General features: G+C 42.6%; 1 protein-coding gene across 2 annotated transcripts; it reads left to right on the forward strand.

Moving 5' to 3' along the window:
- Window positions 1-3,643: 3,643 nt before the first annotated feature.
- ubac1 (UBA domain containing 1) lies at window positions 3,644-33,085 on the forward strand. Of its 2 annotated transcripts, none has more exons than XM_041194259.1 (10): window positions 3,644-3,949; window positions 15,276-15,396; window positions 16,458-16,531; window positions 16,982-17,089; window positions 20,151-20,253; window positions 25,793-25,901; window positions 26,687-26,900; window positions 28,024-28,110; window positions 29,249-29,387; window positions 31,296-33,085. In XM_041194259.1, exons 1-10 carry the CDS (start codon window positions 3,812-3,814, stop codon window positions 31,409-31,411), a joined length of 1,209 nt encoding a protein of 402 aa, XP_041050193.1. In that variant the 5' UTR covers window positions 3,644-3,811; the 3' UTR covers window positions 31,412-33,085. The 2 variants fall into 2 exon arrangements, with proteins under 2 accessions (XP_041050193.1, XP_041050194.1); XM_041194260.1 differs by having other exon boundaries at window positions 3,659-3,949; window positions 20,157-20,253.
- Window positions 33,086-72,089: the final 39,004 nt, after the last annotated feature.

Genomic DNA, 72,089 nt, shown 5'->3' on the forward strand with positions numbered 1-72,089 from the left:
TGCAAGTCACTCAGTTCATGGGAACACCACTACCTGCACGTTTTCCTTGAAGCGACACGCCACCTTAACTTGGAAATACAGCAACATTGCTGGAACTCCCTATCCAATATCACACCAACTGCAATGCTTCAGGAAGGCAGCTCACTACTACTTTCACGAGGGCAACTAAAGACTGGTCATAAATGTTGGCCTTGCCAGTGATGCCCACATTCCATGAACGAATAAAAAAAAAGATAGCTCTACCAAGGAGCATAAGATCATGATGGGTTAAATAATCTCCTTCTGTGCAGTGTGTAGAGTGAGTTGTGGTTCAGTTGATGGCACTTTCTCCCCTGACTTGCAAGGCTGGAGGTTCAAGTCCCACTCCAGGACTTCAGCACAAAAATGTGGACTGATATTCTAGTACAGTACTAAGGAGTGCTACACTATTGGAGGTGCTATCTTGCAGATAGCAGATATCTATCTGCCAAAGATAGATATAAAACTGAGGCCCCATCTGCCCTTGGGTGGATATAAAAGACCCTATGATATATTTGCAGGACAAAAAGAGACTTTGTGCCACATGGAAATCAAGTATCCAACTGTTTATTTTGGTTTATATCCATACATACATACAGACACAAATGGTCACAAGAGAGGGCTATTAAACTCTTCCCTCCGTAACGAAAAAGTCACACAATGATCAAATTGTATACAACATATGTACTTTTATTATTTTTCAACAAATCCAACTTAACAATTGGTTTCCTATTCCTGACAGGATACCTCTTTTCTTGACCTAAACTTCCAGAACTTGGGGAAGGACCTTGACGCATTTTGGCCAGAGACAGAGGAGACATTTTCTCCAGCAAAGATTGATTTTGCCCTTGACTTTCAATTGAATCTTTCACTTCATTGGACATGTCTCTCTGACTCTGACTCAGATCTGAACTAGTTTCAGGCACATGTGTTGGTGTAATTATTGGTGCTCTACTCGTAACCCAATTATCCATTTCATCACACTCATTTAATTTTTCCCAACTCCCTTCTTCCTCATGAACCTCTGAAGGTAAAACACGATCTATATGTACAAACCTAACCTTTCCACTACCAAACATATTGACCAAATATGTACGAGGCCAACATATTTTCATGAATCTTCCTGGTAGCTGCTTCAACAACCAATGAAGATGTTCTTTCACTTTAGTTTTTGGTTCAACTTCAGACATCTTTCTCTTACTCTACCCCAATCATGATTCTCTGTCTGTCTGGACTGTTTCCCATCTACTGGCTGTGCTAAATATGACTTCAGCAATGAAAACCTTGTCCTAGGCTTCTATGAAACAATTCAGCTGGCATTCTGCAGTTAGCTGTGTGAGGTGTGTTATGATAAATAAACAAAAGAAAATGGCCAATTTGTGATTCAATGATAACTGACATTTTTTTTTTCAATTTGTACCTAGCCAATGCTTCACAAGAGCATCCTTCACAATTTGTACTGTGTTCTCTGCTGCTCCATTTGAAGCAGAATGATACGTTGGAACTCTGGTGTGTTTTACTCCATTCATTCTCATGAAATTTGAAAACTCTATTGAACAAAACTGAGGTCTGTTGTCAGGCACAATTTTCTCCAGGAACCCATAAGCAGCAAACAAACTATGCAACATATCTTTGTCAGTTTGCCAGTTCTTGTTCAATTCATCAGAAACCCCTCAACCTACTTTGAATGGCTATCTATCACAGTGAATATTGCCCTTCAAATTTGGCAAAATCTATGTGCAGCCTCTGCCATACTCTAGCTGGCTATTTCCATGGTTGCAAAGGTATCAATGGTGGCTTCTTTTCTACTGCATGACATACTCTACACTGTATCCTCCACGTCCTTATCTAAACCTGGCCACCAAAGATAGCTTCTCGCTAAACTCTGTCAAGATTATCTCTTAGTGTTGATCATGAAGATCACATAGCAACTGTGACCTGTGCCTTTCAGGACTCACAACTCTGCCTCCCCACATAGTACAATCTTTACTAACTGATAACTCATTCTTACACATAAAAATGACCTGATTTCTAAATCCATTATTTGTGTTGGCCATCCTAATATGATATTGCCATACACCTTTGCCAATGTGGTGTCCCTATGAGTTAATCTATCAACGTCATCTGCTAGGATTGGCAGCCCATCTACCTGTGTAAAGAAAAATGCATCTCACCTGTTGAGTTCTACCTCAGATGGGGATGGCATCAAGAGAAGGCATTGGCATTGTGATGATCTTCCGAATGTCTGTACTTAATGTTGTACTGATAAGCAGACAAAATCAAAGCCCATCCCTGCGTTTGGGCTGCAGATAAGCTGGAGACTTTGGATTCAAAATAGCTGTCAGTGGAATATGATAATTTTCAATTATGAAACCATGACCACACAAGTATTTATGAAATCATTTTACTCCAAAAATCAAAGACATGGCTTCGCACTCTATCCAAGCATAATTTTACTCATTGGTACTGAGGGTGCATGAGGCAAATGCAACGGCCTCTCCTCACCATTGTCCAGCACATGAGAATCCCAAAATAATAAAAAAAAACCTGGAAAAACTCAGCAGGTCTGGCAGCATATGCGGAGAGGAACACAATTAATGTTTCAAGTCTGAATGACTCTTCATCAGAACTAAGTAAAAATACAAAAGAGGTGAAATATAAGCTGGTTTAAGGGGGGAGTAGAAATGGATAGAGGCTCAGTGATAGGTGGAGATAGTCAAAAGATGTCATAGAATCCCATCCTCATTGCCAGACTGTGAAATCTTTACAGAACAAAAAGAGACTATGTGCCATATGGACGTCAACTGAAACGAAATAAAAGCAAAATACCGTGGTCACTAGAGATCTGAACTAGAAACAGAAAGCGCTGGAAAAACTCAGCTGTCTGGCAGCATCTGTAGAGAGAGAAACAGAGTTAACTTTTCGAGTCTAACCCAACTAAACTGGTTTATTTTGTTTTTGCTTTATATACATATATACACAAATAGCCGGAAGAGGGTTGTGTTGCAGATCACATGGCCATTATTTCCAAGAAGAGCAGGGGAATAATTCATTGTGCCATGCACAATATCTAATCTTAAATTAACAGCACAAAAAACAGATCATCTGGTCATTATTGCTGTTCTTGGGAGCTTGCTGTGCACAAATTGGTTGATGTATTCCCTACATTGCAACAATGACTACGCTTTAAAAAGTATTTGATTGGCCGTAAAGCACTTTGGCAGGCCCTGAGCTTGTAAAGGAAGTGCAAGTCTTTATGTCTATGATAAAAACAAAAAAACTGCGGATGCTGGAAATCCAAAACAAAAACAGAATTACCTGGAAAAACTCAGCAGGTCTGGCAGCATCGGCGGAGAAGAAAAGAGTTGACGTTTCGAGTCCTCATGACCCTTCGACAGCTTGTGGGGAAGGGATGTCTGGGGGTGAAGAGGTTTGATGTCGAAGGGTCATGAGGACTCGAAACGTCAACTCTTTTCTTCTCCGCCGATGCTGCCAGACCTGCTGAGTTTTTCCAGGTAATTCTGTTCTTTATGTCTATGAGTCAGCCCAAGCAGAAGCTGAAGGGTGGGAACTACAACAACCAGAATGCATTGTGCGCGCACATGTGCAGTCGGCTGATCTTCGTGGGGAGTGGGTGAAAGGTGAAAGGTCGCACTGGTTGGTGGGATCGAGCGGAGGGAAAAGCGAGTACGGGGGGGAGAGAGGCCTAGGCCCGGCGGGCTGACTGACTGACTGGCTGCCATGGTGGGCACTGAGAGGATTGAATAAGAGTTTAAAAAACCCCCAGGGGGCCATGTTTGTGCAGGAGGAGAAGATTTTCGCCGGGAAGGTGATAAGGCTCCATATCTGCACCATGGAGGGGGCCGAGTGGCTGGAGGAGGTGACCGAGGAGACCAGCATCGAGAAACTCAAGGAGCGCTGCTTGAAGCACGTAAGGCAGGCCCGGGGAGGCCGGAGATGGGAGGGTAGGGGAGGTTTGGAGGGGTGAAGAGGGGTTTGGAGGAGGATGGGCGAGGGGGGGTTTGGAGGGGGTGTTTGGAGGGACGGGGCCGCGGGGGGGGGGGGTGGTGTTTGGGGGGGCAGGGGGAGGTGTGTTTGGAGGTGGGGTGGGGGATGTGGTGTTTGGAGGGAAGGGGTTTGAGGTGAGGGGTCTGAGGGTGAAGGGCGTTTTGAGGGGCGTGGTCTGGGGGTGAAGGGCCTTTTGAGGGGCGTGGTCTGGTGGTGAAGGGGGTTTGGGGGAGGGATCTGGGGGTGAAGGGGAGTTTGGGGGGAGGGATCTGGAGGTGAAGGGGAGGGGGCTGGGTTTGGAGCATGGGGGTAAGGAGGGAGGTGGGATGAAGGGGGGTGTGAGGAGCGAGGGGATGGTGAAGGAGGTGTCTGATGTGAGGGGTGAATTGGGGTTTGGGGAGAGGGGTCTAGGGGTGTTGGGGGGAGTGGGGCTTGTGGGGAAGGGATGTCTGGGGGTGAAGAGGTTTGGGAGGGGAAGAGGGCTGGGTGGGGGTGAAGGGGTGGAGGGCTGGGGGTGAAGGGGGTTTGAGGGGAGGAGGGCTGGGGGTGAAGGGGGTTTGAGAGGAGGGGTCTTGGGGTGAAGGGCGAGGGTGGCTGGGGTTTTATGGGTTTGGGGGCTGGGGATTTGTCGGGAAGGGGTTTGGGAGCTGGGGGTGACGGGGAGTTTGGAGGTGGGGGAGCCTGAGGGTGAAGGAGGGGTTTTGGAGGAGGAGGACTGGGGGTGAAGGGGGGTTTGGGGGGAGGGGGCTGGGGGTGAAGGGGGGTTTGGGGGGAGGGGGCTGGGGGTGGGAGGTTGGGGGTGAAGGGGGGTTTGGGGGTGGGAGGTTGGGTGAAGCGGGGTTTGGAGGGAGGGAGGCTGGGGGTGAAGGGGGGTTTGGGGGTGGGAGGTTGGGGGTGAAGGGGGGTTTGGTGGTGGGAGGTTGGGGGTGAAGCGGGGTTTGGAGGGAGGGAGGCTGGGGGTGAAGGGGGGTTTGGGGGAGGGAGGCTGGGGGTGAAGGGGGGTTTGGGGGGTGGGAGGCTTGGGGCAAAGGAGGTTTGGGGGTGGAGGGAGGCTAGGAGGAGGGAGATTTGGGCAGTTTTAGGGGAGGGGATTTGAGAGTGAGGGGCTTATAGGGATGTGGTTTGATTGGGTTGGGAGGGATGAAGAAGGGGTGTGTGACCAAGGACTTTAGTTAGAAGATGGAGGGCATTTTGTGGGGGCATGGGGGGCTTAGCAAGGATGGGTGGGAAGGGATTTTCAAGGGGGGAGGAATTGGGAGGGGAGGGACTTAGGAGAATTGATCAGTGGAATAGAGGGTGTGGGGAGGGTTAGGGGTGGCAGGAGGTGGGGTTCAGTTGGTCGCACTCATGCCTCTGAACCCATTCCAGGGATTGGGCGCATAAAAATCAAGGCTGGCACTCCAGTACAGTACTGAGGGAGCACTACCGAGATGCCAGATGTACCATCTTCTGGATGACACGTTAAACTGAGATCCCATCTACCTGTTCAGGTGGATGTAAAAGGTCCCCTAGCACTTTATCGAAGCAGAGCAGGGGAGTTATCCCCAGTGTCCTGGCCATTGTTTATCCCTTAATCAACCTCAAAAGCAAGCTTGCCTGGTTATCATCACATTCATAAATGTTGGTGGAATAAAAATGTTAGTCTGTGTTGCTGACACAACCAAAGCAGAAGGCGTGATGAGATAGCGGGTGAGGAGTGGATTGGAGGACATGGGTGTGGCGGAAGGAAGGGCATCATGGAAGGAGGGAGGAGCTAGGGGAGTGGATTTGGAGGGGAGAGGTGGGAGGTATGGGCCGGGGCTGGATCCTGAGGAGAGCTGCCCCATCATCTCCCTGAGGTTGTACCGTATCTTTATAAACCCCCATGTATTGTGTAAGGCTGGCTTTCCTCAACCTTCCAGTTTCTATCCTGAAAACTATTTGTTATAATCTTTTCTTTAAAAAAAATTGCCTCACCTTTTCTTTTACTAATGCAATATTTTGCTGCAATTTACTCAGTATTGAAGGATTTAATTAACCCTTCTCTTTGGTTAGAATAAGCTTGAACAAGTTACAGCACGCGACGAGCATTAAATTATAGTTTAGCTCTTAAACTGGTGCATTTGAATCCATTTTAGTTATTTTAAGTAAAGCCTTACAATTCGCCATAGAGTTTGAAAGATCAGAGAAATGTGCCTCTGGCACCGTGTCTGGAGATTATAAACTTGCTGGTGTCACCAGTGTTCCAGTTATTTACAAACGAATGTAAATGCTGTAATAGGTTAGTTGGAATTGTTGGCATCCTTCCATCTCCAAGAGATGATGGACATGCAGCAAATAATCCATTTAGATGGGCTGTTTTCATTGGTGCACCATTGCTGATGGCTGTGAAGGCCAATCCTTGACATGCACCGCACATGAAGCTGTCAAGTGATGTGTCGGTTGTTTTTAGCACCTGTTGCCAAGCTGTTATAGCCACTGGTCATCATGGTGGTAGTGCTTCATTGGAAGTGTCAACATTTCCCTCTTTTGCCAGTTATTGACTCCCAGTTGCAATAGTCAATGTTTGGAGCTTTCAATTCATGCTTGCAAGCGTCCTTGAAACAGAGCCTTGGGTACTCCAGTGGTACCTCACTATACAGATTGTCCTTGAATATGTGACCATCTTCAATTCTGTGGAGGTGCCTTATCCACGAAACTGCCTCTGTTTGATTTGTGCCAACGCACTTGGGAGCTCTGCCTTTGAGAAGACTGCCACATCCGTGACTTTGTCCTGCCACGATATTCCCGTGTTGGAAATTATTGAGCCTCTTTCCCTGTTAACTGTAAGTTGTTCTTGTTTCACAGCCATGCTGCAAAATGCTGAGAATTCAGGTGTTATAAACCACCGCCATGGTTTCGCGAGTTAGCCGAAGGTGGTACAGCTTTCCCCATGAGTGTATCAAGTTCTGCAAGGGACAGATTGTCTGTGTTGCTGTGGACCTAAGGAAAGAGAATTTGCCAAACAATTCGTGGTGATTAGGGGCGGAGATGCAACAAGTTGCCCCATGACCATAATTATAGACATGGGAGAAACAGTCCATCAGTCTTTGTAGCTGAGTTGCCATGTGGAGCATCGTAAGCATTTAGGAGTTCCCTGATCAGGGCACAATGTGTTTTTGTCTGCTTTCAGTCTTGATAAATTGTTGAGTTTGCCATCTACCTACTGGACTACAAGGTTGTTTTCCCCTTTTGGATGGAATGAGTTGGGTGAATTATTGAGCTCATCCGTATATGCCCAGTGGTGTACTTAATATTTTTAATATTGTCAGCTTTGTTATTGTAAATAAAGATTTTACTATATTAGTTAGTAAGGACCTGAAGTGTCAGAAGCAAAAACAGAAAACACTGGAAAAACTCAGCATCTGATAGCATCTATGGAGAGAGAAACAGAGTTGATGTTGAGTCTGTGAGACTCTTCTAGCTTTGAAGAAGAGTCATGCAGACTCAAAACGTCAACTTTGTTTTTTTCTCCGCAGATGCTGTCAGACCTAATGAGTTTTTCCAGCATTTTCTGTTTTTGTTTCAGATTTCCAGCATCTGCAGTATTTTGCTTTTACCTGAAGTGTCAGTCTTAGCTGAGTGGTCAGAAGGTTGTGCTTCAAAGACTACCCCAGAAACTTGAGCGCACTTAATCTGTATTGACACTTCAGTACAAAACTAAGTGTTGCATTGTTGGAGGTGCTGTCTTTAAACTGAGATCCATCCACCTGTTCAGGTGCCTATGGCACTGTTCACATTGCACTGCGGCAGCTCAGCAAAGCTCCTTCAACAGCACCTTCCAAACCCATGATCCCTGCCACCTAGAAGAACAAGGCCAGCAGATGCATGGGAACACCACAATTCTTAAGTTCCCATCCAAGTCCCACACATCCTGACTTGAAACTACATCACTGTTCCTTCACTATCATTGGGACAAAATCCTGGAACTCCCTCCTGAACAGCACTATGGGTGTACCTACGACAGCAGTTCACGAAAGTGGCCAACCAGTCCCTTCTTGAGGGCAGTGGGGATAGGCAACAAATACTGGCCTATCCAGCAATGCTTGCACCTTATAAAAGAATTTTTAAAAAAGTCTCCTGACTAACAATCATCCTATAAGTGCAAAGCACCAGAAATCATTATCTCATTTCAATTTGTGGGACCTTACTATGTGCAAACTAACTTTTGAACTTGCTGCATTGCAACAGTGATTTCGATTTCAAATATCATTCTTTGTCTGTGCACTGCTTTGGGACATCCACAGGACATATAAAGGTGCTTTACAAATGCAAGCTCTTTTTTTCTTAAACTGAAGTGCAAATGGAAATACAGGAATTATCATAGGTCTATCCAAGAGAAATTTTGACTGAGCCAGAAATTTGTTAACTCAGATGTGCCTGAGCTAATTCAGCTATGAATGTAATTAGGACAACCTAGGTTCATTGTATAAGGATGTAATACCAAAGAGCAAAGCAAAGCTTCAGGCCTGATGTCTGCCCTTAAAGGGGAGATAGGATCAGTGATGAAATTATTTTTAGCGTGTTGTTTGCTTTTTTTGCTATTAAATTACAGAATGTTTATTCTCAGCAGTTTTTTTGTCCATGCTTCCAATGATCTCTTATTTCGGTGGTGAGATTGAAATGCTATCTTTTGACCGTTGGAAAATTCATTTTATGATTTGGATTCCTTGTTTTATTTGTGCCCTGGCAGTGAGTGTCATAAACATGCATGTGCACATGGTGCTGCAAACTGAAGTGTTAGAAACAACCTGTGTTCACAGTTTATCCAAAGTCATAGTGCTCCTCTTACTAATCATAATACATGCAAGCAGCTCTTGTAAAGAGTGAAGTGTAATATTTTAAGTGTGGTGTGTTTATATCAAGGATTTCTTTATAGATTTTGTATTGATCCACTAATTATGTATTTCTGTCAAAGGCTATGAAGGGCATCTCAATAGAATTTAACATGTAATTTGGAAGACTGGCAGAATTTTTGTACTTTATGCAGCACTGATCTTGTAGCCCAGAGGAGGGGTAGTCCACACTGCAAAAATATAAATCTTCTCCACATATGTGCATTTTTGTCATTCTCTGCAATATACGTTATTCTAAAATTGATTTTGATGGTCTTGGGATCCAAGATGTAGCTGCTTATGACAGTTCACTAGGTAAATGCATTGCTCAGTGTGTGACTAAACAATGTGGGAGAAATAATCTATTTCCTGATCCTGTCCTGAGGTGGCTGCAACAATTGCCTTCCATGTACTGGATTAAAAAGGAGAATTATCAGCCTGATTACTAATAGCCATCCAGAGAAATCTGAAGCTCTGATGGAGCGATGAGTGTGCAAGGGGCTGTGTGTGCTAGTGCCCCTTAATAAATACATATGTGAAGGCACAATCAAGCTCAGCTGTAATGCCATCTACAGTCAAATTGCCTGCCAATAAACAATAATAAATTGCTTGCATATGAAGAACCGTACCTGAGTTTTAGTCAGTACGTGGGGAAGAGAATAATAGGTTCTTGGGATTACTCAATGAAAGGATAAGCAGGACCTATAAGTTGCAGTATTGAGCTGCAAGTGTCATTTTTACTTATCAACAAATTATCTTAATTAGTGTATCCTATAAACAACTAAATATAGCTAATTCCAAGTCACCATAAGCACAGCAATAATTCGGGGTTGCGAACTAAGTAATAATGATTCATGGCCAGCCAAGGGTGAAACAAGAACACAAACACAGCCTGTGCATTGAAAATATCTCAATTCACTTTTACAGTTAGGAAAAACTAGTAGGTGCTGAAAGGGGAGGGAAAACTGAGGATTAAGGTAGCAGAGGGTGTCAGATGAAAAGAAGGGTTTAAGGAGTTTGGCAAAAGTTGGGAAGGAAGTGCAGGGGAGAGGAGCTTAATGACTGAGGTGCCATCAATGCTGGAGTGGGGGCACTAAGAGGAATGGGGGAACAAGTGGGGAGACGTAAGGCTGAAGATGATCATTGACTTTGGAAACATGGGTGCAAGTTTTGGTTGTCGACATCCTGGCTCAAAGTGGACCTTGGAGAGAATGGAACTGCACACTTTGCTTGTGAGGATGTGACCGCAGCATTTTATACCTTTTTTAATTAGAAATTTGAGGTGAGGTCATTGAGAAAAGAGTGCAGAAGAAGTTGAGCCTGTAAATGCTGAAGCTGTGGATTAGTACTTTGGCAGTGGTGCAAGAAAGTTATTTCAGTAACGGAGCAGATTTTACTCGGGGGAACCTGAGGTAGAGAGCACATCAAGGTTCCACATTCCCTAACTCAACAGCCAATGAGGTTGATGGAATCCATAGCTACCAGCTGGAGACAAAAAGGATGACTTTGGTTTAGTTAACGAGTTGGAAAATTGTTGAAATATTGCCATTCAGATCTTGATTTTGGACAGGCAGTTTGAGAGTGTTGCAAGTATTAGTTTGGTTATCCTTCAATCTCAGAACCTGGATTTTTCGCTGTCTCTGATTTGATGCTATACTTAATATTTTGAGGTTTGCTGCAATTCTTTAGCTGGGTGCTGTGATTTCTAGATGAATAGTTGGGATATCCATCCATCTTCCTTTATCTTTGGGTATGGTTGGATCTTACGAATGTACAAACAAGCAGCAGGAGTAGGCCATTCAGCCCCTCGAGTCTGCTCCGACATTTAATAAGATCACGGCTGATCTGATGGTAACCTGAAATCTGCATCCCACCTACCCCCGATGACCTATCACCCCCTTGCTTACCAAGAACCTATCCACCTCTGCCTTAAAAATATTCAAAGACTCTGCTTCCACCACCTTTTCAGGAAGAGAATTCCAAAGACTCACGACCCTCAGTGATAAAAATTTGCCTCATCTTTGTTTTAAATGGGCGAACCCTTATTTTTAAACATTGATCCCTGGTTCTAGATTCTCCCACAAGAGGAAACATCCTCTCCACATCCACCCTGTCAAGACCTTATGTGTTTCAATGAGGCCTTGCTGAACTTCAATAAATTAGCAGCTGTCCCATATTGCTATTTTTTCATTCCCCAGTGGTCTGTTTCATTTGTGTTGCTCACATTTTATTTTAAAGCAAAAGCTTATTACATCCTAACGGTGCAAACAGAACCAGACTTCTCTTTGGAGTGAAGTGCACTCTGCTCCAGTTTCAGGACCGTAGCTGGCTATTCTTGGCCAGGTGTTATTTTTTAAATTCGGGCTTTATCTTGTTGAATTGTGGCTTGGCATCTTTCTTGAACTCGGGAAAGCTGTGTAATGTATGATGAGCTAAAACATCTGCTAAGATGGCCAATCGGAAATGGTATTCTAAAAATTAGTTTCCTTTGTTTTTTAAAGAAGAAATGTCAGGGCTGAAATTCCAGGCCAAATTTCCTATGTCTGTTTGCTGTTATCCCCAGCAAAAACCTTGCTCTTTCCCACCTTTTTGTCCCTCGCCCTTTCCCACAATTTGGGCCGCATATTTCCCCGCCCCCACACACACACACACACACACACACACACACACACACACACACACACCCCCAACCCCCAGTCTAAAAGGCGCAGACCTGAATATATATGGCAATTGTTTTAGCCATTCATCACCACCTGCTCTGACTTGGCTATGTCAAACATTATTGGGCCCTGCTCTCCTCTGTCAAAATTACTTGTTACTTCAGGCTTGTCCTGGAATGCAAATATATAGAAATGATTATGTGAAACAGTGGGACAGAAGCGAGTGAATTAACAAAATAAGCCCCTAAGAGCTGTGTGGTTTAGAATGCAGTCCAAAGGTTGTGTTCAGACTATAAAACACGAACAGGAAAATGCCATCACCCATCAAGCTCGTTCCTTTGACAGACCATGTGCAATGCCCTTTATCAGGTTCTCTGCCCAACCCTTTTTTACACCCAAGGAAGAATGCTGTCAGATATCTTTCCCCTTGAAAAGATGGAAGACCTATCAAACCTTACACCTGGATCAAGTGCCTTCTATCAATATGAGTCTACCCCATGTATGAATTTATTTGTGCCATAGGATTTGCAAAGCTGTAAGCTATCACTTCTTTCCTCCACAAGTCATTGATGCCTTCCCTGAGGCAGAGGACTGAGGATGCCAGTCAGACTGGTCTGATGACCATTATTCACATAAGCGAGACTCCACTGCCATATATGATCCCGTCCTTGGTCACTCTCTAGCATGCACTTCCAGTAGGGGATGCTGGACGCTGGCTAACTTTTTAACCCTCCTGTCCCAGCAGTGTTGTGACTAATTATAGCATCTTACCACTCATCTGCTATAAGTGGTTAACTCAGCACAACCCAGTGATTGAACTTACTGCTGTATGTGGCTCAAAGATTATTTTCAGCAGTGATCTGGAAAATTTCACACTGTGATTTATGCTGAAATAGAAGGGCATTGCCAATTTTCCTTTTAAATCCACTTTGACTAAGAATGTGGTTGTTCTCTGCTTTGTGTTAAATGGAGGTACTCTGAGCTGAACGGCTTGCTGCAGATCAAATATATCTGCTTCTTGTTGAAGAAAAAAATTGAAGGTGGTTTGTGGTGTAGTGAGTTGGAGATTCCAGTTTGGTTGAAATGTGCTAGTTCAGAGGACCTGAAGCCCAACTGTTTAATCTGTATTAAAAACTCCTTGTGCTGGGTTTTTTTTTGTAAGTTAACTGCTATGAGAAATGGTAATTTTCATGTCATTACGGTGTAGTGCCAATCAGAGTTTGGGGCGTTGTCAGGAAAGACTAGAGAAGAGTAGGCTTTTAAGCAGTGAAAGAAGGCTGCTAATGTGGGACCTCCTAGAGATGCCTGAGATTGTACACTGCAGACAAACGTAAATCTGATGTACCTCTGCTAAACAGTGACAAGGACGAGAAGGTACTGGTGATGGCCACATAAAAGATTGATGTCAGAAAGTTCTTCACAGTGATAATGTGGACATCTGAAGGTGGTGAAAGCAGAGATGCTGTAATTTAAGAAATGGGTACTGTGGTTGGTAGGATGCTGTAGGCATCTTCACAGTGAATTAAAATGGACATTCCTCATCTGTATCAGTCTTGAGTTAAGGGATGTTGTAGATATTGATGTTGCCCTTTTGGACAGCCACCCGTCGTCTACACTCTAGGAACTTGAGCTCATCTAAAACTATGCTGATACCCTAACCCATCTCCAAGTCTTGTCACTGTGCTTAATGACCTACATTGACTTCCAGTCTCATCCTTGTGTTCTAATCCCTCCAGACTCTCACCCCTCCCTCTTATTTGCAACCTCCTTCAGCCCTTTCAACCCTCCAAGAACTCTGCATTCTTCCAACTCTGGTTACTTGTGTACCCCTCACTCCCTTCACCTCAACAATGCTGTCATGCTTTCAGCCGTCTAGACCATATGCTGTGCAGTCTCTTTCTTCATTTTAAGACATTCCTTAAAACTTATCTCTTGGACCAAGGTTCACCTTTCCTAATATCCCTTTCCTTGATTTGTGTTGATTTTTATCTGATTTTGTGAAAGGCCTTGGTGTGTTTTGCTACAGTTAGTACTACATAACTGTGAGCTGTGGTAGTACAGCTGGAACTTTAGTTCACGCTAATTCATATTATACCCGATGAGATCCTCTTTTTTTGCCACTGGGTGTCTGTGTTCCAAGCCCCAAAACTAACATCCCCTTCTGACAAAAGGCCTTCGACCCAAAACGTTAACTCTGTTTCTCTCTCCACTGATGCTGCCTGACCGGCTGAGTGTTTCCAGCATGTTCTGTTTTTATAACTAATATTCCTCACCTGGTTGAACATGAAAGGCTTCCTTCCGTGGTTAATAAATGGCCCAGTAGCACTTATTGTTTTGAAGCCTTACAGTCCATGGTGTTTGGAGCATGATATCCACTGTTTAAAGAAAAACTCAGCCAAGTGAAGAAACCTGAACATTAGGACTTAAACTGATTAACAGTATGTAATTAAACCCACCTGGGTGATGTTGCAGTAATTGCAAGTAGATCACATGTGTAACAGTAACAGTATTCTAACACCATCCCCACTGGGAGAAACTAAAAGTGCAGACGTGTACACACACGCACACATACATTCTGCACTTTTGTTCTTGAGGCTTTCCTAATGCTGGAAAGGCCCCATTTATTGTTGGATTTAATTATTTCTCAGTTGCTGGAGGAGCTGATGGTGGGCTATTTCCTTGAATCAATTCAGCACTGTGGTTCTGATGCTCCCATGAGGTTGTGGGAATTCCAGGATATCGATCCAACGACACCGAAGGAATGCCCAAGTCAGCTGCAGTGTGCTCCAGAGGGGTACTGGTGGGCATGATTGGTGTTGTCATGGGATTGCAACACCTGCCCTTTTAGGTGGTGGAGATCATGGGACAGGAGGCACAGTTATCTGGCATGTATGTAATTCTCTTACTGCTAGGACTTCAAAAGAATGAGTGTGTGTGAGAAATTTTCATAGTTTGCTCGAACTGTGCAAAAAAAGAAACACCCAGCAGTATAATTATAATCTTCATTCCAAACTTAGATTCTTTGGGTAGATAATTTGGAGTTCTTCAACACTAAATGATGTATATGATGACGCTATCACAGGGCATGGCAACAATGTAAGATGCTTCATTAAGAGAATTGGACATAACGTTATTGAATGGCTATGTGAGATTAATCATGAATAGCTGAGTGTGCAGACTTGTGAGATTCCAGCTGAGGCATTGGTATGATGCTCTTGAGGGAAAAAGAGGGAACAGAAGCAAGAGAGGAAGAACTTTGGGCTCTCAAGGAATTGAGGGATATGGGGTGGGGGTGAGAAAATGGAATGAAGCTGGAGATCAGCCATGATTAAAATGAATGGCGGAGCAGGCTCGAGGGGCCATATGGTCTATTCCTGCTCCTATTTTGTGTATTCTTGTGAAAGGTCTGGCTGGATGCCTGTACTCAACTGCCTTGCAGCGATTCCTGCAGGATGTGCACTGGTTCCCAATGTCTACAGATCTATACCCTGAAAATGAGTAGATGACTTTAGGAGGAGAGGAGAGTTAGGTGGTAAAGAGGGGAACTTTTGTGAGAAGCACATTAGAGTAACATTGAAGGTTTAAATATGATCTTGTGTTTCCCTTATCCCTGATGTTGGTACACTAACTGGTCCTAGCAGCAACACAGGTTATTGCTTCAGTATTACATAGGTAAATGGGTTGAATCCAGTACCCTTAAATCACTTCTTAACAACATATATGGTATGTCTTGCAGTGTGTACAAGGAGGATTAGAAGATCCGAAGACAGTAACACATCATAAACTCCTTCATGCTACTTCAGAGAGGGCGCTGTCAGACACGAAGACTGTCGTTGAGGAGAATCTCCAGGACAAAGGTGAGCACCAGAGCAATTGAATGGAGGGAGAGGGCGCCTGGAGAAAACATTTACCACATTTATGTTTCTGAAATTGTGCAGCCTCTGCTTCGGAAAAGGAGGAAGTTCATTTTTGAATGTGTGGCTCACTCTGTATTAGGCCTTATTCCTGCTACAACAAGCTGGAGAGTAACAGGTGGCTGGGAGTGTATTGCATGGAGAATAACAGATGGTTGTGGTGGGTAATGTGCTTCAGTGGTTTAGATCAACTAAGCAACTGATTCAGTCAACCAAAAGATGCTTGTAATGGTCTTTTATTTTTATATAATTTCATTGGGTTTGTCTTTTTAAGTAACTTTGAGTTTCAATATTCTGTTGCAGATATTGAGTTTTTGCCAGGCAGCTTCACGTGCTATTAGTATTGAGAACTTAGACGAACCATTGAGGTTGAAAGGAGCAGGAGAGGCGGCAAGGTGAAAGAAGTGGTGGTGAATTACTGAGTTATGATTTTTATCTTAGTGAAGCTCTCTGCATTCTTGTGTTAGGGAAGAATTCGCTTGGGATTCTCGCTCACCAATACCTGGTGTGGGCAACTGCAAGAGTAGTTGTGTGGTCAGTTGTGTTGAGAATAGAATCCGGGTTGGTTGTAAAACCCTTTGTGGTAGCGTGAATAAAAGTCACTAGGACAAAGTAAAGGTGGAAAACCAACGTATTTACAGCATTGTGTCCTAGCAGGGCATTCACAAGAGGGAAAAATTTAAAAGATAGTAATCTGAATAATGCAGCAAAGAAGCATGTTATAATTGGACTTTTAGCATCCAGGGCAGCAATTTTTGAAACTAAGACCAATATCTCGAAGTAAAATATTGATCCCAGAAAGTGTCCAGTGGAAATATTAACATAATGAGGATGTTTACTATGCTGTGGAAAATTCCTGTGGCTGAACTGAGTAATGTTTTTAAATTAACCCGGAAACATCATTTTGTATAATCCAAGTGGTGAGATGACTGAGTAATGTCTTCAGTTAATCTGCTGATGTTCCAACCACATGTCCAAATTGTCCCTTGCCTTTTTTATTCCAGATGTTTTATTGTTAATTAAAAAGCGAGCACCTGCGGCTCCTCCCAAGCTGGCTGATGTGTCTGCTGAAGAAAAGGTAAGCCCCTCTTCTACTTTCTTGTTGAAACCTATCTAATACCACCTTTTTGTGTTGAAACAGCCAATGTAGGAAACTTCCTGTATTAACTCTGGCTGCTTGTATTTCAGAAGTAACTGGGACATTGCAAGTGCATTTTATTACGATTGTCTCAATTTGCCCTTTTTGATGTTACTCTGTTAAGTTGGGAAGGTGCTGAATCTGAAGCACTTCTGTATAGCTGTCAACCATTTCCTGTGGAAGGGCAAGTTTTCGGGGGGTGGCAGGCACACGTGCTAAATGATCGATAACTGTTTCTCTTGTCTTCAGCCCAGGCTGGTATTGGTTGTCTGGTTACTTCAACCAGGTGTTGAGTGCTGTATGGCTGGCTGCCTGCCTGCACTACATGCTCACTTTTCATAATGTACAACCATCACATTTAATAAATATTTTCCTTTCCCTTTCTGCCAGAAGAAACAAGAGCAAAAGGCTCCAGATAAAGAGGCCATCATGAAGGTGACAGCTCAACTCGTTGCTCGGCAAGCCGATCGGATGGTTACCCAGCACAACTTGCGAGATGTATGTGTCTCATTTTATTTACATCACTTGTTGAAAAATGTTTTTAAAACTTAACACCTTTCAGAACATATCGAAAATTTAAAAGCCTTACTCATACTTGGACTTCTGATGGACTTTTCTCATGATTTCCTGTACAGTGCCACCACTCAGGATTGTTTGACTGGAGTATGACATGTTTACATTGGCAGCTTCCAATATAAATCTGGAGATAGGATTTTATAATGGCAATATAAAGTTGCTGGAATGCATTGCCTAATGAAATGGAGATTGAATTCTTTCTGCACATCATGGCCCAATTATCTTCACTGGCAGAATCGGCAGTTGGTTGAGGTGCTCACAGGTGAGCAATGAGGATGCTGTACTAAACACTGACCACAGCAGAAGCCATTCAGTCAAATCAATCACCCTTTTCAACTAAGGACTACATTTGGTCCTGGCTCCCCATATGCAGTGCTACAGGAGATCTACCAAATGAAAACCTCAACAGTGAATGTGAAACCGGAGAAATGCTGTGCCTGTCAGCAGCATGCTTGTTATCAAAAGTATTTACAAAGTTAATTTTTGGATGTAAATAACTTCTGTGCTGATAGAAGCTGAAGCTCTGTTTAAATTGGTGAGATGAGCCTCCTCTCGCAAAGTAAAACTGCAAAATTGAGTATATTCAGCCATTTGTACACTAGTTGCAGCATGGCTAAATGACTGAGCAAACAATACCAAAATCATCAGCTATCGGATCTACTAAAGCACCTTCTGACTCTGATCAGTGTGTCACACAGACAGGCACTATGCTTTGTTCCAAGCAATGCATTCATTGTACTGATATTTAATGCCCAGATATTTCCATGAGATGAAGGCTAGAATCAATAGAGTGTAGACGAGATGGAGAATATTGATGGATGTTCAGTTGCAGTGTTAGAGACATTGACATAAAATAACTAAATGAAGAATAGATCTTACAAGAGGCTGTGAGTAATTGACAACCGATTGCAAAATAGAATATCTGTATTCGCTAATTGTATTTCTAAACTGTGTTCATCCAAAACGCCATTTACTGCAGTACTTATTAGTTTAATATTTTTCTTTTCAGTTCAGTGGCAATATTACATAACTCCAAACCTGTAAGGTGTAAATTTGTTCCTGTGTTAGCACTATTTTGTTGTGGGGCAGAATGCTTTAAGTTGTAATTTGTGACTCAGCCAATGCATGCCTTTTGAGGAGCAGGTCATTATCTTTCTAGGTTCAAGCAATTGCGGATAAGGTATTGAGCTTCACTTATGTGGTTCTGCTTCATCCTAATGCCTCAGGTTGCCTTCACTGTCTTTGCAACTACTGTAGAAACATAGCCTCATTTTCAATTTGCAGCGGGAATCAGTTGAGGGCTACCTGACTTCCCTGTCTTGTACCCCCCAACCCCTGAGCTCTGCACCTGGATCAGGGACCAGTAACTGTTTGTTTAAAATAGACAAAGTTTGGAATCCCAGGCACTTGGAGAATAAAGCCACAAAATTCTGCAGTTTTAAACAAACAAAATAAACTTTACTATACAAAGTCAGAAAAGTAAACAATCTAAAATATTCTGTCTTATACTATTACATTTATAATTATCATGAGGTAAGCTTGAATTAACAGACGAACTGTGGTTGAACACACTGCACGCTTAATGGCAAATGCCACCAAGACACATCCCATTGATGATTCAGTGATCGGTATGAGTCACAAAATCCTGTTAAAATTCTGTCTCCCTCACAAGGTATTTCAACTCTTAACTTTTGAAGATCTAGCCTCTGAATTCCTTCAAAAGCTGCTCCGACTCGGATTGCCTCAGCAAATGATCACCTCCCAATGGTTTAGTCTCTTCTGTTGAAAATGCGTTTCATATGATTCGCAAAGCTGCACTCCCACCTCTAATCACTGACACAATTCCAACTCTTTTGCAGCCCATTGGTTCATTAGGGGTGGCAATGCCCCTGGGTTTCTCTGAACCCCAGTCTCCCGGCTGCACCATACTGTAAATGGCTGTCAGGGTTTCTTGAACCTTGACCCTCTCCAGCACTGAGCTAGTGACTTTCTGCTACCTTCTCAGCTCCTCATGACCGCTGAGTCCTGGCTGCCAGAGCCTGCTATCAGCTCCCAGGACTTCTCTATGAGCTGCAAACCACATGAAGTTCAAACAGCTGCACCAATGACTCCCAGGGATTCTTCAAGCCCTAACTGCCTGGAGCCTTTAAAACAGCGGCAGCCTTTCAGTATAGTCTTTTTCTCTGCTGCAGAACCCCTGATAAATTGAAACCTGAGAACCTTCTTAAGCTCCACCCATCTCCATGACTATGTAGCCTTTTAGGGATCACTGAATGCTTTTAAGCTAATTTAGCTCTTAACTCTCAAAACAAAACCTCTCTCTGGACTGCACTTCTTTGCAAGCAGAGTGGACATCACATCTTCAGCTTCTCTAGTTAAGTAAGACTAGCTGCTGTTTTATGGCTCTTACCTTTCTAGCTGTTAATCCCTTAAGTCAACATGGCCCCAACCTTTTACATGTAATAGACTCCAAGCTGCTTTAGTTGCATTTATCCCATTTTCTACAGTTAAACTTTAATCTTTCCAGAATTAAACATTACCTTTAAAATATTAATATGAACCATAAACTAGATATTCATCACAAAATTTAACTCCTGGTTCTTACCTGCATGCCCCAGATCTGTTGCCAACTTAAAACTGGCAGGGAGTAGCAGGTGGGGAACAGAGTGGCCAGAGGCTGCTGAAGGAGCAGTCAATTAAGATCGAGCCAGTTTTGGGCAGATCAACAGGTTGAAATTAAGTCATCAGGAAGGGAGCATGGCAGCAGCAGGTGAGTCTTCAACCTGATTTTTTAACTGCCTTGCTGCCCAGTTTCTACCAGCAAGTTTCAAATCACCCCTCGAGATTATTGAATATTAACTGCAGGAGTGAGTTACTGGCTGACGGGGTGTTGGGGCGGTGGGGGGGTGGATGTATGGGGGAAGTGGGTGATAGCGGTAATTCATCAAGTGAGAATAATTTGTAACTGACATGTAATTTCTAGTTTCAGACGGAACTCAGGAAAATCCTTGTTTCCCTAATAGAAGTGGCACAGAAGCTGCTAGCTTTAAATCCAGATGCTGTTGAACTATTTAAAAAGGCAAATGGTAAGGACACTAATCTGCTGCTAGAGGAGCCAAAACAGCTTTTATGTCTGACTCTGCTTTAAATTGCTATCCATGTATCGCTATAGCTACCCTCGAGTGAATGACTATATTTTAAACAAAAACAGAATTACCTGGAAAAATTCAGCAGGTCTGGCAGCATCGGCGGAGAAGAAAAGAGTTGACGTTTCGAGTCCTCATGACCCTTCGACAGAACTTGAGTTCGAGTCCAAGAAAGAGTTGAAATATAAGCTGGTTTAAGGTGTGTGTGTGTGTGTGTGTGTGTGTGTGTGTGTGTGTGTGTGTGTGTGTGTGTGTGTGTGTGTGTGTGTGTGTGTGTGTGTGTGTGTGTGTGTGTGTGTGTGTGTGTGTGTGTGTGTGTGTGTGTGTGTGTGTGTGTGTGTGTGTGTGTGTGTGTGTGTGTGTGTGTGTGTGTGTGTGTGTGTGTGTGGGGGGGGCGGGGTGGGGGGCGGAGAGAGAGAGAGAAGTGGAGGGGGTTGGTGTGGTTGTAGGGACAAACAAGCAGTGATAGAAGCAGATCATCAAAAGATGTCACCAACAACAGAACAAAAGAACACATAGGTGTTAAAGTTGGTGATATTATCTAAACGAATGTGCTAATTAAGAATGGATGGTAGGGCACTCAAGGTATAGCTCTAGTGGGGGTTGGGAGAGCATAAAAGATTTAAAAATATTTAAAAATAATGGAAATAGGTGGGAAAAGAAAAATCTATATATTTTATTGGAAAAAAACAAAAGGAAGGGGGAAACAGAAAGGGGGTGGGGATGGAGGAGGGAGCTCAAGACCTAAAGTTGTTGAATTCAATATTCAGTCCGGAAGGCTGTAAAGTGCCTAGTCGGAAGATGAGGTGTTGTTCCTCCAGTTTGCGTTGGGCTTCACTGGAACAATGCAGCAAGCCAAGGACAGACATGTGGGCAAGAGAGCAGGGTGGAGTGTTAAAATGGCAAGCGACAGGGAGGTTTGGGTCATTCTTGTGGACAGACCGCAGGTGTTCTGCAAAGCGGTCGCCCAGCTTACGTTTGGTCTCTCCAATGTAGAGGAGACCACATTGGGAGCAATGAATGCAGTAGACTAAGTTGGGGGAAATGCAAGTGAAATGCTGCTTGACTTGAAAGGAGTGTTTGGGCCCTTGGACGGTGAGGAGAGAGGAAGTGAAGGGGCAGGTGTTGCATCTTTTGTGTGGGCATGGGGTGGTGCCATAGGAGGGGGTTGAGGAGTAGGGGGTGATGGAGGAGTGGACCAGGGTGTCCCGGAAGGAGCGATCCCTACGGAATGCCGATAGGGGGGGTGAAGGGAAGATGTGTTTGGTGGTGGCATCATGCTGGAGTTGGCGGAAATGGCGGAGGATGATCCTTTGAATGCGGAGGCTGGTGGGATGATAAGTGAGGACAAGGGGGACCCTATCATGTTTCTGGGAGGGAGGAGAAGGCGTGAGGGCAGATGCGCGGGAGATGGGCCGGACACGGTTGAGGGCCCTGTCAACGACCGTGGGTGGAAAACCTTGGTTAAGAAAGAAGGAGGACATGTCAGAGGAACTGTTTTTGAAGGTAGCATTATTGGAACAGATGCGACGGAGGTGAAGGAACTGAGAGAATGGGATGGAGTCCTTAAAGGAAGCGGGGTGTGAGGAGCTGTAGTCGAGGTAGCTGTGGGACTCGGTGGGTTTGTAATGGATGATGGTGGACAGTCTATCACCAGAGATTGAGACAGAGAGGTCAAGGAAGAGAAGGGAAGTGTCAGAGATGGACCACGTGAAAATGATGGAAGGGTGGAGATTGGAAGCAAAATTAATAAATTTTTCCAAGTCCCGACGAGAGCATGAAGCAGCACCGAAGTAATCATCGATATACCCGAGAAAGAGTTGTGGAAGGGGGCCGGAGTAGGACTGGAACAAGGAATGTTCCACATACCCCATAAAGAGACAGGCATAGCTGGGGCCCATGCGGGTACCCATAGCCACACCTTTAATTTGGAGGAAGTGAGAGGAGTTGAAGGAGAAATTGTTCAGTGTGAGAACAAGTTCAGCCAGACGGAGGAGAGTAGTGGTGGATGGGGATTGTTCAGGCCTCTGAGGAAGAAGCTAAGGGCCCTCAGACCATCCTGGTGGGGGATGGAGGTGTAGAGGGATTGGACGTCCATGGTGAAGAGGAAGCGGTTGGGGCCAGGGAACTGGAAATTGTTGATGTGACGTAAGGTGTCAGAGGAATCACGGATGTAGGTGGGAAGGGACTGGCCAAGGGGAGAGAGAAGGGAGTCAAGATAACGAGAAATGAGTTCTGTGGGGCAGGAGCAAGCTGAGATGATCGGTCTACCGGGGCAGTTCTGTTTGTGGATTTTGGGTAGGAGATAGAAGCGGGCCGTCCGAGGTTGGGCGACTATCAGGTTGGAAGCTGTGGGAGGAAGATCCCCAGAAGAGATGAGGTCAGTGACAGTCCTGGAAACAATGGCTTGATGTTCAGTGGTGGGGTCATGGTCCAGGGAGAGATAGGAGGAAGTGTCTGCGAGTTGACGCTCAGCCTCCGCGAGGTAGAGGTCAGTGCACCAGACAACAACAGCACCACCCTTGTCAGTGGGTTTGATGACAATGTCAGGGTTGGACCTGAGAGAATGGAGTGCAGTAAGTTCAGAGAGAGAGAGATTAGAACTATATTTTAAATTGTTTATATGCACCCTTGTTGCCTCTGATTAAGTGCAGATTGGGAAGGGCCATGGTTTGTGTTTAGTTAGCCAGTTTGAGTAGGGTCGTGGCGGAACAATGCAATCAGCCTCAGATCCTTAGGGCCTGGAGCGAGAATATTGACCAGCAACAGCTGCTGGAAGGAGGAGTCACTAAGCTTGGGAGAAAGAATGAGATGCAAACTGGAGACAAAAGCTGAATCTGATGTAAGATTAAAGGTGAAAAATTATTCCAAAGGGTAAGCATAGTCATCCGAATTGTGACAGAATTAAGTAACTTGTAAGGAGAGATATTTGTGCTCTTCTGGCATTTGTTACCCTCCATTCTTGCCCCTTTAAAAATGTTGATGAGTGACAGCACGTTACATAGAACAGAGAATTTCTTAGAATATACAATTAAAGGGACCATGGAAAATAGGGTCATCAGACTCTAGGTTGATTTTGTGGGGCTTTGAGGGTCCCTGAGATCGTAGGATTTGTGTACGTATTTGTGTATGCTGGCTTGCTATCGATGTTGTTATAAACTGACTAAAAATATTTACTGTAATAATAGCGTGGTTTGCTTCCAGCTGTCTGGTACTGTCTTTTAGAACCTATAGCCACGGGGGTCTTTGTGAATGTGAATTTTTGCAGGGCTCTTGGATAGTGTCAGTGTTTACAGTTCTCGCCCACAACTAAAAGTTTGAAAACCATTGCTGGAGAGTTGCCTTATGAACTGAAAGTGTTGCCCAAAGCACTGTGTCCCCCAGTCATGTTAGTACAATGGGAATGTAACACAAAATGTCTGTTCCCAGGCTGTCTGTGTAATAGATGCACTCAAAACAAATGAGAGAAGGTTGACCCAGGAACTGTAGAGGTGTCAGCCTTTATGAAATACAACTCTGAGCAGTTCTGATTGATCCTCTCCCTTTTTAACCTTTATTGATGTAGCAAAAGCAATCACAGCTGTTTAAGAATGTGTAGAAAGTTCTTTACGTTTTTTACAAAATATTTATCCTGATTATCATTTGTGCTGATTATTTGAGTGCTTGTACTGTAGAACTATGCAGTATTGCAATTATTGATGCACTAACCTGTTTTAACAGATTTCAGTATTTTAACAGATTTTAAGCTGTCAAGTGGAGTGTATTTATGGTTTACATTTATGTAATGCCTTTAAGATGGAAAATGTCGGAAAGTGCTTTACCAAGGGTGTGAGAAGGCAAAATGGGTTTTAAAATAGAGAAATGTAAACTGAGCCAATTTGGAGAGCTCATAATTTCCACTACCATCAATATTGCCACTGAATTGTTCCACTTAAATCTAAGCTAGGCCAGAGTGTAATGGGTCAATTGACAGGAAGAGATGGTTTAACTGAGTAATGGCTGCTTTAAATATAGGAGTACGTGTATTTTTATCAACTCGTACTTGGGGAATGCCATTGAAATTGACAGAAATTGTTCTTGATTTGTCACTGTGGTAGGATGGGTAAATCTATGAAAACGAATAGCCTGTCCATTCTTCCAGACAGAAAGTTAGACTTTCCTGACTCATCTGTTGATGAAAAAGTAATAATTTTTGGAGTAAAGCAAAATACCATGGATGCTGGAGTTCTGAAATAAAAACAGAAAGTGCTGGAAAACTCAGCAGGTCTGGTAGCATCAGTGGAGAGAGAAACAGAGTTAACATTTTGAGTCCAATATGACTTCTTGAAGGAGAGTCATCTTGGACTCAACGTTGGGCTATAACTTCCGAGCTCCCCAGCGTCATATGATGGGGGGGAAGAGTACCCCAAAGATGCACCGGGAAATCCGCTTCGGAATTTCGCAGATCAGGTTTGCACGGCAATTGCCCAGAAATACAACACTTCCCTTGGGCAGTTGCCTTTCACTGGGAACCATCTGAAAATGCGATTTTAAATTGCAAACTATGGATGGTTCTGACTGGGTTACACCAATAGTTACCCAGAAAAGGTTAGAAGGATTAAAACAATTTCTAACTTCTGGGTAACTATTGTACAGGCCACCCCCCACGCCCCATAGGGCCCTTATTTTTTTCATTCCCCCAGGTGACTCCCCTTCCCCACCCCCACACTCCCTTGGCGGGCCCAACTCTCACCCCCACCCCAGGCTTAATCCAATCCAAGGCCCGGCCTCCTAACCCCCGATTTCCCCCTCAGCCTGAGCTCCAATTTTCTGTCTCCCCGTCCCCCGCCTGCCGTACCTGACCTCTGAATTTTTTTTCCACCCCTTCCCCACCCCCAAATCCTATCCATTTCCCTTAGAAACTTACCTTCTCCCTGGCCTGTCAAGGACCTTTGAATTTCAATTGGCTTTTCAACTTACATGGTTTACAACAGCTAGTGCCGTAAGAAAGGGGGTGTGGCCTCCTTCACTTAGACTCTGCTTGACTTTGACGCGGGGCCCCGGGGATGCACTGCACTGCCTGAATCTCGCTCAGCCCGAGTCAGAAGGTCGGGCAAGATAGCATCAAAAAAAGATTGAGGTAAGTAATTGGGCACGGAGTGGCAATCCAACCTTGATTGCCACTCCGAGGAAGTTCAGGTCCATTAACTCTGCTCTTCTCTTCACAGATGCTGCCAGACCTGCTGAGTTTCCAGGTAATTTCCAAAATAATTTTTGGAGCTGAAATTGCTGATACCCAGTGGAATAATTGCAGATAAGATGTTTATTCAAATAAAGGGTTCCGTTTTCAACAGGCTTGGCATGTCTGTGTCTTCCTTGCATTGAGACTATTGATGAATTTTTTTAACACCTGACTGAGAATGCATCTATCGTTTCACAATTGTTTCAGAATAAATATTTAGATGCAAGCATTGCTAATGGATTTTTTCCCCTTTGCTAGCAATGTTGGATGAGGATGAGGAGGACCGAGTAGATGAGGCAGCACTACGCCAGCTGACTGAGATGGGCTTCCCCGAGAGTCGAGCAGTGAAAGCACTACGGCTGAATCAGTGAGTCTGTCTTGGGAATCTTTTTGTAAACTGATATATTTAGGTGGAGATTTCCATGTTGGATATTTACGGTTATATAGAGTGTTTGCCTTTTTGGGAGTTTGTGCCACACACCTTACAATAATTTGGATTGCACAATTCTGCCCCTTTTTGGTAGCACCAAGTATGGGGGGGGTTGACAAGCTAGGATCTTTCAATTGGAAGTGAGGAAGGGATTGTGATTGAGTTAAGTAGGGAAGCTCCTATATTTTATTTACACTGTCATAAGGCACTTAAAAGAGAAGAAAGGTCTAGGTGGACTATTTATTTAAAGGATGTTCCCCTCTATACCATCCCATCCACTAAGGAAAAAAATAGCCTGGTTGCAAATCTTTTATTTAAAAAAAACATGTCAAATTTATCCCAGTATGGTGACAGTAGACCTCCCTGCTTGGTGAACTTGATTCTAAGTCAAAGTGAGATTGGTCACTATCTTGAGACTGGAATAAAGGCAAATATTCAAGTGGCTAAAGATTAATTACTGCATCTAAAAGGTGAATGTACCTTATGGTACTTAAAGCAATGCTATTTGAATGTATGTATGAGAGTGTAGAAACTTGGTTGTATTTCCAGACTCAACTCCCTTCTAAATCTTTAAATTTTATTTAGGTTCTGGTCAGTGCAGGACTGTTACCAATTGCAATGCTGTGGTGGAAATGAACTACAGAGCGCAGTGCTAACCTATACAGCTGTACCAATATTTGTTGTCAGGTTCCAATTTGCTGATTTTCCTCTTCTACCTACAGTATGTCTGTGACCCAGGCCATGGAGTGGCTGATTGAACACGCGGAGGACCCTACAATTGACGCTCCACTACCTGGGGATGGGACAGCTGGGGGGTCGGGAGCAGCTGCAAGGGACGCAAAGCCAGAAGCTGTCAATGAAATTGCCAAACAGGACGAGTTGACTGACATCTTTAAGAAAATTAGGCGGAAACGGGAATTCAGACCAGAACCCAGAGTGAGCAGAATGGATTTACTTCAATGCATGGGGCATGAATAAAATTTTCCTGATACCTGAATTGGGCCTTTCATGTAATTTGAGATGCTTTCTGATGCTTGGCACAGTACCATATTTATTCATAATTGAAAGTTGTTGTGTAGTACTTTCCCAGAAAAGCAATAAATTATTACTAAGTTATGAAAAGCATGGCACTGAGAACTGCTGTTTTTCACTTCAAAATCTCCCATTTTCCCCCCTATTGATTACACCCTTAGTGTGAGAAACCTGTTATTACACCAGTACTGTGTGATCAAACCAACCAGTTGATGGTTTGTCATCCTGACTTCAGTCAACGTGCACATGCCTGTGTAAGCCATTGTACCTGTTATAATGCAGAGGTGTTGTGCAAGCAATGGCCAAAAATGCCAATGAGAGCAAGTCAAAACAGTATTAAAGGGCACTTTTCCCTAACCTTACTAGACTTCTCTGTTTTAGAGAATGGGGTGAAGTGGCAGGGAGTAAGATGCAACAAAAGTGACAGTAGCATAGTTGATGAAGAACTTGAAATCGAAGGTTCTGGCATTCCAACACTTTGCTGTAATTTTGCTGGCAAAATTAGGAAGCCCGAGTTGTCTGCCACACGCATGCTGGCTGCTTTGTGGTAGGCCGAAGGTGTGAGATACAAGTCTACGGATGTTATCGCTACACAGGAACTGCTGCTCTAAATAACCCTACGGACCTTTCCTCAGCCTGCTGTAGTATGAATGTTACGTGCACTGGTCTCTAAGCATATCTTATGCATGGGGAGGGCTGAGGGAAGGTTAACAGATGATGCTGAATCTTGTTAACAAGCAGCAGTGGGTCAGGGCTGAATTGCTCTGGTTACTGTGTGTTGTGACATTGTATATTCAAAAAGAACCTGTTCATGATTTTGCTACATGTAGTAAGCAGAGTATTTTGTTCCTAAGATCGGCCTTCTATGTTAAGGGGCACTGAATGCAAACTAAGCTGATTCCAGACAGACTGTATGTGCTTTTGTAAGTAACATGGAATTTCCAAAAGTCATTAGTTTAATTGTATAGTAGTGCCAAGACAAGTGATCTGCGATAGTTGAATTGTTGCCGATTGGTTTTTATTATAGGCTATGATTGCTCTGATGGAAATGGGATTCGATGAAAAGGAAGTAATAGACGCTTTGAGAGTCAACAATAACCAACAAGATGCTGCTGTAAGTACACTTTGGAGAAAACGAAAGCTATTTAAACCAGATCTGTATATGTTGTGCTGAAGTTCAATATTCTTGATTTAGTTACTGGATTCATAATCTGCTTCACTGAGTTTATCTGGACCATGCACAGAGGTATATAGTTTGTATATGTGGGAGGGGAAGGTAGGATTTTTGTGCAAAATATAAGGCACTGGTGATTGAAATTACGAGGGGGGAATGAGTCAGCATGGGAAATTGTATTGTCACCTTCTCTAAGGAATACACTCATTTGCCCTTGGCCTTGTTCTACTCTCGTCTATCCTGACCTCCTGTAACAAGTGTTATTTCTGGATGTTCCCTTTTGAAATTCTCAGTACTTTTACTAAAATAGAAGATAAATGTAGAATAAAAATAATAAGGGTAACAAGTGCTGGTTGATGCACATTGTCAAAGCACATTGCGTTTGAAAAACCCCATGTGGCTTCCTTAGTGGTTTAGTGGGCACTGGTCCATGTGATAAAGCCATGCAGGCCAAAAGGAACTCCATCCCAGCAAGTGTTGATAGCCTCAGAGGAGGAAATTGAGTTGGCAAGGATTGGTGAAAGTATAGGTGGTCCATTAAAAATGAATTACTTTCTTGTGGCGTTTCAACCCTTGTACTGCTGCTGAGAGCAGTGTTTACACAGAGTAAAAACTTCCTTTGCCTCTAAGATTTAAATTAGGATGCTGTGATATTTCTCCTCCCCACCCCACAAAGCCAAAGTGGTTATAATGTTTTGATGTGATTATCACCAGTCTTTAAAGAGCCCTAATTAAGAAATGGTTAGCTGAACTGTGAAATTATTTGGATATGTCACCTAAATCTCCCTGTCACACAGCATTACTGTGCCAGAATAATACTTTTACTTCCACTCCGAGCCTCCCAGTTATTTGTGATTGAACAGCCACAAAAAGGGTTGCTGGGACAAAGAATTTGAAGAGGATTGCTCTCGCTAGCGTGCTGAGATTGTTTTATTGATGCTGTAAACAAAACAACCCCTGAAACAACAATGTGGCTGTAACCATATTCTCAACCTCATTGCGTTGTAACACTGATCTTTGGAAAACCAGTTTGATCTAGCAAATTGCTGAACAGTCATGAGCAATTTTTATTTTTCAGTGTGAATGGCTGCTGGGTGATCGAAAGCCCTCCCCTGAAGAGTTAGATAAGGGCATCGACACTGAAAGTCCATTATTTCAGGCCATTCTGGACAACCCTGTTGTACAGCTGGGACTGATTAACCCTAAAACACTGCTTGGTAAGTTTTCTTAATGCTTTGATCTATCAAGTGAGGCTAAGAGTCACACTTTTTTTTTATATTGCTTTTTGTAACTTCTCTCTTCAGGCCTCTTCTCTTGAAGTCATTAGCTTCTTCCTGAGATTGTTTTCAAAGCTGCTTCTGCTCTCCAGTTCTCCTAAGTGCACAATCTTCACATGTAGAAGATATAATAACTGCTGATCCTGTCCTACTGATGCACACAGGATGCTGAGTAAAAGTCAGCAGCAGAACCTTGCCTGATTTTCCACTCAGTTACCTAGGACATTATTAGCATACCTGTGCTATCTTGGAGAGAGAGAAGCAGAGTTAATGTTTCAGGTCAGTGACCTTTCGGCAGTTTTCTTCACAGATGCTGCCAGACCTTCTGACTATTTCCAGCTTTCTTTCAGGGATTCATCAGTTGTTTACTGAGTGGAGCCTTGTGTTTATTGCAAAAGCATGGGTGTCTTGCTGTGTATTGAAGCATAAGATTCTCGTCTGAGCTCAGATGTTCAATGTGCACTTTAAATATCCCTCAAAGGTCGCATTCTCATGTTACACTTAATATATTATCACTGCTGCTAACCATGGATGTTAGGACAGTCTGTGGCAATGGATGCCTGTGCTATTGTAACACTGCTTAATTCATTGAGCTGGCAGAGTACTGATACTTTTGAGCGATTAAAAACCTCAGTGCAGAAAACTGCCTTAGGTGGGTCCAAAAATAACTTTCCCTGTGGACATCTACTTGTGTACAGTAAAACAATGGCTGCATTGGACCTGCTGATTCTCTATATAAGCTGTTGTTGACTGACTGACCGACCTTTGGAAAAGTCCACCTTGTTTTTGCCATATTTAATAGATGAGAAAAACACACCAAGCATACAGGAACATAATTTTTGAGATGTATTTTTAAAAAAAAAATGTAAAAATCTATTGCTGCTTTTGCCTTTCAATCTGGACAGTGGGAGAGTCAGGCCTGTGGACTTCCATAGTGTTGTTGACAGTGATACTCCATAAACACTCCCTCAAAATATGTCTCAAGAAAGCTTTGATCTCCCTTCCTTTTCCCTTCTCCTCAACCCTCCCCATCCAAGATACTGTGTATCTTGAAAGCTGGCAGAGGTTGACAACCAACAATGTGTCTTCTGAGTCTGGTCTTCTGAGCAGAAGTGCAATGCCTAAAAGTCCCTCTATCTCCAGAATAGGTAGGAGAATGATCTCAGCCATTCTCTTTCCTTTAGCACTATCATTCATGCAAAACTCTAATCTTGTTTATACTACAATCAAAGGCTTCTATTTTGTTGGAGTGAGTTTATTTTTGCTCTACATGTCACCGGTTCTGTTTCTCGTGGTATTTGATTTGTTCTGTGAATAGTTTCTGCCCTTCACCCACCAATCCGAATGTGATTCTGGTGAATGAGCTTCGCTCACATTTTTGCATCTCGAGTTTCTGAGGAAGTCTGATTGTCTTCCAGCAGCATAATTCTAATGAAGCAGCGACCATTTCCAGGGACAGCATATCATTTAGTTTCTTCTCAGCAGAAGTTATTTCAAAATTACATTCACCTGTTTAGAGCTGAGTAATGCAAAAAGAATATACGTCTTTATGAATCTTAAATTTGCTGTATTTTAGTAAATTATGTAGATTGTACAGTATTAATTTGGTTGTGAATTGCAAAATACCTGATCACACAAGAATTCATTTTTTAAAAAGTGTAAAAATTCATTTGGTGGTTCGAACGTAGGTCATGGTTTTCAATCAAAATTTCTTTTTTTAAGGAAAGGTTTTCTTCTATGCAATTGTCTGCTGTAGAATGTCACTTCTGTTGTTATTGTGCTGCTCTGCAATTCACTTTTCTCTGATCACTCCCCACCACTCCCACCAAATGTGTTCCCCTCTTGCAGCATTTGAAGATATGCTGGAAAACCCCTTGAACAGCACTCAGTGGATGAACGATCCTGAGACGGGCCCTGTGATGTTGCAGATTTCTAGAATCTTCCAGACTCTTAATCGCACGTAGGGCAACTGCTTCGCTCTGACAGAGGTGCTTCCGGCTGCTCATCTGCAGAACAGGGTGCCATTTCCTGAGAAGAGCGTTTGTGGATTATTCACTAGTGGACCCTGTTTGTACTCGATTATGGGTAGCTTGCAACTACATCCACTTAACTACTGTTGCCTTTGGATCTAGTGCTTAACCAGCCTTGATTTAAGGTTTTTAATTTAAAGTAAATGCTGTTAGTAAATTGCACAGTTTGACACACAAAAGAGAACACTTATAAAAAGAAAAAAGGAATCCCGCTTTGCTGGGAGGGAAAGACAGCAATTGTGTCTTATGGCATTTGGGCTTTTGTTTTGAGAACAGCCAAAGAATAAAGGGTAAAAGATGTGGCGCCCACTAATTAACTGTTTACTATTATTTGACTGTGTCTCAATTTTGGAACCCTGTACTTCTTTTCAAAAAAAGGAGACAATGACATTTTGGTAGACAAGTGAACTGTGCTGTTCCTTCATATGCACCAACAAACTTGCAAGAACTTTTAATATGAGGAACAGTAACACTCTTGGTTATCAAGTTAGTTGTCCTCCTATAAAAGCCTTAAAATTAGCAGCTATGTTGTGAAAAAGGCAGTTCTGCAATGGAGCAGTGATTGCAAATAAATGATAATACTTTAGGTAAATAAGGCTACCTTTTCACGTCACTACGCAAGTTTGGGTTCTGTTTGCTGCACCCTACAACATCAGTGTAAAAGACTTGGTGCCAAATGGGTCTGTTTAATATGCAGAATGCTCCTGTTGATTGCTTTTATTAAAAAAAGCTTTCTCACAGTATTGAAAAGCAATGTTTCTTTTGCAGTTTTGGAGTGAAGCCACTTTTCTCACTATAATATCTTGGTGCTCATTACCACTGTGTATAAAGAATCCATAAATGTTGATTTTATAGAATGGTCTATTTGCAGATCTTGTATAGATAAATTTTTACTTGTGACAACCCAGATGTTCTATGTACCAGCCTGTACTCTGCGAAATGAGGGGAAAATGAAAACCCAGAGACATTGTGGGATGAAGAATTTGTCCACTTCCACCGGAATCGATCATTGCCCTTAGCAAATTAAGAAGTTTTACTTTACTGCAATGGGTGAGATACTGAAATTGGCCTCACAGGTTTGAATACTGGTGGAGTGCTCCGTGTATTAAAAGGAAGTGATTTGGTTGTTGAGATTTGTCTTTCAGTGACAGAGTATCTAAAAGCAGCAACATTTTAATAAATGTAATTGAGACTCTGTCAAAATAAAGAAACCCGGAGGAAGAAGTGCTTTGGCCTTTGTACAGCGGAATCGTAAGCTCGTCGTTCTTGCAAGAGTTGACGATGCCGCTACATGTGGAGACGAAAGCAATTCTTCCCCTATGGTGCTGGCATGTGTTTTATAAGTGTTCTCCTTTCTTAAAAGAATTGTACTGAAACCATCAGGGGCTGACTATTTTAAAGGCTGCTGCCTACTTCACTGTAATCGAAGCATCTGGTGAAAGACTTTCGTGGGTTTGTACTAGCGTGTGAGACTAGCAATGCTTTAAAAGACAAGGCCAAGCGGTGTGAAGGTTTTTTTGAGTATTTATTTTAGCTAAAAGAATTGTCAAAAGTTTTGCATTAAACTGAGAGATGCCAGGCTTGAGACTAGCTGGCTGCTTTTTGAAATTTGGTTGACTTGCTTTTAATTTCTGACTCTTTGTTTCTTTTGAAAGGATCATTATCCTCACTGTCTGTTCTGAACAAACCAGCTAGCCTGCTTCCAAATTGGTTCCAACTAGGTTTGATTACCCAGGAGATGACTATCATTGCCTGAAGTGCAGTTTTAAAATGATGCATAGAATTATTAACTAGAGTTGTGCAATGTGGAAAAAAAATTGCTGGTGTGATCTCAGGAACTGAAATATCATTGTTTGCTGAACTGCTTCTTGATGTCACAAATTGAAATTATTTTCTGCATTCCATTGTTATCAACTTAATTCTAGTTATGCCCCAGATTTCAAATTTCCTTCTCCTTCCCTCGAGGAGATGTCGATTCTTTGCTTGGGGCATTCACCAAGGGTGCCTGGTTCCCTTGTGTACCTCACCAAATTGACAATCCTTCATGTATGAGCCCAAACAAGGGGTGTCAGCAGGCAGTTTGGGTGCTGCGTTGGTGGTGGAGAGGGGTTTCACAGCCATGCCTTCAGACGTCACTCGTTTCTCACTTGATCAACCTCCTGAACCATTGCAGGAGTTCACCTTAAACTGTTTGTTTGAGTGTTTTTGTATACGTGCACATTTTCTTTAAGTAGGCTGAGCCATACAGGTCAAGCAGGAGCATGGTGCAATCCACGATTTATGCTCAGTTTTTTTTTCCCCTGACAGGAGCTGCCTGGCTCCTTGCAGTCGGTTGATCATGGGAAATCAAATTTTTGTTCTACCACTCCACAGTGTCTGCATGGTTATGGTAATCTGCTGTGTCTCCACTCCAAAGTTAATCTTTTGAATACTCAGGAAAAATACTGCAGTCCTTTCACGATTCCACAAGTAATATCCATTAGTGGTGTTTGGAATAGATTGTCAGATGATTTTATTTTTCTTATTCCCTTTCCTGTCATCTGCATTCAACAGGTGAGTTATAAATAGCAAACTTCATTCTGGCAGAGGTGTGTGTATGAGTATTTGAAATTCGGTCTCTAATTGAGAATCACATGTTCCACAGTTGTGTCCGCTTGGGTTTGGGTAATCTGGCATCTTTTAGTCATGTACAAGTTGGAAAAACCGTCCCTTCTACAACACAGTCTATTGTAATCTGCCTCTTGGCAGGGCTAAATGATAAATTCCTGTTGTGTGCATGTTACTACTAAAGTCATTGTGTAAGGACTTGGAAACCACTTGTCCCATCTTGCGTGACCTATTCCGTGAGTATGTAGAGTTGGATAATATGACATCTTCTGTTTATTCAACTGGGAAACAGCCTGGCATGTTGAAATAAATTAAGCAGTTTGAACTTTGCAATGTCACTCTTCCCCTCTCACCAAGTGATTGTTTAGTGAAAAGTATCATCTATAGCAATATATGGGCTTTCAAATTGAGTGCCATCAAATAAAATCTTTTGTTTTTGATTGGCAGTTATATGAGTATTTTAAAACGTTAATGATTCTCACTTTCTAACCTCTCCTCACCCCTGTTCTGGCTTATGGCTGCCCAATGCAGATTTTAAACTACTGGAAGTTGCTGCCAGGAGCTAAGTGCAGATTCCATTTGCTGCAGGAACAAAGCCTTTTTAACCATTATAAATAAAAGAGAGGGAAGATGCTGCAGATGCACAGCAGGCAAACCCACATGTGAAAGGCAGGCTAACTTAGAACATCAACCTTTTGCTTTCTTTCAGGCAGTGATGCACTAATTATGCGTTTCCAGTTTTCATTTGATTTCCAGAATTCTTAGTTTTATTTCTATTCAGAAGTACCTTTGTCAAAGGTGGGTGGGTGAAAGGAAAGAAGATAAGTTTTGTTTTATTGTTTGAATTCAGTTAAATGTACCTGACCTTCCACTGGTAGATTTTTTTTAAAATTCTTTGGTGTCAGCAGCAAGGTCAGCATTTGTTACCCATCCTTAATTACCGTAGAACTGAGGGCAGTTTTCAGAGGGCAGTTAAAAGCTAGTCACATTGCTGTGGGTCTGGAGTCGCATGTAGACCGGATGAGGTACGGACTGCAGATTTCCTTCCCTAAAGGACATTAGTGAACCAGATGAATTTTTACAAAAATCCATGATAGTTTCATGGTCATCATTACTGAGACTGGCTTTCAATTCCAGGTCTTTTTATTAAGTGAATTTAAATTCCACCAGTACTGTGGTGGGATTTGAACCCATGTCTCCAGAGCATTAGCTTGGGTCCCTGGGTTGCTAGTCCAGCGACATTACCAATATCCTACCACCAGCTTCAACTGTATTGCAGATCAAGGATTTTCTGATACTACCAGACTGCAGAATGGATTCAGGTACTCTCGGCCAGCAGTCCGTTCTTACAAGGTCACTTTTATCATTTAATCCAGCAGTAAAAGTTGAGTTGCGTGACTAGCTAGACACAGGCTAGTCTGAGATTGCAGCTCAGCAGGACTAATCAAAAAGAAGTCGCACTTCTTAAGATATAGTGCATATTGGTTGTTTTCATGTTGATTTTTATGTTGTATTAAATTTAAAAGCTAGGGTGACCATCCTGCTGAAGCTGGTCTCTTGTTGATTTGAGGAATTTTCCGTTTGAACAGAACCATTTTGCATCAGGTCTTGGATAAGCCGCAGTTTACTGTAGTTCAACATTGGAAAGACAGAAATGACTGTCTTTGTCCCCTGCTAAGATTTCCACTCCATTTGCATCAACACCATCCTCACTCCCCACCGCAGACCAGGGCTTTCACAACCTTTGATGTACTGTTAACCCCAAATCTGAGCTTTTAAAGCTACATCTTATCCATGACCAAAACCAGTTGCTTCCTCCACAGCAACATTGCCCTCCACTGCCCCTCCATGTCTTTGTTACCTCTAAACTTGTCTCTAACCAGTCAAACGCTCTCTTCGCTGACCTCCTCTTTAATCAAAACTGTAGTACTTACCCTGACCCATCCACCCATCATCCCTCACCAAATCTACACCAGCTAACCATATATTCAATTCACAATCCCATTACGTCAATAAATTTTTCTCTAAATTTTCCTTTGGCTGTTTCTTGAACCTGCTCCTAAGTAATCCACTGGTCTGACTCTGGTTTCGTGGGCACATAATAAAAAAAAAATCTTTAAAACCCATTTATTTACTCTAGCTTTCAGTCACTTGCCTGGATTTATTAGTGCCTCAGCGACAGTTTTCATGCCTTTTGGCAAAAACATCTAAGGATTTTCTTAAAGACCGGCAGGTTGGGCAGCAGCTCTGGAGAGAGGAACAGAGCTGACGTTTCAATACCAGCTCTAACTAAAAAAAACCTACTTCTGGGGTGTTAACTTATCCTCTTCACAGATGTTGACTGATCAGCTGACTGAGAAAATGTTGTCCACAACTGAAGGATTTGCTTATGATAAGTTTGAGGGTTCTAGCCTCAGCTTGTATGCCATTCAAATTTGCCTGCTTCAATTTCCAGAAGTTTGGCCAGTTCTCAGATGTGTTGGTCTGAATGTTGATTTGACATTTTTTCTTGGAGAGAAGGAAGGGATGTCTGACTCATGATGTGAAGGAGGATGTTGGAATGCAAAGAAAGGTTAATTTTAGCTTGGTTGCAGCATCCTGTGCTCAATCTAAGCTAGTGAAAAATTAGCTTTTCCCGAAATAAAGAACTTGATGCCTGACCACTTCCTTGGGACACCTTCACAGCTAATTAATGACTTCTAAACTGAAGTCACTTTTTTATTGTGTGATTGGGGAATTAATGTTGATTTGGGAACAGGGAGAGCTCCCCCTACTCCTCTTTGGAATTGCTTACATTCAACTAAACAGGCAGACAATGTTTCAGTTCAACATATTTCTGAAAGAAGGTACCTCCAAACAATGCAGTGTTCCTTCAGTACTGCACTGAAATATCAGCTTTGATTATGTGCTGAAATCCTAATGTGGACTTGAACGTGCAACCCTTTGATCAAGAAGTGCAAGTTCTACTGCTGAGTCAATATTTTGTAATTGATACCCTCTCTTTTCATTTAAACCCCAAGCATAATTGAATTAGTCCACCGTTAACGGAGATTTTTCTTTTATCCAGTTGGTGGATCAGTTGAAGTCTCTGCTTGTTTAGTTGTACTTTTAATTTGTTTTCATCTCAGCTGAAAATATTTTAAAGAATTGATCACGATAGATGTGAATGAGAGGGGCTATTCAGCCCATCCATAAAAACCTACATTACTGCCCCCCACACACGCGCGTGCGCCGCACACACACACACACACACACACACACACACACACAAACAAATCAGAACATTGATTTTTTTTTGTAAAATTAGTTTGTACCCTCAGCAAAAATTAGTTTGTTCCCCTCAACAAAATCTTCTCTTTCGCTCACACTTGGGAAAATTTATTTTGAGTACCTTGGTATTTTGTTTCAGCCTGATTTGCTGGAAAATGACTTTTGGAATGGCAGGTGCTATTTGCAGTGTTGGTTCTGATATATAGTGGCAAGCGATTTTAATTGAGGAGCGGTACTTAATACAGCTTAATGCCTACATTAAGGCTTAATGATATATTTTCAATGGAATGGCCTTCAGCCAAAGCTTAGAGTCTTGCTGGCTAATGCAATCTCAATGTCCAGGAGTATTTAAAAATTGTGCTAGTGTTGCACTTATCCAGTGACAGAGACAAAGTGTGGAAAGTCTAACTGCAGCACTGAGGGGTGGAACAGCTGGAAAGATACTTGGACAAATGAATCAACGTAAGCGGATCTGTACTGTTGGGCAAAATAGACTGACTAGCAAAGCTCAAATATTACACTGGTCGGTGGTCAAATGTGCTGCCCTTTGTGATTTTTTTCATGGATACTTTATTGAGCAGCCTTTCTAATTATGGTGGCATTTGCTGGGTGCTTTCTAAAAATGGAAGTAGGGTTTATTCATGCATTCACTCTCTTTCCTCTTGTCTCACCTCTCACTCATTCACAACATTTCTTGTCCTTTCTCTGTCTTATTGGATCCACAGTGATCAGCATTTGTCTGATCTTGTTCCTTCAAAGCTTCAATCATGTCATCCTGCATACTTCCTCTTCTCCCTGTCACCTTGCAAAGACGCAGCACACCATCTCCAACTTTAATGTATCTTTTCCCAGGAACAGAAATGTGTAGCTTTTCACATTCCTCCTACCATTTGCAGGCTTTTGAAATCCACGTTTATTGTCTAGCCACTACTTGTTAATTCACTTGATCTTCCTCTTGCACTTGCTTCAACCTGGATGATAGGCCTCAGCCCTTCAATTAGATTTCACATTTTTCTTTGAACACTTCTGTACATTTATTTAAACTACTTCATGTTTCTGTGACCCAGCTAACAAAATGGTTATCAATTAGTCAAATGCTGATCTTCGAGATATGCAGCTCTTTAAATGCAATTGTTTTCATTTTTTAACCAAAAAAGCTAGATTAATTGAATGGCATCCCAAAAGCAAGTTTATATCCCCTGTTCTGTTAGGTTTGTGTATCATTGACATTAGCTAGGGTGCGCATTGGCATATTGTTTTGCTTTGCTGGTGACTCACATTAGAGAAGTTAAACTGAGGCCCTGTCTGTCATCGCAAGTAAAAAAAAAACCCATGGTGCTATTTTGAAGGAATGTTAGTGAGTTCTCCCTGGTACCCTGGCTAATAATTATACCACAATCAGCATCATTGTTTAAAAAAAAAACAAATGGATTGTGTGGTCATTATTGTGCCTTTTGTGCACAAACTGACTGCCACTTTTCCTACAACAATGACTATACTTCAAAAGTACCAACTGCCTGTAAAGTGCTCTGGGATGCCCTGAAATTCAGATGCCTTGTGTAAATGCAAGTTCAGTTTACTAAGTTTTAACATTATTTTTAAATTAATGCCGCTTTACCCAGGCCTGTGCTTTAGGAAATTCATATTTCCAGTGTGCTAGTGTTTATGACTCAGCTACCATGTTAGTGGCATTTTGAGGTCAGCACTCAAACCCCAGGTGCTACATGATAATCCTCTGCTGCTGCAGATAGTCATAAACCTCTTGATTTATGGATCACAGGTTGACTAAAAGTGCTTTTTTACTCAATTTTGCCCAGCAATTAGTCAAGCCCACCTTGTTACAGGATATCCTCAAAACCCCAGAAAGGAATGGTTAATTTTCCCCATTATTTGTTTCCAAGTCCCCACGGTAACTGAGCCGATCAAGGAATTTGGAATTTGAATTGTGTTTGTAGTTTACTGAACCACTATGGAACTTTATACTTTGGGGTTCTTCAGTAGGGTCTTAAAACATGAAGGGATGAGGTATAAATTCTAAATGCAGCTTTTAGCCAATTTGTCTGGATTATGAAGTTTCAAGCTGTTCTGAGTCCATTGAAAATGATCTAATATTGGGATTTTTGTTTGAAAATTTCTCTAAATTGGTATAAAATGTGGAAATGGCAGATGAGTGAGAATAATACATTCTGAACCAAGTTTTATTCTAAATCTTGTAAGCCAATATATCTCTGTGATGGTGAATCTTCCACTGTTTGTTTTAAAATGAAGATTATCTGCATACAAAATGAGAACGGTTTATACTTGTAAGCAGGTGTTTGAAGAGACCTGTCGGCAGAATGTTGGTCAAAGCACTTGTTTGAAAGAAAGTGATTTAATCACCCATGCAGACCAGAAGGTCTTGGATTTGATCCCTGGTTTGTGTTACAGTTAGCTGCACTCAGGTGGGCTGGAAGTGGGGAGTCTGCGTTATATTTGACCTGCTTCTCCAGGACAGAGGAAAGTGGGACTGGATTTCTGCCCCTTCTCATCACTATTAAGCAACCTTTGTTGTAAAAGAAACATGAAGAAGAAATATTTACTGAGGGTGGTATTGAATTTGGCTGTGATGCCTCCCAGGATTAGAAAGCCTGCTGACACCTGTCAAAGCTCATGATAAAGAGAATCACCTCAGTGAGGTTCTAGAGATCTGGAAGGCAGGCCCAGGAGGGGAGGAAAGTGAAAGCAAATGACATTAGTTAATCTCGATAATGTTTTTAAAAATGCAGATTCAGAAAGATGAATGTGCAATGGGGTTCCTTTCTCTAAACTTTCACCTGAGAATGGGCAAGTTTCAGGTATTGGTATTAGAGCGTACTTTCTCATTAGTTCTGGGAAACAGTTTTGCAAATATGTTAAGAATTTTGCAAGTCTGATAGTTGGCTCTTTTTTATGTATCCTTTTAAAGCCTGAGCCTAGTATTCTCACTGACTCCTAATTCACATTGATTGGCGCTCAGGTACAGAGCTACTCTGTCTCCGTATCTCCATTACTGCTGTAGGAACATGGCACAAGCACACTGAGCCACATGGCCTCTTGTGTAGCATAATTCTATGCAGCTCAGTTTCTTGAGTAGTTAGTAATCTCCTGTTTTAGGTGGTGACTAACAGTGTTGGCAAAGAACAATGGACAGGAGATGGCATCTACTCAACATTGTTCTTGCCTGTGAGATTGGCTTCTTGACTCATCAGCTAGATAGCGGAGAATAAAAATAGATAATTGAGCACTCAGTTGGAGGGGGAAAGATGGCCGGTATTTTATCACGCTAAAAAGATTTATTGCACTTGAGCACGTGGGTTTGAAGCCCAGTGCTTGGCTGTGATGTTATGCAGTCACCACTCCAAGCATTCTGAAATTATTCTTCATTAACCGGAGAAAACCAATCTATTTGCTCTGTTACACAACATTCCCTGATTAAATTGATGTCAGAAATCACAGGTTTTAAAGCTGGCCTCTGTCATTTTCTTAAGGGATTGGTGAGTGGAAAGGGTTTTGGGGGGAAAGGGGCATTTTTTTTTTACTCAAACTACTGAGTTTATTAAGTCGAATTGCTTAACACAAAAAACAAATTACTCTGGATGCTGGAAATCTGAAATAAATACAACAATGCTGGAAATGCTCAGCAGGTCAGGCAGTGCCTGTGGAGACACATTTTTAAAAAAAATGAACTGCATGTGAACATTGTGATCTTGCATTAATTGTATGTGCTTTGGTGTCGGGACATTTAAAGCCAAGGCAGACTGATAAGGCCACTGAGATAAATCACTGGACATGTGTGAGTGAAACCAGTCAGATAGTTCAAAATGGCTACCTCAGATCGCTCTATATTACTTAGCATGTTTCAATAATTCAGGACTATTTCTAAGGTACTACCTATGAAAACCTTGCATGTAAATGCTAGCGGTGACACTATTGTTTGAAAACCAGTAGTTTCCAGTACAATTGTATGTAGCCAAGCATCTGACTGCTTTTGTGAACCAAGTTGTGATTAAAACATCACTTGCTTTCTGCTCCTGGGGGTTTTGGGGCATTAGAACAAATACCTGTGTATGGCCTTTGAATCTAGCAGATTTCCATGAGAAATTTTACTTGAGTAGCCATCAATTTATTCCTCTAATAACTTATAAAAAGTAGCCAGTGGTGTCCAGTTATCCTTCTGTATTAGTCATAGTTTTGCCGCCGATATTTTAAATGGAAAGCAACCTTAGTTTTCAAGTGAGTGAAGACTGTTTGACTTTGCCTGTGGAAGTGTGCATTGATTCAGATTTTGTTTCCAATTGAAAAGGTGTCAGGATATATGACAATCTTTACTTTCAAAGTGATGCCTCCAGCTGCCTATCTGATTGATTTAAGGCAGAAGAGCCATATTCTCGCACTAAATGCAGGGGGGCACAAATGTGTTTAATTTCAACCACTTCTAAATCTGAGTTCTTTCTCTCTGACTCAGCTGAATATTTAGATGTCACCTGCATCTCTCTCATCTTTTAACTGGAGTTGGTACATGTGAAGAATATAATTGTGCTTGTTGATTTAATGAAAAACGATTGTCAGAGAGCTTTCCTCGCATTTGTGTCCCAACCACTAGTGACTTTTTTGTGCGTTAAGCGCACAATTGCATTGATCACACCACAGGACTGGTTTTATTTGCATTATGCATATTCTGTTTTGAACCTCTATGGGGAATTAAGATTCAGACTTTTATACTCTGGTTTTGGATACGGGGCACACCAAGCCCTTGTGGTTCCTTGTTTATCGCAATCTTCGGATGTGTGTTGCTTTTGCATATTGTTCCCATGTTCCTTTCCCACGCAGTAATTGATGCTTTCTGGTACTCATCTGTATCATATATTTCATTCTGCAAGTATATATATTTATTTCTGCAAGAATATACCAAGGGTGCTGTTAGCACCACTGTTTGTTTAATTTGCTGAGAGCGGTAGTATTCTCATCTGTGTGACATTGTATATGTGAAGGCAAAAAAACAGGATGCATTTTCAGTCATCACTTAGAAAAGGTGTTTGTACTTGAATGGGTTTGTTAGTCTGATGCCTTGAACTGAAAATTTATTTCATTTTCCCTCTATTACTGTAATTGTGGTGTTTTCTTCATTTCATTTGCACATTTCTGGAAGAGATGAGGTTGCACCTTTTCCTGTCCTTCCACCACCCACTTTTTATATTGTGCTTGAAACTGCCACTCCCTCAAATAATGAACTTGATCACTAAGGAAACTGAGCAATGAATGTACCAGCAGTTTGAGACATGATCACCTGTTGCCGTGCATTGTACACTAGATAGTTGGAGGTTAGGGATATCCTATTTCAACTGTGATGCCTTTTCAATCTCGTTACTGTTTAGGTTTGTAACAAGTTATATCAAAGGTCACGTCAAATGGTTCTGTGATGATGGAGGGGTTGGGAGGAGTCAGGGAAAAGAGTGGCAGCAGGTTAAAATGAGACGTGATGTTTCCATGTTACACTGGAGTGAAACAGTAGCTTGGATAACTCTCAAGTGTAATAAACTGGTGTGCAGAGCTTATAGCCAGCTGTGATATTTGTAACGTTGAATTCTGCTGCCCTCCTGTCCCTGCTGGGTTTTGATATGTAATGTAACACTCTTGTGTAATAACCAGGTTCTGATACCTGTCACGTTTAAGTTCCATACATCAGCTCTCCCAGTGACCATTGATCTAACAAAGGACAATAATGAGAAGTGAAACAATCGAAGTAGATATATCTACCTGCATTCTCACTAAATTGCTTTTTGGGTTTTTTTAAATTATTCATTCTTTGGACGTGAATAATGCTGATGGGGCTTATAATATTCCTTCCTTGAGTTCATGGTCAGTGACATTAGGGGGATTTTGTGAATCAAATAGCAGATGCCTTGGGTAGCTTCTCACTGTGCTGCTAAAGCTCGAGTTGGCATCAGCTGCTCACTCACTAACCCTTGTGCTGCTTTGCTGTAACCAAGGTAATCAATCACGGCACTGAGATTTGTCTGAGGGTCGAGTTCCTCAACCCGAGGTGTCTCTGCCTCTTTTCCTAGGAGACATAGAGCAACCTTTTTTTAGTCATCACCCCCAGACCATGACCAAGAAAGCTGGCAAGTGTCCACATGTGGACAATACCTGGCAAAGGAGGGTGGCTGAGATCTGTTCAGCCTCTTCCTTGTGCCTTCCTTTCTCGGGCTCTGCTGCCACCTGAGAGCTCCAGTTCAATCCCCTTCCAGCCCCCAACATCTGTTCCACAGCAGCCCGGTGACTGACAGCTGCAAGTCCCTTTTAACTAAAGGTGACAGATTTCCTTCTTATTAACTGGAGCATTCAAATTCCAAATGAATTTTAAATGGAATAAGAAAGCAGTCACTTGTGAATGATGTATTAGTGAAATCATGTCCCTTTTAGGCAAGAGCTTCATGTCAAAGTGACCGTTGTTTAGAATCATGCCCTGACCCACTTTAATTGGCGAGAGTAAACAAAATGCTATTGTAAGGAAAATGAGGTTGATTTGAAACTTTTTTTTAAGCTATTCATTTGTGGTGCACTTGTCTTCAGGTTTTTGGCACATGTGTCATACAGACCTTTATAATTTTAAAAGAAGTTGGCAAATCAAAACATTGCCTCTCGGGTATTTATTTATACTTTCCCCTTGAGAGTGACTTGTTGTTCAAAGTGAAACTCTTATAGAGAAGGGTACAGTGCATTTAATCCGATTCCCATGGTTCATGTCACCTGAGTATATCATCCTTTTACACTGCCACTTTTCAAGATTCAGAGCATCAGCTCCAGGTTACATAGATCCTGTGAGAGTTAGTTTAACTCGTCGTAGAGCCAGGTTGGTGTTTAATGTTGGAGCCTTTCCAGGTAGGGAAGGTGCTGCAGCTTTTGGGAGCTGACAGTACAAATTCCCTACAAAATTGCTTTATGATTTATGATCTTAGGTTGTTGATAAACAGAACCAGAAGATCCAGCATTGATAATATGCCATTCCCCCTGACTTTATATTGTGTGTTATGGGGAGTTACCTAAAGACTGGTAAATGTACCATGCAGAATGCAGTCACTCAGCTGCTTGGTTTCACAGATTCTTGTCCAAGTTCCCTGCAGACAGCTAAGGCTGGGGAAAAGAAAGTTTTGGTTGGGGTGACTAGTAGAGGGGTAAAGAAAATGCTATTGTAGCCATGGTGATCATGATTTGTATAATATCATTCAACTGGAGATCAAAAATGGGAGTTAACCTAGTTTTAGATTTATCACTATCCCCCCGTTCTCACCACCACCACACCTCACCCTCCCACATCCAGGTTTTTAGAAGAGCTGTTGATCCAACTGCTTCTCAAACAACACCCCCCCCCCCAACCAAAGTCATTCCCTCTCTCTCTTTCCCCTCGTCTCTCTCTCTCCTTCCCCTCCTTTCTCCTTCCCCTCCTTTCTCCTTCCCCTCCTGTAAGATTGGAAAGCACAATGTGCTAAATGGCCACTTCCTGTGCTATATGGTTGTCCAACAGCCTTACTGGATAATAGAAATGTGACGTCCGTTTTTAAGAAGAGAATGCAGCGTGGGCCATGAAGAAACACTGAGTTGGCTCATTGTATTGTGTACTCGCTGGCTCAGACCATTTACAATGCTGTCGCAGGGGACCCAGGAGAAGGGGTGTCTCTGTTGTCATTGGGTCAAGGAGACTGCACTGGAATAGTTGGGTTTGTTGAGATTTGATGGCACTGCATTAATAACGGGGGGATAGTGGTAAATCTAAATATGAAAATGTCTTGAGACATTCCAGCTGAGAACCCTACAGCTACTGAATGCAGTCTGTGGCTACTAACTGCAATATTTTATAATTTTACCTAAAGAAGTATGATAAGCAATGTAGACTGCAGCATTGCAACAATCCAAAGGGCAAAGGCATTAAAAGTGACAGGGAAATAGTGTTAAGACTACTGTATTTGATAATGTCAGAGTTGCTTTTTATAGTGTAACTCTAGATATAGGGTAAATGAGAGGGTTCTTACCTCTGCTTTTCCTCGGAGTTATGACGCATTCAGCAGACCACTATAGGACCTTGTGATAATGAATTGCAATTCTGAGTTGCACCTGCTCCATCTGTGCATCTTTTCCTTGTCCTGATTTCCAATAATTTTTAACAGGAATTTCTTGTAATGATTCCCAAGGGGGACCATTGCCACATCTCCCTCCCATTCCCTATACCCCTGTATTCATTTGGAATGAATTGTGAAGTGCACAGTTCAGGTACTAATGTGAACAATGATTTTAGGTTGTTTAACAAAATATTTTGAATTTATTTATTTGCAATAAAGATTTAAAAGTGAAAGTGCCTGATCTTATTTTTGTAATTTGCTTTCAAAATACATCAGCATAAAATTACTTCAGTTATATTAATATATCTTATGGAAAATTGTTTAAAAACTGAACAATTCAGCTATCATAAAATAATTATTGTTTTGGATGCCAACAGCAAAATTATTGTGACCAATTCTTATACAGAGATCTTTGTGTAAGGTGGGCCCCTTGATTTCCCTTGCTGAAACATCTGAGTGTTGATTTACACCGATGTTGGATTTTGTGATGGATGCTGGTGATTTAACTAAATTATTTAGTAGTTAAGGGGTAAACACTGCTTGTATGGATCAAATTACTTGCCCAGCATGTATGATGACTTGTTGAGAAGGCAGGGGCCAGCTTAAGTCAGGCCTTCAAACCAACATCAGAATGAGGAGGTTCTACTGAACAGAACAAGCATGTGAGGATAGTTGGTGTTTCCCCAGAGGTGTTGAATCAGGTGAGTAAGAGGCTGTTATTTGACCAACACAGGCATATTGTACTACATAATACACTGTTCTATTATAAAGCTGGACTGGGAGATTCTACTCTTAAGTTTCTTCTATCTATCTGTTCTACACAGCCTCTAATTGTTGTCACGGTGCTGGCTATTGCTCATATGTAGTACTCATATCTTGGTGCCCAAGTCAGAAGGTTATGCATACAAGTCCCACTGCAGGGCCTTGAGCACATAATCCAGACTGTCACTTTGGTGCGTACTGCATGAGGTAGTGCTGCACTGTCAGAAATGCCACATTTTAGATGAAATATTATTAAACTGAGGCCCTGCCTGTCCTCGCAAGTGGACGTAAAATATTCCATGGCACTACTTCAGAGATGAACAGTGGAGCCCTCAGATAAATATTGGCCAGGATATCACAACCACTACTAAAAACATTAATCTGGGGACATTTACCTCATTGCTGTTTGTGGGAGATTTCTGCATAAATTGGCAACCCTGTTTTCAACATTACAACTGATTGTAAAGTGGTTTGGGATGCCATGAAAGGTGTTATATAAATGCAAGTTTTTAAATACATACTAAGGTCAATGAGTAGCTAATTGTTTTTCTGTAGAAGAGGATGGCTGTACATCTTGGCTTGGTCAGAAAAGCGAGCAGGAAATGACTGACCTTTTGTTTTTTGAGATTGTTTTACATCCATAACAAAACATTAAACATTGTGCTTGATGCGAGTCTTAACTTCAAGCAACACCTTTCACTCTCCTCATGCTAAAATCTTTAGCTAATATATAAAGTGCAGGCTAAACACAGATCCACAATTGAGGGAGAGTTTCGTCATCACTTGACTTTTTTGTTTTACAGTGGCTCAATGACAGCTGGATAATTTCCACATCATTTCAGAAAAGCTTTCATGATTGCTGATCTATAAAGTTACTTTACACTTTTTAAATGAGATATAAATAGTCGTTTGGTAGAACTTGAGTATTGTTGAAAGAAGAGACTATTTTGTCAAAACTTTTTGTCTTGCACTCATCAGGGCAATTCGCAAGAATACCAAATGTTAAGGGAACAAGTTATGCTGTATGAGAAGAGATCCGATTGGTTGGCAAGTGGACATCAATTGGTAGAGGCATTGTCATGGAGAATGCATGGGCTGATGGTGACTGACAGTTAACTGCCAAGCATTGTTTGAAATTTAAACCAGGCAGCTTGACTCTGGTCAAGGCATTGCCCTGAGGAATGAACCAGCGAATGGCTGTCACTTATTTTGGTTAGATGAAACAAACACAAAGTGTGTACATGTTTTTTCTGTCTGCATGTTTTTGATCCCTTTTGCCAAGAAGGTCTGATCTGCTTTGTAAAAGCCCAACACTAAACATGGGAGCTCCCACATGCTTAAGTGCTCAATAACTGAGCAGCTGCTTAAAGATTTTTGGTCACCACTCTTTGCCCAGAATCTGAGCTTGCTGCCAAGGTGGAGCCAAGAGATTTTTGTTCTGTTCTTGACCTCTGTTCTGTTCTTGGCTTATGCACTCCACCTAGTCTAGTGGTGCCAACGCTCCAGAATTGCCCTGGAGTACCCAGGAATTAAAAGCTAATTTAATCAGTTGAAAGCAACCTAGGAGAGAGAATTATAGAGGCATTTACATAAAAAAGGCATATCTTTTTACATTTGCCTTGAGCATTTTTTTGTTACTTACAAAAATATTTGAGGTGGGAAAAACAACTGTTGGACAAATTGGAGGCAGGTGGTCACGTGATAAAACCTCTAGGAATACGTTCAACCAGAGTTGGCAACTATCACCCAGCCGTCTAAAGATGGACCAGCTTCATCCTGCCCGAATAAGGTAACTTGACAAAGCTTGCCAGACACCAACTCGATTAACACAACTGCTGCTTTCCAGAATCTGTTTCCAGGGTTGTCTGCAAGGCTCACCCCATCTCTTTGCTCAGTGCAAACCTTTTTCCTTCCTCTGAACGTATAATGCATAACCATGTGCTGCAGTTAAAGACCAGTTATTGATATATTTTGTTTTGGTTAGGTCATGTGATATGGGGAAGCAGCAAGTGGAGGATTTTATTGCAGAGATTTAGAGGGAACATATGTGCATAGTTCTAATTGTGTAACAGGCTGACTGAATACACATTAATTTGGCTCTATCAGATGAGTGGGAGGGACTGTGAAATACAATACCCAATGCACAGTCACATTGCTGAGAGGGCAAGGGAGCATGTTGACGTGGCTTAACTGTTTTGACCTGCATTGGTTTTTATCAACCAGATTTTTAAAAGGACATGAGCACACAGTCAGTTTGTAACAGGGAGGATTTTTCCATTCTACATGGCCGGTTTTGAATCCAGATTCCCATCACCTCCAGATGCGATTTCTTTGTATTTTGATGTGATCTAACCGGCCAGGGACCCTAAGATGCCCCTTGCTTTCTGCATTAGAGCAGCCAAACTAATCTTAAACCCTGGCGAGAAGTGTTTATAAACAGGGTGTATCACCCACAAAGTAGAGTGGGGTGGCTGGGGGTATACAAGTATTGTTAGAATTGATTTTGAGTGCAGAGTGGACTCTGCAGATTTTTGTCTCCCCCACCACTGATCAGTCTGCATCTGAATAGATTCTTTCTTGAGCAATCGGTCCAATGTGCGATGCAAGTTAATCAGGTAATAAAAAAGCAAAGCACTGGGGTTCATTTCTAGAGAAATAGAATTGAAAAGCAGAGAAGTTGCGCTGAACCTTATGGAACCTTAGACCACATTTGGAGTACTGTGCCCTCCATATCTAAAAAGGATATAGAGACACCAGAGAAAGTGCAAACAGGCTTTACTAGAATGATACCAGAACTGAGGTTATACCTTTTGTGAAAGACTGAATAGGCTGGGGCTCTTTGCTTTAGAAAAGAAGACTGAGAGTTTGATTGGGTAGACATAGAAAAGATGTTTCCAGTTGTGGGGGGTGGTTACCAGAACTAGATTCCATAAATATAACATAGTTACTAATAAATCTAATAAGGAATTCAGGAGAAATCTCTTTATCCAAAGAGTGGTGAGAATGTGGAACTCGCTGCCATGGGAATAGTTGAGTTGAATAGTATAGATACATTTGAGGTGAAGTTGATAAACATATGGGGGAGAAAGGGTGAGAAGATTATGTTGATGGAGATAATGAGATAAGGGCGTTGGTGGGTGGCAATGGTGGAGGCGGCTCTAGTGATGTATAAACACCGATTGGACTGAGTGACCATTTTGTGCCGCAAGTTATTATGCCAGACTGTGTAATGAGATACATTTTGAATTTCGCTGCATATGCACTGATACATTTTAAAGCGGATCCTAGCCTAGACTAACATCATATCCAATGTTAGCCTAGACTAACCTTTAAGTGCAAGGGTAACATCAGCATCAAACAAATGAATCCTAGCACATTTGCGATTGAACTAACTTTCTTTGACCTGTTACAATTAAAATTTGCCTTTCATACATTTCTTGTCGCTGTTTGTCTGTGTGCACTGTACAGGAGAGAGCTGGGTCCCCCATGCCTAATTCTGCTGATCCAAGGCTTGTTCACACCGTTTCTCTCTCTCTCCCCCACCCCCCCCCCCCCCAAGGTGAAATGTATCTTGTCACAAAGAATGAGTAAAACATCATGTGCATGTCCTTTTTCCCCAACCACTGCCACCTCTAAGAGAGTCATCTGTTGCTTGTTCCATGTTGTTCTTTCACAGAGTGCTTACCCTTGTTCTGCTATTAACACATTCTGCTTTCTTACCTTTATGCCACCATCAGCACCTCCTTTAGCCCTTACCACTACCATTAACACTCTTTGTGTCTATGACATTTTTGTCAATCTCTCCTTAGTCCCCACCTATCACTGGCCTTCTTTCTAGTTTCATCTGCTCCACCCCCTTAAACAGTATATATTTCATCATATTTCTACTTCCCTTAAGCTCTATGGAAGGGGCATATAGGCTCGAAACATTAACTCTCTCTCTCTCTTGACAAATACTGTCAGACCTGCTAAGATTTTCCAGTAATTTCTGTTTTTATTTCAGATTTCCAGCACCTGCAGTATTTTGCTTTTATGTACACATATATATTTATTTGTGCAAATGTCACCTGCCAATGAGTTATAAAGTTGCTATCAAATCACTCTGTTATAAGTTCAAAAGCAAAATACTGCCGATGCTGGATATCTGAAATAGAAAATACTGGAAAAACACAGCAGGTCAGGCAGCTTCTGTGGAGAGAAACAAGAGCAATGCTTCAGGTCAGTGATCTTTCATCAGAACGCCTTGTTATAAGTTCATTGTGTTTTTTTTAATTTTAGATTGTGAGAATGCTGCAGATAGCAATCTCAAAGCCTTTAAAAAAAATCTTACATTTCTTTAACATTTCCCACGTTCTCAGGTTATTATAGCCAAATAAGTAATTTTGAAATGTAAACACTGTTGTAGTGTTGGAGTCTGTGGGGTCAATGGCTAAAATAAAATTAGCATCAACTACTGAAATACAGAGAAATACTTGAGTTGCTGTAACAGAATTTGAAAGCAGTTAGCCATTCACTTCCCACTTACATTGAGGCATCCTTATTTTGCCCTCTTAAAGCATTACAGAGGGTGGATTTAACTTGTCAGGTTGAGAAGAGAAATATAGAACATTCATATATTACAATATATTTAATATTACAGAAGCAAAATAATGCAGATGCTGGAAATATGAAATAAAAATAGAAAATACTAGAAATATTCATTTTGTGGCTTTTCAGATTACAGACGATAGGTCATCGACCTGAAAAGTTAACTCTGTTTCTGTCTGCACAGATGCTGCCAGACCTGTTGAGTAGTTCCAGCACGTTCTGTTTTTTTTTCCAATGTTATGTTTTTGATATAGTTTTCAGTTGGACAGTGGAGCATATTCCTCCTCCTAGGTCATGTTGAGCCATTTGAGTAATTGAGTCTTTTTCATGAGTAGAACCATCCACCAGGTTGTCCAATGTCAATGGTTTCCCCCGCTGCTCCCTAGCAGTGGCTATGACCATCCAAATCACTTATAATGGTTCCTTCACACCAGACCGCATGTAACTGAAACCTATGCTGTTTTCCGTGTGTGCGCACGCTTTAAACTGCTACCACCTTGAAAGCAGCCTGCACGCTATCTGGTATCTCTGGGGATACCACATCTGTATCAGCTCCCAAATGAGGCTCCCAAAACAAAAGATCTAGTACAGCTGAGCTTCATGTGGGAGCATTTCTCCGAGGTGATCTTGTAAAGCAACGTTTTTCCCAGAATGATGCTCCCTTAAAGATAGCAGATCCCAAACTGAGGTGATGCTCAGGAATGGCAGCATCACCAAAATCACTCAGTTACCTGTACTTTCAACTGCCAACATCTGAACTCTCACCAAGTCCCGTTCACCCACCATGCTCACTGACCGACACTGGCTCCCAGTCCGGCAACAGCTCAAACTTAAAGTTTTCATTTTTGTGTTCAATTTCCTCCCCACCTCCACCACCACCACCACCCCCACCCCCCAAACCTTTCAAGAACCAGAGGGCAGAGATTTATCCTTCCACTAATGGGAACAGTTCCTGATCATTCCACCAATGGGAACAGCTTCTCCCTATCTATTCATTTAGTGCCCCAGCCATACCCCCTGCCCCCATGCATAAATCCCCTTTTTATTTTGGAAACGGTGAAAAAAAATTAGGAAGCATTGCCTGACCAAAAATAGTGATAATTAGGATGTCAAGGCCTTGGAGTGGAGATTTACCAGAGGAAATTTACTAGAATGGTAACAAGGATGAGGGACTTCAGTTATGTGGAGAGACTAGAAAAGCTGGGATTGTTCTCCTTAGGGCAGAGATGTTCAAGGGAAGCTTTAATAGAGATGTTCAAAATAATTAAGGGTTTTGATAGAGTAAATATGGAGAAACTATTTCTACTGGCTGAGAATCATACCAGGAAGAGATGATAATTGTTTTCTTATGTAGTGGTTATGATTTTTAATGCACTTCCGATAAGAACAGTGGAAGCAGATTCAATAACTTGCATACGGGAGTTGAATTAACACTTGAAAAGGAAAAATTATGGGGCTGTTGGGAAAGGGAGTGGGATTAATTATTTAATCTTTCAAAGAGCTAGCACAGACACGACTGAGTAAATGGCCTTTGCTGTGCTGCATGAATTCATAATTACATGATATGAATAGGAAAACAAAACTTCAGGAGTGTTACAACTACAGCTGATGTTATTGCTGAGCAAGCCAGACCCCAGAGTGAAGTCTGTCTTGCTGATCATAACCCTTTTCTTATTGTGAAAACAAGGAGGAAGCGCCACTGACCTCAAAAGCATAGAACTCCAGTAACACCTTTTAGAATTTAAAAAAATTAGAAGATTTATTAAAAAGGGAAAGAAAAAACCTTAAGCACACAAGATAAAAGTCACACAGTTAAAACAGTCTTACAGAGCAACCCCCCAAAAACATGCTCGGTCAAAAGTACACAATTCAATTACCTTTCTGGCAATAACCCCTTATAGGTTTTAACCATAAAAATCCAGTGCATATTACCCAAGTCAAGGAATTGTTGTCACTCTAATAAAGGTACACCTCACAACTCCTCAGACACTTCAACTCTCATGGGGAATTCCAAAAGGAGGCTCAGAAACAAACTGGTTCCTAAAACAAAGACTCTCCTGGCTTAACACTGGGTGGTTGCTTCCAATTCAAAAATTCCACAGCTTCTCAGCAGTTCACACTGGGAAGCTGGCCTTCAGTGGGTTCCCTCACAGCAATTCTCTATGGTTAAATGTCGCTTTCCTTAAATATCTTTTCCCCCTTTTCATCTCAGGTTCCATTGTCCTCAAACACTTCTTTTATATTTGGAGAAGTTGAGTTTCAAAGTCTTTTATATTTTCTATTTTGCCTCTACTTTCGGGTCAATAAAATTTAATATACCTTCCCCTGTTTACTCATGGAACCCCCATAAAATGCAAATGTTCCTTTGTACCTCTGAACTCCCTTTTGAAATTCCCAACTTATCTCAAAATGCAAATTTCAGATCCAACCTATTTACTTGTAAGTCAAACCCACCATAGCCTCTCATTACAGATGCACAAATCTAACAACTTTAACCTTTCATCTCTTAGACTTCATGGACAACCTGTCTCTAGTAACCTTCCCCCTGTTTATTTAAACCTGGACACACACACACACACACACACACACACACACACACACACACAGACAGTATGATAACAAAAGTATGCATCTTTCATCACAGGAGTGAGTAGCACACTTTCTGTATAGCTGAGGCATTCACCCTTCCAAAAACATTTACAATAGCTGCTGGTGTATCTTACCCCACAAGTAAACTGGAGTTTGTTACTCTAAAGTTGCTTACATGCTTTGAAAGTTGCATTCCACAAATGATTGGCTAACATTGGCATACCCATATGGCATCCAGAGTACAGTATGGAGAGATGAATAACTGAGGAACGGGTCCTTTTAACAAAATATTACAAAGTATTTCTGAAGAAGGATCAAAGCTAAGAGCATCTTCCAAACCCATGATATTTACCACCTAGAACGACAAGGTCAGCAGGTGCATGAGTGTACCACCATCTGCAAGTTCCCCTCCAAGCCACACACCATCCTGAGTTGGAAATATATTGCCGTTCCTTCACTGTTGCTGGGTCAAAATCCTGGAACTCCCTCCCTAACAGCACTATGGGTATACCTACACCAGATGGGTAGAAATGGTTTAAGAAGGCAGCTCAGTACCACCTTCTCAAGGGCAACCTGGGATGGGCAATAAAAAATGATGACCTAGTCAGCAGCGCTCACGTCCCATGAAAGAATCTGTGTTTTTTTATTTATTTATTCTTCTAGACAGGTGCCATTGAAATTACTGTGTAGCTCTGGCTTTTACTGTTTCTGTTTCAAATTTTCAACATTTGCAGTTTATTTTTTCTCTTTCTAGTTTTTTTTGTCCCTAACTATGACGGAGTTTCTGACTGATGGATCGTCCCAGATACTCGGTAAGTGATGCATTCATGTCTAGACGAGACCTGTGGTTGACCATAAATGTTAAATTATATAGTCTAAATATTTTTCATTTGACCATGGAAAGGATGTGTGGTGTTTGATGCATAACTCTCTGCTGGCATCAGACTCTCTCTTTACCCAGGCATTTGATGGAATCTCATGACTGTGAGGATTGGTGAATGCTGTTGGCTCCCAGGGCCCACAGTCATCTCCACAAGGTAAATATACCAGTACAGCAAAGTGAAGCAACCATTAAAATCTCTCAGGCTCCCAAATCACAATGGAATCAATCTTAAGTGCCAATATAAAATGCCGAAAATGCAGGAACTCTGAAATAAAAAGAGAAAATGCTGCAACTGCTCAGCAGGCCTGGCAACATCTGTGGAGGGAGTAACTGAGTTAAGGTTTCAGCTTGGTGACCTTCCGTCAGAACTTACAAATTTATATTGTGCCTACCACAACCTCAGGAAGTCCCAAAGCACTTTACTGCCAATGAAATACTTGAAGTGTAGTCATTTTCTAATGTAGCAAATGCAGCAGGCAATTTGTACATAGCAAGCTCCAACAAACATAACCTGTTTTTAGTGATGTTGATTAAGGGATAACTATCGACCAGGACTCACCGAGGAAATCTCTCCTGCTCTTCAAAATAGTGCCATGAGATCTGAGAAGGGAGATGGGTCCTTGGTTTAACATCTCATCCGAAAGAGGCTAAGAGATTAGTTTGTTTTATACAGAGGGTTGTTAGAATATGAAATGTCTGCCCAGAAACAGCGATGGAAGAAGAATCCACAAAGCTTTTATAAAAGGGAACAGATAAATCTTTGCAAAAGAAACATTTAAAAACTTATGAGGTAAAAATCAGGGGAATGGGGTTATGGTGGAGTCAGACCAAGTAAGATGGGACAAATGGCCTCTTTCTGTACCATGAAATCCCAGGATTCTAGATTGAATGACTCAATGATACACGAGGTGTGAAAGTTACTCTTAACTATCATATTTTTAACTCTTTGCCTCCTTCTAAGATCTCAACAATTCACTTGGCATCCCTGTGTTCTTATGTATTTGTTCTTGGATTTATCGAAAGATTAAAAAATCTATTGTTTCATTTGAGTTTAAAGCAATTCCCTTTACCGCAGTAATCATAGCTAGTTTGTAAACTCCATCTTGCAGACTGGTTTCAGTCTGGATCTGACTGCTTAATTGCAACATCGGACCAGCATTTACTGCTTTTAAGGGCACGTCCCTCAATTCTGGCACACAACCTGATATACAGTTTGATCAAGAGGAACACAGTTGTTGCCAGCTCCTCTATTAAAAGCTGCAATTGCCGCTGATGGTTTGGAAGTGGGCGAGTTTGCTGCACCTTGACTGATCCTTCAGCCTGCTGTTGACATTTGCACGGGGTTATTTTAAAATTTGGAGAGTTAGGAGACATTTATTTTTAGCAGAGTTGTGCAATGGTGATGTTGTCATGCCTGCAAAACGTCTCTGAATAACTATGTGGGGACTGGGTGCTGCAATGGCTTAGACACTGGTCTTGTACCTCAGGAACTTGGCTGCCAATCCAGCCTAGGCTGATGTGATGTATGTTAGTTATTTGCTGGCTGTGAAGGTGCCAGTGTTACAAAGCTTGGGAATGTCAATCCAGTTAATAGTGAGGATGTGCCCACAACTTCAAACTGCATCCATTTTGGCACTTGGCCACCAATTGCTAATGCGACCTGAACCAATGTAAGAGTAGCTTGTGTGGAGAACAGATGGGAAGAAATGCCTTGTGATTGCAGGAGAGAGGGCTTTTCTAAGGGGGTGGGGGTGGAGCAGGGTGGTGCTAGGGCACAGAGTAGAGGGAGCTTTATTTAACTGGGTTATACTTGACCAGGAAGTAGAGGGACAAAACAAAAACAGAATTACCTGGAAAAACTCAGCAGGTCTGGCAGCATTGGCGGAAAAGAAAAGAGTTGACGTTTCGAGTCCTCATGACCCTTCGACAGAACTTGAGTTCGAGTCCAAGAAAGAGTTGAAATATAAGCTGGTTTAAGGTGTTTGTGTGGGGGGCGGAGAGATAGAGAGACAGAGAGGTGCGGGGGGGGGGGGGGTGGTGGTTGTAAGGACAAACAAGCAGTGATAGAAGCAGATCATCAAAAGATGTCAACGACAATAGTACAATAGAACACATAGGTGTTAAAGTTAAAGTTGGTGATATTATCTAAACGAATGTGCTAATTAAGAATGGATGGTAGGGCAGTAGAGGGACAGACCAAGCTGGCCCACCCTTTCCTCCTGGTCTCGATCCCAAACTAGGATGCCATGAATGGACCATATTTAATCCTGCAGCACTCACACCTATATTAATGGTCCCACATAAAATCATTAAAAAAAAAGAGTTGGAGGGGTGGGAGGCGGTAAGATATACCTGTCAGTGATATTAATGCAACTTTAAGAAGATTTGGGGTATCACATAAGTGAGGGTCATGGTCTATTTCCAGAGCAAGATTGCCATGTCATTTTCCTAACACCTCCCCTCAGTTCTGTTACCATAGTTGCTCATCTGATATTTCATAACTAATGTAGAAATTGAAGATTTGGCCATTAACCCATTCCTACCAGACTTCACTCTTCTTCTGTCACTTTTAATCTGGATACCTATTATCATTCCCAAACTCCTTAAACCTCCCAGGTTCGAGTGAGCACTGACCAGCAGATGGAATATATACATACGAAATATGAGCAGATGTAGGCCATTTGGCTCCTCAAGCCTGCTCTGCCATGCAATAAGATCATGGCTGACCTGTTCGTGTTTTTAATTCCATAGTCCCATCTACCCCCCGATAACCTTTGATTCCCTGCCTAACAAGAATCCATCTACGATAAAAGCAAAACACTGTGAATGCTGGAAATCCGAAATAAGAACAGAAAATGCTGGAAAAACTCAGCAGGTCTGACAGCATCTGTGGAGAGAGGAACAGATTTAACGTTTCGAGTCCATATGACTCTTTTTCAGAGTAGAATTTTTATTTAAGAATCCATCTACCTCTGCCTTAAAAATATTCAATGACCCCCACCTCCACTTCAGAGGCAGAGAGTTCCAAAGTCGCACAACCCTCAGAGAAAAAAATTCTCCTCATCTCTGTCCGAAAGGGGCAATCCCTAATTTTAAAACAGCGTCCCCTAGTTCTGAACTCCCCCACCAGAGGAAACAGCCTTTCTACATCCATCTTGTCAAGGCCATACAGGATCTTGTATACTTCAATCAAGTCACCCCTCACTCTTCTAAACTCCAGTGGAAACGAGCCCAGTCTGTCCAACCTTTCCTCATAAGACAACCCACTCATTCCAGGTATCAATCTCGTAAACCTCCTCTGAACCACCTCCAACACATTTACATCCTTCTTTAAATAAGGGGACCAAAACTGCATACAATATCCTAGATGTGTTCTCACCAATGCCCTGTATGAATGAGGCAGAGGGAGGAGCCTCAAAATCTGTCTCAAACAAATGAAGCAGGGAAATCTCTTCTGGCCAGTAAAAGCCAAATGGTATTACATCTCAAACTGCTGTGGGTTGCCTGAGAGATGACTTGTGCATGAGCTGTTGCAGCTGTAAGCTTGCAACACATAGCATGGTGCTAGATATAAATTCAATGCAAATGTATTTGCCCATTCAGATATTCATTGTGAGGAAATTTCTTGTTCTTTAAAAATCAAGCCTAAATGAATAATAAAAAAAAAATACATTATCACATAAATTTGACTCTGATTAAACGTATGTTTAAAAACTAGTTCAATATATTTAAAATAATCAATGAAACAATTAATCCATAAAAATCACATGAATCAAACCAATGTTCCTTAAAATTTCTGAAGACCCCTAGAAATGAAGCCCCCTTTCCATAAACCATTACTCCACCTGCCCATGCCCCTTACCAGGATTCATAAAGAACATCACTCCCGAGAAAAGTAATGAACACGTTCCTAAAAATGGCTGCCAAGGGAGAACTAAGAGATATCAAAGGAAAGAGTGCTAGATAAAAAGAGAAAAAGAGAGAGAGGCTGCTAGATAGAGAAAGAGAGGAAGAAACATGGATAGGAAAGGGAGACCATGGCATGAAGCTGACATTTCCCTGTCAGCCCCCAGCGTTTTGTCTTGAGTTTCTAAGGTCATGAAATCCATAGGCCTAAAGCTCATAATGATCCTGATGGAGTTAATGAGCATGTGTGTTATATTTCGAAAACAAAAATAAAAATACCTGGAAAAACTCAGCAGGTCTGGCAGCATCTAATGAGAGGAACACAGTTAACGTTTCGAGTCCATTTGACTCTCCAACAGAACTAAGTAAAAATAGAAAAGAGGTGAAATATTAAGCTGGTTTAAGGGGGGGGGGAGTGGGGTGGGGTGGGGTGGTAGAGCTGGATAGAGGGCCAGTGATAGGTGGAGATAGCCAAAAGATGTCATAGATAAAAGGACAAAGGTGTTGAAGGTGGTGATATTACCTTAGGAATGTGCTAATTAAGGGTAGAAAGCAGGACAAGCAAGGTACAGATAGCCCTAGTGGGGGTGGGGTGGGGTGAAGGGAAGAGATCAAGGGCTCAAAACAGGCTAAAAGGTAGAGATAAAACAATGGATGGAAATACATTTAAAAATAATGGAAATAGGTAGGAAAAGAAAAATCTATGTAAATTATTGGAAAAAAAGGAGGGGATCGGAAAGGGGGTGGGGATGGAGGAGAGAGTTCATGATCTAAAATTGTTGAACTCAGTATTCAGTCTGGAAGGCTGTAAAGTGCCTAGTCGGAAGATGAGGTGCTGTTCCTCCAGTTTGTATTGAGCTTCACTGGAACAATGCAGCAGGCCAAGGATGGACATGTGGGCATGAGAGCAGGGTGGAGTGTTGAAATGGCAAGCGACAGGGAGGTCTGGGTAATGCTTGCCGACAGACCGAAGGTGTTCTGCAAAGTGGTCACCCAGTCAGCGTTTGGTCTCTCCAATATAGAGGAAAGTGCATTGGGAGCAACAAATGCAGTAGACTAAATTGAGGGAAGTGCAAATAAAATGCTGCTTCACTCGAAAGGAGTGTTTGGACCTTTGGACGGTGAGGAGAGGGGAAGTAAAGGGCCAAGTGTTGCACCTTCTGCGGTTGCATGGGAAGATGCTGTGGGAGGGGGTGAGGTATAGGGTGATGGAGGAGTGGACCAGGGTATCCCAGAGGGAATGATCCCTGCGGAATGCTGCCGGGGGGGTGAAGGGAAGATATGTTTGGTGATGGCATCATGCTGGAGTTGGCGGAAATGGCGGAGGATGATCCTTTGAATGCGGAGGCTGGTGGGGGTGAGAAGTGAGGACAAGGGGGACCCTATCATGGTTCTGGGATGGAGAGGAAGGTGTGAGGGCGGATGTGCAGGAGATGGGCCGGACGGTTGAGGACCCTGTTAACCACCGTGGGTGGAAAACCTCGGTTAAGGAAGAAGGAAGACATGTCAGAGGAACTGTTTTTGAAAGTGGCAACATCAGAACAGATGCGATGGAGGTGAAGGAACTGTGAGAATGGGATGGAGTCCTTACAGGAAGCGGGATGTGAGGAGCTGTATTTGAGGTCACTGTGGAAGTCGGTAGCCTTGTAATGCAACACCTGGCCCTTTACTTCCCCTCTCCTCACCATCCAGGGGCCCAAACACTCCTTTCAAGTGAAGCAGCATTTCACTTGCACTTCCCTCAATTTAGTCTACTGCATTCGTTGCTCCCAATGCAGTTTCCTCTACATTGGAGAGACCAAACGCAGGCTGGGTAACCGCTTTGCAGAACACCTTCGGTCTGTCCGCAAGCATGACCCAGACCTCCCTGTCGCTTGCTATTTCAACACTCCACCCTGCTCTCATGCCCACATGTCCGCCCTTGGCCTGCTGCATTGTTCCAGTGAAGCTCAACGCACACTGGAGGAACAGCACCTCATCTTCCGATTAGGCACTTTACAGCCTTCTGGACTGAATATTGAGTTCAACAATCTTAGATCATGAACTCTCTCCTCCATCCCCATCCCCTTTCCGATCCCCCCCCCCCTTTTTTTCAATAATTTATACAGATCTTTCTTTTCCCACCTATTTCCATTAGTTTTAAATGTATTTCCATCCATTGTTTTATCTCTACCTTTTAGCCTATTTCGATCCCTTGATCCCTTCCCTTCACCCCACCCCACCCCCACTAGGGCTATCTGTACCCTGCTTTCTACCCTTACTTAGCACATTCCTTAGATAATATCACCACCTTCAACACCTCTTTGTCCTTTAGTCTGTGACTTATTTTGGCTATCTCCACCTATTACTGGCCCTCTATCCAGCTCTACCCTCCCACCCCCCCAAACCAGCTTATATTTCACCTCTTTTCTATTTTTACTTAGCTCTGTTGAAGAGTCATACGGACTCGAAATGTTAACTGTGCTCCTCTCCGCAGATGCTGTCAGACCTTCTGAGTTTTTCCAGGTATTTTTATTTTTGTTTTGGATTTCCAGCATCCGCAGTGTTTTGCTTTTATCTCAGTGTTATATTTCTACTTTAGTCTTCCATTATTGAGCTAGTAAACATTTTACAGTGGGTGAGAATTGAACTTTATTATCCTGTGCTTGGCCCTTGATCACAGTGATGACTGATTGGAGCTTTCTTTTCTACAGATTCACTGCTGGCTGTGAGTTGGGTAAGGCACTGGATAAACAGCCCAGAGGTAGTGAGTTCAAATCTTTCCATTGACAAATTCTGATGTTGAATTCAATAAATCTCCTCATTTACGGACTTGCACCAGGTTGCCTAATGGGTGTGAAAAATCCACTGGTACGTTTCACAGAGGGAAGCCTGCCACCCGTATCTGGTCTGGCCTACGTGAGCCTTTTATTATTCGTTAATGGAATGTGGACATCCCATCCCTGTTCAGAGGGTATTTAAGAGTCCATGTTGCTGTGGGTCTGGAGTCCCATGTAGGCCAGACCAGGTAATGACGGCAGGTTTCCTTCCCTAGAGGACATTAGTGAACCAGATGAGATTTTAGAACAATCGCCAATGGTCATCATCAGACTTATTAATTCCAGATTTTTGTTGAATTCAAATACTACCATCTGTGGGATTTGAACATGGGTCCCCAGAGCAATACCCTGGGTTCTCTGGATTACTAGTCCAGTGACAAAACCATTACACCATCACCTCCCCTTCATATAAACTTTGGGATGGGCAATTAATGTGACCACCCACGCCCTGCCAACAAATATAAAAATAATCTGTGAAGCACAGGGATCCCTACACTCTGAGTGCCTCAAACATCAGCCCAACTGGCACAAGACATGCAGAGGGCACCTGTAGTGACTCACAGCAACTTCTAATCCTAGGTTCATGTCAAACAGAGGGGAAAGAAGTGGTAGGGCAGTCCTGTCATTTCCCTCATTTTGGTAACTCCGAAGAGGTCAATTTTCTCCCTTACATGTGAGAAGGTTAGGGGTTGGTGTGGGGAAAGGGTGGTTAGATTGATCGATCTATTGACCAGAGAACTGAAAGAATCTTGACATAGAACTTTTAACAGATGAATAAACAAAGCGTTTCATGTAAGTAGATGAACAGTGGTGGTGCTTTGAGGCATCAGATAAGGGGTACAGTTGTGCAGAAGTCACTAAAAATCCTGATCAGTCAGTATTCTGGAGTGTTTTTCTTTTGACTGGCTTTTTTTGTGTCTCCTGTGTTCTCTTACATTCTCGCAATGTGACCATCGCTGGCAAAGTGGGCGTTTTCTGCCCATCCCCTCATTTGCCCTGAGAAGTTGGTGGTTTAACTGCTTGGTTTGCTAGATCAGTTCGGAGGAGAGTTAAGAGTCAACATAAAACAGAAACAGAGTGCTGGAAAAGCTCAGCAGGTGTTGCAGCACCTGTGGAGAGAGATACAGAGTTAACGTTTCGAGTCCAATATAAACTCCGATTAGGCTTGAAACATTAACTATGTTCCTCTCTACAGATACTGCCAGGCCTGCTGAGTGTTTTCAGCACTTTCTGTTTATACTTCAGATCTTTCAGCATCCACAATATTTTGCCTTTATATGAGAGTCAACCGTGCTGTTGTGGGCTCGACTTTCCTTCCTTAAAGGACATCGGCGAGCCAGTCAGGTTTTTAACCACAATCCATGACTTCCTTTTACTGATACCAACTTTTTTATTTTCCAGATTTTGTAAACTGACTTCAAACTCTCAAATGGTGGGATTTCAATCCCTATTTCCTGAGATTACGAGCCTGGATTGATATTTAGGTGTTCTGATCACCACTCCACCATTTATCAAAAGTGTTGCTGGTAGAGGGAAGCGTTCTGCATTTAGTGATGGTGCCAGTGGCTCCCAGGTCTGGTATAGCTTAGATGTCAGCACTGCTGCTGCTTGCTATCCACTTTATATGTAACAATCACTGAACCTGGCTGCAATGGTGTAGCGGTATTGTCGCTGGACTAGTAAGCCAGAGACCCAGGGTAATGCTTTTGGGGACCTGGGTTTGAATCCTGCCACAGCAGATGGTGGAATTTGAATTCGATAGAAATTTGGGATTAAAAGTCTACTGATGACCATGAAACCATTGTTGATCATTGTAAAAATCCATCTGGTTCACTAATGTCCTTTAGGGAAGGAAATCTGCTGTCCTTACCTAGCCTGGCCTACATGTAACACCAGATCCATGGCAATGTGGTTGACTCTTAAATGGCCTCTGAACAAGGATAATGAGAGGTGGGTAATAAATGCTGACCTAGTTAGGCTAGTGAGCCCGCGCCTAATGAAAAAAAAAGTTAGAGGAGCAATGATTGCCTTCATTGGATTAAATAGCTAGAATTGAACATTAGTTTAAGACTCTCAGGGCTATGGTCTGCAGCACTCAGTATAGTCTACCAACGAGGTTATTAAATTATTGATTCCACTGCAGTGCCGTGTGCATTTTATTCGGCCACTAAAGATGAACTATGGGCTTAAATCTACAATTGTCCCAAGCCCCACAAAAGAAAGACTTGGAATTTAGAGAGCACCTATCACAACCTCAGGACATACCAAAGTGCTTTATAGCCAACGAAGTATTTTTGAAGTGTCGTCACTGTTGATGTAGGAAATGTGGCAGCTAGTTTGCACACAGCAAGATACCACAAACAGCAGTGTGATAATAACCAGATCATCTGTTTATTTTAACTGTTGATGGAGGGATAAATATTGGTCAGGGCACCAGGGAGAACTCCCCTGCTCTTTGAAGTAGTGATGTATAATCTTTTACGCCCATCTGAGAGGGCAGACAAGGCCTGGCTTTAATGTCTCACCTGAAGTGTGGCAACTCTGACAGTGCCGTGTCCATCAGCACCACACTAAAGTGTTGGCTTGGATTTTGTGCTCAAGTGGGTCTCGAGCATCAGAGATCTTTGGCTCGAAGATGAGAGAGGGCTACCCACTGAGCTGCAGCTTGGACATGGTGTCTGATCTGCGCAGTGTCATTGAAGCAAAGTACCAAGTGGAAAATCAGCGGCCCACCCTCAACAGGCTTGACCCAGGCTGCTATAAAGCATCATTGGGGTCAGCCTGGGAGCAGGTGTCCTACTTAACCTTATGTGATGCTGAAAGGCCAGAGAATGGGGAGAAAATAGGAGAAACCTTACTTAATTGAAAGCACATTGGACCAGCAAATGTTAATTTTATCATCTGGTCCCTTTTTTACATATTATCAATCTGGGTGCCTATTGTTTTTTTTTAGATCAGTTTGGATTTAGATCCCATTTGAGGTTGTTTTGCAAGATCTGTGATCCTGTATTTAAGGATGAGATTGACAACAACCTTTTAAAAATTTAGAAAGCAGACATTTGACGGTTCTGTTCAATCTGAAATTATCAAGCGGTATTTCTGTGTATTGGATGCTCTCAGACCTGCTGATGTGTTTTTCCTGGAATTTTTCAACTTTTATTTAAGAAACCTTCTCAACATCTACACAGAACAAAAAAAAACCTGCTATTGTTTGTTGTTTAGTAATTTATTAACAGAAAGAGGTTGGACGTGGAACAGATGGAGTGGTTGAGGAGAGTAGCATAGATGGATTTAAGAGGAAGGTGGTTAAGTACATGAGGCAGGAGGAAATAGAAGGATATGCTGGTGGGGTGAGATGAAGTGGGGAGGGAGGAGGCTTGCATGGAGCATGGACCTGTTAGACAAAGTAGCCCGTTCCTGTGCTTTAAATTCCATCTACTTATCCTGCAGCAATCAAACCTAATTTACCTCCTGTTTTTCTCAATGTTGTATTAATATTCAGAACATTTCCATATCATTGTTATTCCTGGATTCCATAAACCCAAGAGATGACAGGAGGGACCCGAATATTTGTGTCCAGATAATTTTTTTTAAAACTTCAGCGAACCCTACTTTGGTCTATATCGTATTAATATAGTCCCTGTTATATATAAACCCTGTTAATCATGAATTCCTCTCTTCTGAGGAAGAGTGTGTTTGAAGACCAGGACCTCAAACCTGGCACCAAGCTCACGGTCTACAGAGCATTACTGATACCCACCCCTCCTACACAGCTCAGAGACATGGACTATGTACAGCAGGCACCTCAAAACTCTGGAGAAGTCCCACCAGCGCTGCCTTCGCAAGGTCCTGCAAATCCATTGGCAGGATAGGCGCACCAACATCAGTGTTCTCGCTCATGCCAAGATTCCTAGCTTCAAAGTATTGACTACACTCAATCAGCTCCACTGGGTGGGCCTCACCGTCCGCAAGACTGACACGAGACTCCCGAAAGAAGCACTCTGCTCAGAACTTTAACACAGTAAGCGAGCCTCAGGAGGCAGAGGAAACGTTTCAAGGACACCCTTGAAGCCTCCTTGAAAAAGTGCGACATCCCCACCAACATCCGGGAATCCCTGGCCCAAGACCACCTGAAGTGGAGAGAAAGCATCTGAGAAGGACCTGAACACCTTGAGTCTTATTGCCAAGGGCTAGCTGAGGCCAAGGGTCGACAGCAAAAGGAGTGCATGGCAACCCAGGCACCCTCACCCACCCTTTCCCACTACCACCATCTGCCCTGTCTGTGACCGTTGGGCTCTTTACTCACCTGAACTCATATTTTTAGTGTGGAAGCAAGTCATCCTCGATCCTAAGGGACAGCCTAAGAAGAACTGTGAATTGAAAAAAGATTGCTGATTCACATATCTTCTGCTGTAAAATCCAACAATTGGCAACATTATTTTATGTCATTCAATTCATCTTCACACACTAGTCAATGAGCTAAAGATAGCGGTTCATCTACAGTATTAGCTGTGGCTCAGTGAGTAGCACTCTTTTTTTATCCTTTCATGGGATGAGGTCATCACTGGTAAGACCAGCATTTATTACCCATCCCTAATTGCCCTTGAGAACTAAGTGGCTTGCTAGGCCATTTGAGAGCATTTAAGAGTCAGCCACATTGCTGTGGACCTGGAGTCCCATGTAGGCCAGACCAGGTAAGCTGGCAGACTTCCTATTTGAAAGGACATTAGTGAACAAGCTGGGTTTTTACAACAATCGACTAGAGTTGTCATGGAATCCGCATTGTTCCTTCTGAATCTGAGGTTTGACTAAAGGATGAAGTCTCCTCTCCAGAACCCTGGCATAGGCTTTCCCAGGGAGGCTGAGGAGTGTGATCCCTCTATAATTGGAGCACACCCTCTGGTCCCCTTTTTTAAACATGGGGATCACCACCCCAGTTTGCCAATCCAGTGGTACTGTCCCCGCCTTCCATGTGATATTGAAGAGGTACGTTAATCATGACACCCCAACATTGTCCAGTGCCTTCAACACCTCCAGAAGAATCCCATCCACCGCTGCTGCCTTATCGCTCCAGAGACGCTTGACCACCGCAGCGATCTCACCAGAGGATTCTGGTGCTGCCCCTTGTAAGGAGGGCATGTTCACCGGGTTGAGGAGTTCCTCAAAGTGTTCCTTCCACCTCTTGATGATCTCCCGAGTTGTGGTCAGTGTTTCACCACCCTTGCTGAGAACAGCTTGGGTGACATCCCGCCAACCCCTCCTAAGGTGCCAAATGGTTTTCTAGAACAGCTTTGATGTCAACCGATAGTCATGGCCTCTCCAAACTCTTCCCGAGCCTAAGCTTTCACTTCAGCAACCACTGCTGCTGTAGCCCTCCTGGCCTGCTGGTACCTCTCAACCAAATCAGGAGTTCTATCTGCATTGCCCGGAAGGCCTCCTGCTTCGATTTGACAGCCTCCCTCACCACTAGAGCTAACCAGCGGGTCCTGGGGTTGCCGCCACCACAGTGGTGGATGGGGATTGTTCAGGCCTCTGTTCGAGGAAGAAGCGGAGAGCCCTCAGACCATCCTGATGGGGAATGGAGGTGTCGAGGGATTGGATATCCAAGGTGAAGAGGAGGTTCTGTCAAAGGGTCATGAGGACTCGAAACATCAACTCTTTTTTTCTCCGCCGATGTTGCCAGACCTGCTGAGTTTTTCCACGTAATTCTGTTTTTGTTTTGGATTTCCAGCATCCGCAGTTTTTTTGTTTTTATATCTGTGAAGAGGAGGTGGTTGGGGCCAGGGAACCGGAAATTGTTGATATGATGTAGGGTGTCAGAGGAATCACGGATGTAGGTGGGAAGGGACTGGACAAGGGGAGAGAGAATGGAGTCAAGATAGCAAGAAATGAGTTCCGTGGGGCAGGAACAGGCTGACATGATCGGTCTGGTGGGAGAGTCCTGTTGTGGATTTTGGGTAGGAGGTAGAAGCGGGTCATCTGATGTTGGGAGACTATGAGATTGGAAGCTGGGGAGGGAAGATCTCCAGAGGAGATGAGGTCAGTGACGGTCCTGGAAACAATGGCTTGATGTTCAGTGGTAGGGTCATGGTCTAGGGGGAGGTAGGAGGAAGTGTCAGTAAGTTGACACTCCACCTCTGCGAGGTAGAGGTCAGTGCGCCAGACATCAACAGCACCACCCTTGTCAGCGGGTTTGATGACAAAGTCAGGATTGGACCTGAGAGAACGGAGTGCAGCAAGTTCAGAAAGAGACAGGTTAGAGTGGGTGAGAGGAGCAGAGAAATTGAGACAACTGATGTCACGCCAACAGTTCTCAATGAAAAGATCAAGAGCAGGTAAGAATCCAGAGGGAGGGGTCCAGGTGGAGGGAGAATATTGGTGATGGGTAGAAGGATCCGTTGAACGGGGAGAGGACTCCTGCCCAAAGAAGTGAGCCCGGAGACGAAGACGGCAGAAGAAGAGTTCAGCATCGTGCCGAGCCCGAAATTCATTGAGAAAGAATTCAAAGAAACGGAGTCCTTTGCTGAGCACTGAACGTTCAGCATTGGAGAGGGGAAGGTCAAGGGATATAGTGAATACACGGCCGGGACTGGGATTGGAAGACGGGAAGAGGTCAGGGGGATGGGCAGGGGTGGAGGGTCCTGGATGGGTGTTGGTGTCAATGAGTTGTTGGAGTTTGCGTTCCTTTGCACCTGAAAGAAAGAGACAAAGTTTCTTGTTGAGGCGTCGGATGAGACGAAGAATAAAATGAAACTTAGGGGCACGTGCAGCTTAGCGAGAGGGTGAGTCGGAGCTGCTGGAGGGAGAGGTCGAATGTGTCCTTCTTTTTGTGTGTGGTCTTTTGAGTGTGGTCTTCTTTGCCTCCACCTATCACTGGCCCTCTATCCAGCTCTACCTGTCCCACCCCCCTCTACCAGCTTATATTTTACATCATTTCTCTATTTCCTTCGTTCTGATGAAGAGTCACGCAGACTCAAAACGTCAACTGTATTCTTCTCCGCAGATGCTGTCAGACCTGCTGAGTTTTTCCAGCTATTTTTGTTTTTGTTTCAGATTTCCAGCATCTACAGTATTTTGCTTTTATCTCACCTTCGACTTGTTTGCCAAGGGAGACCCTACCAGGAGTTCTAGATTCAGATGACAAATCTCCAATGTTCATTGGATCACACAAGCCCTCCCTACCACGACAAGGTTATGATCCTTGCAGGGGACCTTTCAATGTTAATTTTGATGTATCAGTGCTTTAATCAGCTGGTTAATCAATTGCAACTCTGCACTTTCAGATGTGCTGCTCAAAACATCAAATTCCTTAATATCACCTCGGCCCCCAAATGTTTTGTTCTTTCCGGAAAACCCAGCTCTGTGTGGAACGCTGCTCAGTGTTTTGCTTTTATTGAGAGGAATTGCTGCAGTTTCAGTGATCAGTTCTGTCTGTTACTGCTCATAGAGACTGTTTAAAGGTGAAACATATAGCTACAGGAGTAGGTCACTTAGCATCCCGAACCAGTTCTGCCATTCAATGAGATCATGGCTGACATGCAATTGAACTCCATGGATTGGACTTAAGTTCTGGGGTCGGGACCATCACATTGGCTGCATTTCCTGGTGTCCAATATGATTTTTTATGAGCTGGTCACGTGGCCAGAGAGCGCTATCGCCATCCAATCATGGATGGGGGCCAGCTCTCCTCCTCCAGCCCTGACCCCCCCCCAACCTCCGTCAAACTTGGAGACCCAATAGGAGGCACCTACAGGGCAGTAGCCTCACCATTGGAGGTAGGCGCTGCCAATGCATGTAGGAGAGCGAGGGTGCCTCAAGATGGAGGTACTCTCTGAAGACTTTTGCAAAAGGTTGCATTAAAATTACACACGGCTGCCAGGCCACTACTGCGGAGGGAGAATCCTTTCACAGAGCGACCTGTAGCTGTTGCAACTGTGGTATCTCAGTATGTTGCCTGTGGTTGGTTGGGTGTGTTGGGGGTGGGGGATTTAAAAAGATGCTGGAGCGCTGGCCCCCAGGTCTGCCACAGGGGGGGGCCACCTCTATGCATTGGCCAGGTTTCTAGTCGGCCTCTGGTCATTGGCTTCTTGCTGCTTATGAGTTGTCACTCACTTCGTACCGAACCTGGCACTATCAAAACAGTCTAGAAGCAGGGGCTTGCCAGCTAACCGGCATGCCATTCTCCAACACTAAATTTTTGGCTATCCTGCCACCTCCAATCCCATCTGCAGTGTAAATGGAAAATTCTGTTCCATATTCCATCATCCCCATCAACTTCAATACCCTTAAAACTTCTTCCTGTAAACTCTTTCATGGGATGTGGGCGTCACTGGCAAGGCCAGCATTTGTTTCCCATCCCTAATTGCTCCTGAACTGACCTTGCTCGGTCATTTCAGAGGGCAGTTAAGAGTCAACCATATTGCTGTGGGTCTAGTCACATGTAGGCCAGACCAGGTAAGGATGGAAGATGCCCTTTCCTAAAGGGCATTAACGAACCAGATAGGTTTTTAACAACAATTTATGATCATTTAATGGTCACTATCACTGAGAATAGCTTTATATTCCAGATTTATTACCTAAATTCAAATTCTACCAGCTGCTGTGGTGGGGTTCAAACCTATGTAACCCAGGGCATTAGCCTGGGTCTCTAGACTACTAGTCCAGTGGCATTACCACTACACCACCATCTACCAGATTTAAAATTAACAAAGGATTTAGTGTCAACCACTCTTTGCGAAGAGACTCCCAATCTTCTACCACCCTTTGTGTGTAGAAGTGTTTCTAAACTCACCCCCTGAAGTACCTAGCTCAAATTTTTAGGCTATGTCCCCTAGTCCTAGATTCTCCAACCAGCCACCCACCCTATCTGTTCTCCTTAACATCTTGATAATAACTTGCATTTGTATAGCACCTTTCACAACCTCAGGACATCCCAAAGTGCTTCACAGCCGTTGCATTTTTTTTGTAATGTAATCACTGTTGTAATGTAGGAAATGTGGTAGCCAGTTTGCAAGCAGCAAGTTCCCACAAACAGCAATATGATAATGATCAAATAATCCGCTTTTTAAGTGTTGGTTGAGGGATAAACATTGGCCAGGACATGAGGAAGAACTCTCCTGCTCTTCTTTTTTCTTGGAATAGTGGCTTGGGATCCGATAAATTCAGTTGAAAGAGCCAGCATGCAGCAGTGTGAACAACACATACTGATCAATCAGGTAAAGTTTGGGCTGCTAGTCAAATTGAAAGAAGCCTTCATGTTATTTCAATCACTCAATTATTTTACTGCTTTGCAATAATCAGTGATCACTTGTAATGTACGTGGAACTGTCAAAACTCTCCAATTGAAGTCAGAGAATCTCAGCCAGTCCCTCACCAGCAACATGCAATAAATTATCGCTACACAGTTTCCAATGGCAACAACGCCATCATGATCCGGCGCAATGTTGCCTGATGAGCGTGTTCAGTACAGGAGGCAACGTGACAATGTCAGTTGTCAGAAATAGTGTCATCCCTTCTGAATGCTCAGAGGCATCAGAAGGTAGAAATTTGCTTGCAGCTATCAGCATTTTCACAGAATATGTTATAATCTGTGGGAAGCTTAAATCTTACTTACCTTAAATTGCTTTGACAAGGTAAATGCAGATTTTTACATTAAAACAAGCCATACCACTTTGATCACAGTGTGAGAAAATGTTTTTCATGATTCTGACCTTCTGTTACACTAAAGGAAGAACTTGCATTTATATAACGCCTTTAACAACCTCAGGATGTCCCAAACTACTCCACGGCCAATGGAGTACTTTGGAAATGTAGTCACCAGAAGGGTTTAATGTGAGACCCATCATCTGTCTAAGGTAAGTGGATAAATCAGGTGGAGTAAGTCAGTGACACTGAATGCTGCAACAGAAAAACACTGTCACAGTCATTAGGAGTAAATTAATATCAGCTTTTCCTAACTTTGTGCCGTTGAGCAAAGTATAACTTTGGGAGTAAATCTGCCTGGATGAGTACAGCCCCAACGATACTCAAGAAGCTAGACACCATCCAGGACAAAACAGTTTGATGGATTGGCACTCTATCTGCTGGCTTAAACATCCACTCAGTCTACAGCCAGCATACAGTGGCTGCAATGTTTACCATTGATGGCATAAAAGTCGCCAAGGCTTCTTCGGCAGATACCCACCCTCCACCATCAGGAAGGACAAAGGCAACAGATGCAGGGGAACACCATCATCTCCAGAAATGCAGTTTTTTGTTTTTACCATCATCTCCAGATTGCCTTCAAAGTCACACACCATTCCTGACTTGGACGTTATTTTTGGAAATCCTTAACAAGTAAAACTATGAATACTCCTTTAAATTTCGGGTTAAGCCAATTAAGTAGTAAAATAAATTGTTGGATTTTTAATGTGTTTAAGCTATTTGCAGTGATACTCAGTCTTAGATTGTAAATTGACACTCCTAACCATGGATATTGATGATGGTGCAGAACCAGAAGCTATTTTATGAAATGTAGTTTAATTTTTAATTTTATTAAAACACTTTCACCACGTGGGAGCTGTGGTTCAAGAAGGCTCACCATCACCTTCTCAAGGACTACTAAGAATGAGCGATTAATTCCGGCTGTGCCAGCAAATCCTACATCCCGAGACAGACTTAACAAAAAAAGACTGTGGTCCTTTGCACACAGTATCTATACATTACTTCATTACTTTTCACTTTGAACCCAGCTATATAACCTCTGGTATCAAAGCTTCTGTATTTAAATAAAATGAGTTAACAGCAAGAAAACTCAAGCTTGTAGCAAGGGCAGAACTCTGCATTCTACACTCTATTGCTACATTCTGTCCACTTTACTGTATGCCTCAGAAACATAGAAAAAGTAAAGAGTTGTGGGGCAAAAAAGAGGCCTTTGCAATATGGATGCTAAGCTTTAAAATTCCATATACAGACAATAAAACCAATGAAGAGGTGCCTGAAATCACAAGAGGAAAAAGAACTCTGAGAAGTGACATCCAGGAAAGAAAACGTCAGTATTTCAGCCATTTGCTCAG

The sequence above is a fragment of the Carcharodon carcharias genome, chromosome 8 (assembly GCF_017639515.1).
Source record: "Carcharodon carcharias isolate sCarCar2 chromosome 8, sCarCar2.pri, whole genome shotgun sequence".
NCBI classification, from domain to species: Eukaryota; Metazoa; Chordata; class Chondrichthyes; order Lamniformes; family Lamnidae; genus Carcharodon; species Carcharodon carcharias.

What these genes read in the sequence shown, in the direction of transcription:
- ubac1 (XM_041194259.1), top strand. Translation starts at nt 3,812, where the DNA reads ATGTTTGTGCAGGAGGAGAAGATTTTCGCCGGGAAGGTGATAAGGCTC. An exon ending in AGGAGCGCTGCTTGAAGCAC is followed by an intron (nt 3,950 to 15,275) that starts GTAAGGCAGGCC and finishes TATGTCTTGCAG; the next exon opens with TGTGTACAAGGAGGATTAGA. An exon ending in TAACCCTAAAACACTGCTTG is followed by an intron (nt 29,388 to 31,295) that starts GTAAGTTTTCTT and finishes CCCCTCTTGCAG; the next exon opens with CATTTGAAGATATGCTGGAA.